At 46.9% G+C, this 72,089-nt stretch overlaps 1 protein-coding gene across 1 annotated transcript; it reads left to right on the top strand.

Annotated features, from left to right (window-relative positions):
* The first annotated feature begins 20,261 nt into the window (after positions 1 to 20,261).
* On the top strand, positions 20,262 to 71,261 carry LOC138666442 (oocyte zinc finger protein XlCOF22-like). The gene is made up of 8 exons (XM_069754664.1): positions 20,262 to 20,302; positions 21,452 to 21,503; positions 59,575 to 59,724; positions 59,854 to 60,033; positions 60,114 to 60,237; positions 60,321 to 60,418; positions 60,617 to 60,707; positions 69,957 to 71,261. Exons 1-8 carry the CDS (start codon positions 20,262 to 20,264, stop codon positions 71,141 to 71,143), a joined length of 1,923 nt encoding a protein of 640 aa, XP_069610765.1. The 3' UTR covers positions 71,144 to 71,261.
* Positions 71,262 to 72,089: the final 828 nt, after the last annotated feature.

Below are 72,089 nucleotides of genomic sequence, written 5' to 3'. Positions count from 1 at the left end.
GGCGCAGGGAAGTCGGAACTCTGGACATGCGCACACCACTACGCCACCAACGGAAAGCTGGGGAAGAAAAGAGCGCTGTGAACACGCCCACCTGACCAGACCAGCCTGATTGACAGGCGAAAACGGCGACTTTGGTAATGTATTTCTCAGCATACATGGGGAATCGGGGTACACTACATACACTATAGTAACGCACAGCGCAGGCCCTATTTAACAGTATTTATAGCTCAATCTCAAAAAACGGGGTGACAGGTTCCCTTTAATAAGGGTCTTAATTTTTTTCCTGACATTAAATTTGGTTTATTTACAAGTATCAAAGATCTGCAGCTTTTTGCACGACCTCTGACCTTTAAAAAACATTTCCATGACCAATCCTTACATAAATTGTTTCCAACAGAATCAGAACAGGAAGCTCTAAAAATCTTGGAAGAATTAGCTCATGATCATTAAACAGAGGAAGGAGATAAGATTCCATCTAGCATTGCCCCAAGATCAAAAAACGTCCACCTCCATCTATCTGTCCTAGTGTGGATGTTTTGCTCCCGCCGGCCTCGCCGCATGTGTCTCATACTTACCTCGCTGCGGCGTCCCGGCGCATCCCTGCTCGCTTCCGGTCTTCTGTTCTTCCTGCGTGCTCAGCTCCTGCTCCTCGGGTGCGCGCACGCTCTGGTTTCTACGGCGCACGCGCACACATCTCTCATTGATCCTGGCCGTGCCTTCTGCGTCGCTCTGTGGACTCTGACCCAGAAGGTATGCTTTCGCTCTCCTTATCAGGCCACCTCTTCCTCTCGGCGGTGCCTGATGGTCATTTATGACCAGGATCATGGCCTTTTTAAAAGCCATGGAATCCCGCTGATCGGCGTTACATCCCTCTGATCCTGGGAACACGTCCCAGATGGCAAGTCTCCAGCAAGAGCTCGCCCAGCAACGTGACACCCAGGGACACATTCTTAATTATATTGCTTCGGTGGATAATCGTCTGCTTGCTATGCAGTCGGCCACTTCAGCTCCCGTTCCCGTCCCCGCTCCGCATCCACCACCTCACCTGGCCAAACCTTCACGATATAGTGGAGATCCTAAGTTATGTCGAGGTTTTTTAAATCAGTGCCAACTACACTTTGAGCTATTGCCGCAGCAATACCCCACTGATCGGCCCAAGGTGGCTTTTGTTGTGTCTCACCTGGAAGGGGAGGCTTTGGCCTGGGTGAATCCACTTTGGGAGCGGGACGATCCTCTAGTTTCCCAACTCACCAATTTTTTGGAAACTTTCCGTAAGGTGTTCGATGAACCCGGATGCTTGGCCTCTACTACTACTTTCTGTCGGCTTAACATTGCTTAACAGTGCAGATCCATTCAGTCCCACCATCCAACACAAGAGACGCTCTCACAAATCACTTAACCATCTGCTCACTCTTTCTATCCTCCTCCTAGTCGCAGGTGACATCTCTCCTAACCCTGGCCCACCATGTTATAGCAAGTCAAAAGTCCCAACTGCTACACGCAGAAACCCCTCTAACCATATTAATATTCCCTGCATCTTTCATGGATCAGTAGGATAAATGTAATTAAATTATATATATTACCAAAGTTTTCTATTCGCCACCACAGCACCCACTAGAGAGAGGGGATCCGCCCCTAGGAACAGGAAACCTACAGAGAGATAAAAGGGGCGGCCCCCCCCTCGCTCCTCAGTTGGTTTCCTGTTCCTAGATGGGAACCCACAGAGAAGACTCTATGGAACTAAGAAGAGGAAGGCCTGCCTGGACTGCTGCCTGTACCGACTCTGCTGAGCGACAGGGGCCCCAGAGCGGGTAGACAGGGTTGGGGGAATGATCCTGCGGGCTCCCCCCTCATCTGGTGCGGCTGACATATAGCCTGAAGGTTTCCAATGGTCTCCCTGCTGGGACACCGTTGTGTGAGCGCTGACAGTGCGGCAAGTACCTTATCCGGCCGGACCTGTGGTGCCCTCCTGAATGGAGCTGAGCGGCGACTCCCCGGTCTGGTTTTCCCTCCTGTCCCTCCAAGGTAAGAGGCGACATGGTGGTGGGTGCAGCAGAGATGCGGGTGCATGCGCAGTAGCGTCGGCGTCCCGGAAAGGGCTTGAACTTCTGGGTCGCGGGGGTTGGAGTACCATTTCCGGGGGAACCGCCATATTGGATTCCTATATGCGGTCCCATTACCCTGACGCCGGACTTGTGAGTTAAAAAAAAAAAAAGGGGGGATGTGTACAGGGAGTTGCTAACTAGGACTGGAGGCACTATAAAGTGAAGTTAGTAGTGCAGTCAGTGTGCCATTATGTCGTCCCAAGAGGAGGTCTGTGTGCACCCTATGGAAGAGCCACTAGTACCTAGTGGTGAAGCCAGAAAAAGAAGTAGTGGACACTCTAAAATAAGTGACTCCACTGACAAATCAGGAAGGAAGTCGTCCCGTTCTACATCCCAAGCTAAGGCAACCCCGCAGCCGGTATAAAATAATACGCTGGGTGAGTGTATATATAGCTTCACTGAAGCTTATATTGATTCCTTTGCTTATATTGTTTCTAGGCAAAGAGGACGGGGAAGAGCAAGCACAAACAATGTGCTATATGTACCGAACCCCTGCCTGACTCCTATCTTAAAAGTCTGTGTCAGGCGTGTATAGATAACACCTTACGGCAGGAGGAATCGGTTAAAATGAATGAGATACGGCTTATAATTCGGGAAGAACTTCAGTCGTTAGGAGGTGGTTCTTCAGTAAATATTGAAAAAAGAAAAAGAAGAGTATCCTCACCTAAAGCTGACACGTCAGCATAGAGTGGGGAGGTCGACTCGGATGTCTCTCAGCTGTCCAATTCTTCAGAGGAAGAAGACTTTGTCTGTTTTCCAACTGAGGGCATAAACAACTTAGTCAAGTCAGTGAGAAACACGATGGAGGTATCTGAGTCAAAAGAACCCCAAACACCTCAGGAAGTCATGTTCGCTGGTCTTTCTCAGCGGAAAGGCCACGTATTCCCGGTAAACCAGGCCATAAAAGACCTCGTTAAGAAAGAATGGAGTAGAGGTCAAAAGGGGTTGGTGCCAATATCCTGTAAGAGGCGCTACCCCTTCGATGACGAAGATTTGAATACCTGGGCAAAAATTCCAAAAGTTGATGCGGCAGTTGCGTCTACATCTCGCCGTTTCTCCTTACCCGTGGAGGATGCGGGTTCCTTATCAGATCCCATGGACCGAAAATCAGACGCACTCCTTAAGAAATCGTGGGAAGCCTGTGTCACGGCATTCAAGCCGGCAATTTCAGCCACGTGTACTAGCAGATCAATGCTAGTCTGGCTGGAACAGCTGGATCAAAATATTAAAAGTGACGTATCCAGAGAGAAATTACGAGCATCTATCCCTTTGATTAAGGGGGCGGCTGCTTTTATATCAGATGCCTCAATTGATTCCCTCCGCCTTGCGGCCAGAACAGCTAATCTCTCCAATACGGCTCGGCGTGCTTTATGGCTAAAAACTGGAAGGGGGATGCCCAGTCTAGATCCAAATTATGTGCCATACCCTGTCAGGGTGAGTACCTTTTTGGAACAGTCCTTGATGATATACTCACTAAGGCGGGCGAAAGGAAGAAAGGATTTCCTAATCCCTTTATTCCGTCTTACAGAAGGGTGTTCAGGAAGCCACCATTCGGAAGGAGGGGAGGCTTCAGAGACAGATGGAATAATAAAGATTTTAAACAGAAAGGAAATTTGTTTAACAAACGCCCCTTCAAGCCAGCAGATAAATTCCATTATTTATATTTCTCCGGTGGGTGGAAGACTAAAACAATTTAGTCAACAATGGAAAGAAATAACAATTAATCCATTGGCTATTGAATTAATATCTTCAGGCCTCACATTAGACTTTATTAGAAATCCTCCGGATTCTTTCCTTCTTACCACCTTAAGATCCAGGCCTCAGCAAGTGGCACTTGAAACCGAGGTTAAATCCTTCCTACGCAAACAAGTCCTAGTGGAGGTTCCATCTTCCCAGATAGGGAGAGGATTTTACTCTCCCTTGTTTCTGATTAGTAAGCCGGATGGCTCTTTCAGAACTATAATTAATTTAAGAAAGCTAAATTCCTTTATAAGAACTAAAACATTCAAAATGGAATCCATTCGTTCAGCTATAAAAAATCTATTTCCAAACTGTTACATGGTAGTATTGGATCTTAAAGATGCTTACTACCATATTCCTATACATCATTCACACCAGCAGTTTCTTCGGGTAGCAGTTTGTATAGAGGGGCAAATTCGTCATCTACAATACAGGGCAATGCCCTTCGGGTTATCTATGGCCCCAAGAATTTTTACTAAATTACTATTGGAAGTGATGTCTTTTTTACGGGTAAAGGATACTTTGGTCATTCCATATCTAGATGACCTATTGATTGTAGGTAAAAAAACCCTACAGTGTGAGCAGAGGTTACGGGAAGTAGTGTTATCCTTACAATCCCTGGGTTGGCTGGTTAATTGGGAAAATCTAGACTTCAGCCTGTAACGTGTCAGAAATTCCTTGGGCTCCTTCTGGATTCGGTTGACCAGATTTGTAAACTGCCTGAGGATAAGAAAATTTCCATAGTTGATAAGGTGTCCTTAGCAATAAAAAAACGTAGTATGTCACCAAGACAGGTCATGTCGTTACTAGGTTCTCTAACATCATGCATTCCTGCGGTCCAGTGGGCACAGTTCCATACTAGGCAGCTACAAAAATTTGTATTGGAGGAGGACATTAAGAATAGAGGATGTCTGGATAAAACAGTTTTCCTAAAATCGGAAGTATTACACTCCCTTAAGTGGTGGTTGGATCAGAAAAATCTTTCAAAGGGGGTTCTATGGGTAATCACCCCTTCTAGTATAGTGACCACAGATGCTAGTCCTGAAGGCTGGGGGGCACATTTTCAGGATCAGTGGGTTCGGGATCTTTGGTCCAGCTCAGATCTTAATAATTCCTCGAATGTCAAAGAGTTGAGGGCTATATATTATTCCCTACTTCACTTTCTTCCTCAGCTCAGCGGCTCTCATACAAGAGTATTCTCCGACAACACCACTGCGGTGGCTTATCTGAACCATCAAGGAGGTACGCGGTCGGACAAACTCAGGGAGGTGGCATCAGACATCATGGAGTTAGCCGAAGCTCATCTGCTATCACTATCAGCAGTACACATCAGAGGCACAGACAACTTTCGTGCCGATTTCCTGAGCCGTCACACTCTTCATCAGGGGGAATGGATGCTAAACAGAAAAATTTTCAAATTGATAACAGCTCGATGGGGTGTTGCTCAAATAGACTTGTTTGCCACAAGAGCCAACCGGCAGGTCAAGGTGTTTGCCTCTCTAAACAGGGAGGACAAGCCGGACATACTCGATGCCCTCCAGGTGCCATGGACATTCGACCTGGCCTATGCTTTCCCTCTATGGAATCTATTGCCTATAGTAATAAGAAAAATAAGGGAGGAAGGCGCAAGAGTGCTGTTAATAGCCCCATTCTGGCCCAAAAGGCCATGGTTCTCATGGCTGAGGGCGATGTCAATGTCAGATCCATGGATTCTGCCTCAGTCCAAGGACTTGCTCTCTCAGGGTCCATTCCTCCATCCTCAGGCAAAGGGCATGAACTTAACTGCATGGAGTTTGAGAGGCGGTTACTACAGTCATGGCCAAAATTTTTGAGAATGACACCAAAATTATATTTTCTCATGATCTGCTGCCCTCTGGTTTTTATTAGTGTTTGTCTGATGTTTATATCACATACAGAAATATAATTGCAATCATATTATGAGTACCAATAGGTTATATTGACAGAATGAGTTAATGCAGCAAGTCAATATTTGCAGTGTTGACCCTTCTTCTTCAAGACCTCTGCAATTCTCCCTGGCATGCTCTCAATCAACTTCTGGACCAAATCCTGACTGATAGCAGTCCATTCTTGCATAATCAATGCTTGCATTTTGCCAGAATTTGTTGGTTTTTGTTTGCCCACCCGTTTCTTGATGATTGACAACTAGTTCTCAATGGGATTAAGATCTGGGGAGTTTCCAGGCCATGGACCCAAAATCTCTATGTTTTGTTCCATGAGCCATTTAGTTATCACCTTTGCTTTATGGCAAGGTGCTCCATCATGCTGGAAAAGGCATTGTTGGGCGCCAAACTGCTCTTGGACGGTTGGGAGAAGTTGCTCTTGGAGGACATTCTGGTACCATTCTTTATTCATGGCTGTGTTTTTAGGCAAGACTGTGAGTGAGCCGATTTCCTTGGATGAGAAGCAACCCCACACATGAATGGTTTCAGGATGCTTTACAGTTGGCATGAGACAAGACTGGTGGTAGCGCTCACCTCTTCTTCTCCGAATAAGCTGTTTTCCAGATGTCCTAAACAATCGAAAAGGGGATTCATCAGAGAAAATGACTTTGCCCCAGTCCTCAGCAGTCCACTCCCTGTACCTTTTGCAGAATATCAGTCGGTCCCTGATGTTTTTTCTGGAGAGAAGTGGCTTCTTTGCTGCCCTCCTTGAAACCAGGCCTTGCTCAAAGAGTCTCCACCTCACAGTGCGTGCAGAAGCACTCACACCAGCCTGCTGCCATTCCTGAGCAAGCTCGGCACTGCTGGTAGTCCGATCCCGCAGCTGAAACAGTTTGAAGATATGGTCCTGGCGCTTGCTGGTCTTTCTTGGGCGTCCTGGAGCCATTTTGACAACAATGGAAGCTCTCTCCTTGAAGTTCTTGATGATGCGATAGATTTTTGACTGAGGTGCAATCTTTGTAGCTGCGATACTCTTCCCTGTTAGGCCATTTTTGTGCCGTGTAATGATGGCTGCATGTGTTTCTTTAGAGATAACCATGGTTAACTGAAGAGAAACAATGATACCAAGCACCAGCCTCCTTTTAAAGTGTCCAGTGATGTCATTCTTACTTAATCATGAGTGATTGATCGCCAGCCCTGTCCTCATCAACACCCACACCTGTGTTAATGGATCAATCACTAAAACGATGTTAGCTGCTCCTTTTAAGGCAGGACTGCAATGATGTTGAAATGTGTTTTGGGGGTTAAAGTTCATTTTCTGGGCAAATATTGACTTTGCAAGTACAGTAATTGCTGTTAAGCTGATCACTCTGACATTCAGGAGTATATGGAAATTGCCATTAGAAAAAATGAAGCAGTAGACTTTTGAAAAATTAATATTTGTCTCATTCTCAAAATTTTTGTCCATGACTGTAAATCTCAGGGGGTTTTCTAATGGGTTAATTGATACTCTTATGAAAAGCAGAAAACCTTCAACTACCAGGATTTACGTTAGAATTTGGAAGAAATTTCTTCAGTTCCATACTACACAAATTTCCTCTGAAATTCCTATATTTCCAATGTTGGAATTTCTACAAAAAGGGCTGGAATTAGGACTCTCCGTAAGCACTCTGAAGGTTCAGGTGTCAGCTTTAGGAGCCCTTTTTAATTATGACGTTGCGGGTAATAAATGGATATCCCGGTTTATATCTGCTTGTGAGAGATCGAGACCAATTAGTATACCACAGGTTCCTCAGTGGGATCTATCTATAGTCCTAAATGCATTGACACAACCACCTTTTGAGCCTCTCCATGCAGCCTCAATAAAAAATATTTCTTTGAAAACTGTATTATTAGTGGCGTTAGTTTCTGCTAGAAGAGTAAAGGCCCCTTCACATTAAGCGACGCTGCAGCGATACCGACAACGATCCGGATCGCTGCAGCGTCGCTGTTTGGTCGCTGGAGAGCTGTCACACAGACCGCTCTCCAGCGACCAACGATGCCGGTAACCAGGGTAAACATCGGGTAACTAAGCGCAGGGCCGCGCTTAGTAACCCGATGTTTACCCTGGTTACCATGCTAAAAGTAAAAAAAAACAAACACTACATACTTACCTACAGCCGTCTGTCCGTCTACAGCGCGGCCCTGCGCTTAGTTACCCGATGTTTACCCTGGTTACCAGTGAAGACATCGCTGGATTGGTGTCACACACGCCGATCCAGCGATGTCTCCAGGGAGTCCAGCGACTAAATAAAGTTCTGGACTTTATTCAGCGACCAACGATCTCCCAGCAGGGGCCTGATCGTTGGTCGCTGTCACACATAACGATTTCATTAACGATATCGTTGCTACGTCACAAATAGCAACGATATCGTTAACGATATCGTTATGTGTGAAGGTACCTTTAGTGATCTTCATGCGTTATCTATAGATCCTCCCTTTTTATCTGTGACATCAGATAGGATACTTTTAAAAACAGATCCTTGTTATCTCCCTAAGGTGGCCACTACTTTTCATAGATCCCAGGAGATCTTGTTACCCACCTTTTATGAGAACCACTCAACTCCAGAAGAAGAAAGACTTCACACCCTAGATGTAAAAAGGACTGTCTTGGCCTATTTAGAGAGAACTAGGGACTGGAGGAAGAGTAGGGCTCTCTTTGTGTCTTTCCAGGGTAAAACCAAGGGTGTCAGAGTCACAAAGAACACATTATCTCGCTGGATCAGAGAGGCCATAATCTTGGCGTATAAAGCTGGAGGAAGAGATCCTCCAATGCATATAGGAGCACACTCTACAAGAGCCTTGTCGACTTCCAGGGCAGAAAGGGCGAATGTGCCAATAGACCTTATATGTAAGGCTGCAACTTGGTCTTCACCTAATACCTTCTATAAGCATTATAGATTAGATCTATCCTCTGCTTCTGATCTAACCTTTGGTGTATCGGTCCTTGACTCAGTAAACCCACCCAGTCTATAGTCTCTGTAATTCTCTCTAGTGGGTGCTGTCGTGGCGAATAGAAAATACCAGATTACTTACCGGTAATGCTCTTTTATAGAGCCCACGACAGCACCCGTTCACATCCCTCCCTTTTCTGTATATAGTTGCACATGGTGCTTTTTTGGTGAGGTGTAAATATTAGAAAGATGTAGCATGAGGTTGTAAATATGTATATATATGTATATACCTGAACCTGTTAACTAAAACCTGGCGGCGGTTCCTCCTATTCTCTGTAAAACAACTGAGGAGCGAGGGGGGGCCGCCCCTTTTATCTCTCTGTAGGTTTCCTGTTCCTAGGGGCGGATCCCCTCTCTCTAGTGGGTGCTGTCGTGGGCTCTATAAAAGAGCATTACCGGTAAGTAATCCGGTATTTTTCTACCATATGTCCATGATACCCATTCCCCTCCCCAAGTCCTTTTTCGTAACGGCCAATAGATTATTCAATGGTTTTGTGTGGTGGGGCAGGAGAGCCAGACTTCCCTTTAAAATCCTTTCCCTCCCAAAAAAGAAAGGTGGTCTTGGACTCCCTAACCTCAAGACTTATTACCAAGCAATCTACTTAGCTCGGTGGATAAATCTCACTAAACCTAGAACTGACAAAGAATTTCCTAATCTTGAGCTTATGCTACTAGGGAAAGAGGAGGAGATATATCTCTGGACCTCTGCTGCCCCCTCACCAGGCAAACTGGAGATAATAACCAACAACACCCTGGCTATTAGGAGAATGCTTATCCCAAATAAATGGCCGCATTGTCTCTTCTTGGACAACATTCCTCTGAAGATTATTCCCTGGCTCATGGAACCAAAATACATAGACGCATTTGACCTATGGAACTCTTTGCCGGTCCTCCCAATTTCGCATTTACTTTCCAACCAGATCAAGTGCATAGATAACTGGCCTCAAGAGGCCAAAAAGCGACCCAGAGACTTCATTGCAAAGTCACCATGTACATCATATAATCTCGAAACTTCAATTGGACATTCGATATAACACAGATTGGCTATGGCTGGAATTTCTTGTTAGACTCAATCCCACACCTTCTAAATTAGTATCCAAATTATACTCCAATCTAATTTCCCCTAAACCACAATTCAAACCCTTGTACTTATCCTCCTGGGAGGCCGAACTAAATATATCTCTTTCAGATAAAGAGACAGAACAGATTTTGAGGCACTCACACGGCTTCTCAAGATGTGTCCTATTACAAGAAAACGCTTTTAAAATACTCTCTAGATGGTATAGAACCCCCGAGTCACTTTATCATTTAGGCTTATCTGACACTCCACTATGTTGGAGGTGCTTGAAATCCAAAGGATCTTTAGCGCATATTTTTTGGTTCTGCCCAATTATCTCTAAATTCTGGAAGGATATCTTTGATTACCTCCGTAGGATAGGATTACTAAGCCGGAGTCTAACCCCCCAAGAGGTTCTGCTGTCACTCCCCACGAAGTCGTATAATCCTAAGAAACACGACTTACTTCCCCTCTTGATAGCTACAGCTAAACATCTGATTTCCTTACACTGGCGACAAACGTCCCCTCCTCACATTAGCGAATGGGTTAAAAAAGTTCAGGACATTTACAGGATGGAGGAATTATGTAGCTGGGATGCACGGACACACGATAAATTCTTTCGCACATGGCTACCATGGCAACTCGCTTCGCCTAACACTCCATAGTTCCTTATCAATTATCTTTTCTTCCCCTCTCTAGCCACATGAGATACTGACCTTTTATATTGTTCTGACTGCACTGTGATGGACCCGAGCTATACTAAATTAATCTATATAAGATTATCTTTATCATCCTTGTCTTTATGCTTCCCTGACTACAAAACATTTTTAAGGTCTTCCATTACGTCATTTGTGCTATTTCCAGTCCTGGAGTCTGGGGTTACCCCTACCCCCCCCCCCCCCCCTTTTTTTCTTTTTCCTCTGTTTGTTTATTGTTGTTTCAGATATCTGTTGTCCTCTGCCTTGTTGGTTTTTCCTTAGGACACGTAAACTGAAACCTGATATCTTCAACTTATCGAAATACTCTATTGGATACTCGCTTAGGATTTTGACCCTTTCGGTACCGGAACTGAACATTGGTCATACCTAGCTTATTGCTACATATAATGTGTCATAATGTGAATTATGTTTTCATGTGTTCCTTGCTTTGTTTATGTACTTTTAAAAACTTAAAATAAACAATTAAAAAAAAAAATATTCCCTGCATGCCTTCTGTCTCTTTCATTTGTGCCCTTTGGAATTCTCGCTCAGTGTGTAATAAACTCGCCTTCATCCATGACTTCTTCCTTTCTAATTCTCTTAACCTCCTGGCTCTTACTGAAATCTGGATCCAGCAGTCAGACACCACCGCTGCTGCTGATCTCTCATATGGTAGAGTACACTTTCCTCATACCCCAAGATCGGACAACAGAGCAGGTGGAGGTGTTGGTCTGCTCCTTTTACCCAAATGTACTTTTCAGGTTATCCTCCAAGCACCCTCATTTGTCTTCCCTTCTTTTGAGGTCCATGCGGTCAGACTCTACATCCCCTTCTCCATGTGAGTGGCGGTGGTATATCGTTCTCCAGGCCCCTCCCATCAGTTCCTGGATCACTTTGCCACCTGGCTTCCACACTTTCTCTCCTGTGATGTCCCCACCCTCATCATGGGTGATTTCAACACCCCCATTCACCTCTTGGGTCTCCCTTTTTCGGCATAGTTTGTAAGCATGCGAGCAGGGCCCTCATTCCCTCATTCCACTTGGTGCCTGTTTTGATCTGTGATTATTGTTATGCTGTAATGTCTATTGTCTGTACAAGTCTCCCCTATAATGTAAAGCGCTGCGGAATATGTTGGCGATATATAAATAAACCTATTATTATTAGGGGGAAGAGCTCTGGTGGATGAAAGGGATCTAGATTGCAAACCTTGTTGAAAGCTTCTCTCATACAATGACAATTGTAACCTCTTTCTGTCAAACGTTCAGTGACAACATGACTTTCCTGTAAAAAATATCATGATTAGAACATAAACGTTTGATTCTGTTAAACTCAACATAACGGATTGCCTTAATAGTATGTTTCGAATGAGAGGAGGAAGAGAGAAGTAGAGAGTTTCCTGAATTACCTTTTCTGTATGCTGAAGTAGGAATCTTATGTAAAATGGAACCACCTGTTAACAATACATCCAAAAAAGGAATTTTTGTGCCTACACCACTGATGGTAAAAGATAAATTTAAATAATTGGTATTAAGATACATATGACATTTTTCCAGATCTGCTGTAGAACAATGCCATATAAAGATCATATTGTCCACATATCTGCCAAACCAATATATATCATCAGAAAAAGGATCAGAATCATTGAAAAGAAAATGTTCTTCCAACCAAGCCATGTACAAAATTGCAAGTGAAGGAGAAAATTTTGAGCCAAGGAGCACCAAGAATTTGTAAAAAAAAATTATTTTTAAAAATTAATAAAATACCGTATTTTCCAGCGTATAAGACGACTGGGCGTATAAGACGACCCCCAACTTTTCCAGTTAAAATATAAAATCTTGTCAAAAGTCGGGGGTTGTCTTATATGCCAGGTGTCATCTTATAGGGTGGGTGCGGAGCAATCTGCGGTCGAAGAATATAGTGGGGGGGAGTGGTCCCGATGATGAGGTAAGGGAGCGAGCGCCTCACCAGGAAGGTGTAAGTGAAGCAAACTGTCAGCAGCTGGGATGCCAGGGTTATGCAAATAAGAGAGAGAGCGGTGCTGTGCCTAGAAAAACACTCCTCTTTCACTAATCTAGCTCACCCTTGTATCCTATTATCTCCTTCTCTGCCTCTGCTTCACTTACACCTTCCCGGTGAGGTGCCCCCTCACCTTGTCATTGGGATCGCTCCCCCCACAATATGCGGCGACCGCAGATTACTCCGCCCCTGCCCTATAAGACGACACCTGGCGTATAAGACGATACCCGACTTGTGAGAAGATTTTCAAGGGTTAAAAAGTAGTCTTATACGCCAGAAAATACAGTATGTTTGAGCAGATATGTGGGCGATCTGATAATGAAGTGCTTCAACTCTGCAGAATAGTCGCTGTAACGATCCAAAAGATAACTGACAGCCTGAACAGCCAAAGAATGAGGGACAGATAAAGATTCACTACATCACATGTGAAAAAGTAATAATTATCTTCCCAATACAGATAATTAAATGCTGTCAAAATAGAGGGCATGTCCTGAAGGTACCCTGGAATTCTGACAATCAATGCATACAAATGACTATCGACCCATGAACCCAGAGTTTCATTTAAAGATCCGATGCTAGATGTAAAAGGATGGAGAGGAGGGGGGAAAACATTTTTGTGGGTTTTGGGAAGGCCATGAAAATAGACACAATAGGGTGATCAGGTTTTAGCCATTTACGAATTTTAGAATTGAAAACACCAGTCCGAACACCACCCTGCCCCAAACACAGAAGTTCGGATCTGTATGGTGTGGTTGGATCAGAGGACAGTGGTAGATGGGTGAATGAATCATTGAGTATGCTGTGTACCCGACTGATATACAAACCAATATCTAATACCACTGTACACCCCCCTTATCCGATTGTCTGATTAGAAGGTTGGAATTATTTTGCAATTCCTTAATGGCCAGAGATTCATTTGCAGACAAATTATTAAAATAGTCACACTTGTTAGTTTGCTCATCCAAAATTTTGAGATCTTTTTCTACCAATGACTGAAATAAATCCCTTGTATTGCAAGGGATAATATTAGGAATTTTGAGGAACATCAATTTCACGTATGGCATCCGGATTACATCTAGGATCCTGCAGGCACGATGAGGAATTTTGAGGAACATCAATGTCACATATGGCATCCGGATTTCATCTAGGATCCTGCAGGCACGATAAAGTTGTGATAGTTTTTTATTTCTGAAAGGAAGAAGCAGCAGAATAGCAACAAATCACGGTCCAGCTTCTGGCGGCAAAGGATGGTCACCAGTTTTGGCAAACAGTATGGGAGGACCAACTTCCTCATAATGGGAACATTGATTTCAGGAGGCCCTCATGTATGTCTCTTCAAAGAGGTATTGGAGTGCGTCCAAATTTTGGGCAGCCCAGCCACTCACTGCATACACAATAACAGTATAAGGGACCCACTGTTTAATAATGGGAACAACAAAGCATAGCCGGCTGATGGCTCTCTAAGAATAGTGAGGGCTGACTGCTGGCCCTTTAAGAATAGTAAAGGCTGGCCCTATAAAAATAGGTTTTGTGACTTTCAGAGTCCCTCCTTCATAACTAAAACAGGATGTGTCTAATGATGTGTCACACACCACATGGCCACATAAGGTTGTAAAATGTTAAAATGACATGACATTGCTATTGGTCGATACCCAGAAGGAATTATCCCCTTCTTTTACCTAAACATCCCACACATTTGACGCCGAATGACCCACTCCAAATAACGACAGACTCTGAACTTGGATAATAATTGGCCACAGTGGCCTTTATTATAAACATATAATAACAGTAAAATAACATAAATGGCTGCCCACTCTCCCCAGTCCCACAAGCTCGCTGCCTCAGGGTAATCCTTGACGCTGATCTCTCCTTCAAACCACATATCCAAGCCCTTTCCACTTCCTGCCGACTTCAACTCAAAAATATTTCACGAATCCGTTCATTCCTCAACCATGAATCTGCAAAAACCCTAGTCCATGCCCTCATCATCTCTTGCCTTGACTACTGCAACCTCCTGCTCTGTGGCCTCCCCTCTAACACTCTCGCACCCCTCCAATCTATTCTAAACGCTGCTGCCCGACTAATCCACCTGTCCCCCCGCTATTCCCCGACCTCTCCCCTCTGTCAATCCCTTCACTGGCTCCCCATTGCCCAGAGACTCCACTACAAAACCCTAACCATGACGTACAAAGCCATCCACAACCTGTCTCCTCCATACATCTGTGACCTCGTCTCCCGGTACTTACCTACACGCAACCTCCGATCCTCACAAGATCTCCTACTCTACTCCCCTCTTATCTCCTCTTCCCACAATCGTATACAAGATTTCGCTCGCGTATCGCCCCTACTCTGGAACCCTCTACCACAACACATCAGACTCTCGCCTACCATCGAAACCTTCAAAAAGAACCTGAAGACCCACCTCTTCCGACAAGCCTACAACCTGCAGTAACCACCGATCGACCAAACCGCTGCATGACCAGCTCTATCCTCGCCTACTGTATCCTCACCCATCCCTTGTAGATTGTGAGCCTTCGCGGGCAGGGTCCTCACTCCTCCTGTACCAGTTATGACTTGTATTGTTGAAGATCATTGTACTTGTTTTTATTATGTATACCCCTCCTCACATGTAAAGCGCCATGGAATAAATGGCGCTATAACAATAAATAATAATAATAATAATAATAGGGAGGAGTCCTTGAAGCTCCAAACTGGTGGTCAGCCATAACAGAGAGTGGACAAAAACATACCATAAATTTACTCCCAGCCGTTACCACCCAGGCTCGGGAGCACAAAAATACCCAGAAGGGTTAACCATGTCCACTTAAACCTGGGAATCCAGCCCACCGTTGCCAAGATAATCCCCCCCCCCGGACCACCAGACCCGAAACCAAAGTTTACACCAACTGATGAATCCGTACCCCGACGGATCCCCCAGGCCAATTTTGCACCAACTCCAAGGACCCATCCCACCACCACAACGAGGGTATTTGCACATCTCAAATACCCGAGACCCCCCCACACTTGACCGCTATGGCCCTTTTGATACCGTTCTGCAAAACCAGGGCCCACAAACCGATGCCCACCACATTGAGGTGAACACCATCACCAAGGAGAAAATCATCCCCGCCCTTTTCCAGTTCAAAGTGACGGACAAACAAACCTCCGTTCCTGACCACAAACTTAGAAACCACCCGATTAACCTTAATTCTGGCCTTATTGACCTTATCCACGGATCTGGCATGCCACCAACATCTCCTCGGGACGATATCCGACCACACCACAAGTAAATCCCGAAAGGACACCCATAATCTGAGAAGGTCGTGTTTAATATCCTGGATCAGCTCCCGACAGGGGCGGATCCCCAAATCATTTCCTCCAACGTGCAACACCAAAATGTCAGGAGGCCTGTCCAGACGAGTGCCATTATGCACTTCCTGCAAAACCCCGTTCCTTGGAAAAACCGAGTTGGCGTCCGTCCCGCCGAACGTCCACACGTCTCGCGCCCCAATACATGTATGAATGGCCGACGATCCAAACCAACAGGGGATGGGGACCTGGAAAACACAAACAACTTAGATTCCACCAAATTTTACCACAAATACAAAAAACAACTTGGACCCCCCCAACTTTTAGGGTCTAACATAGCTCCTGTAACGCCCAGACTCCCATCTCCCGATCCTCTGTACAACCTCGGGTGCCAAACCTCCCAGAGCCGCCTCTGTTGCGGCCCCAATATGGAAAGAGTGAGCCGCAAAACGGGAAGCATCCAGCTCCATCCCCAAGAATGCCCGCCTAAGAACCGGCACAAACTGAAATTTTGACAAAAAGGACCCATTCTCATGACACAACAAAGGCCCAGCCCTCGAAGGCTGAAAACTATTAAAACTTGCCAACAACTGACGGGACACATGAGCGAACCCACAACAGCACCCAAAATTACCTGTTTATCTCTACCATCCTGGTCTGTTTTTGACCTACGCAACCAAAATTGTAAACTGCATTCGGTAAGCACCACGTCCCTCGCCAAAAGCCCCCCTTGCTTGTACGTGTTAGGAGACACGATCTCCCCAACTCGCAAAGCACCAAAAAATGCCAGGGAAAACGCTAGACGGAAAAGAGCCACCTCAAACTTAGATGTACAAATCTCGTCCAGCTGTGCACCAACTCTTTCCAGCAGGCTAAAAGAAATCAGACGCCTCCGATCCCCCTGACCCGCATTCCTTCTATAACCTTTTACCGCCTGCCTTACCAGAAACAACTTTGTCAAATCACGTAAACCCCTAAGCTGGAAACCAAAAGCCAAAGCCGACCTAACTCTCTCCACCTCCAACGCCGACCACCCTTCATCGGAACCACGTCTCAACCACAACCACAAGGCCCCCACCTGATCGTCACCCGCGTTAGCTGCCCCGCAAGACACCAACCATGACTCCCATTCACCCCATACCGACCGGTACGCTGCCCATGTGCTGGGTGCCAAAGAGGCATGAATCAAAGGTCCTGCAGCCCGGATACCACGCTCCAGAGTTCCTGAGGGCATTCAAACCCCACCTCTTCCGCATTTGGGGCCAAAGCACGGAAACGTTCCCACTGGAATCGAGACAAAGAGTCAGCAATGGAGTTCTCAACCCTAGGCACATGAGATGCCGTAACATACGCATTGATCGACATGCAAAACAACACCAACTGATGCAAAATCCTAATGACTGGCGGAGAAGATGCCGTTAGGCTGTTGATAACGCAAACAACTGCCATGTTATCACAATTGAACCGAACCCTGCGATTGCGCAAATCCTCTTTCCACAAATAAACGGCAACCAAGATAGGAAAAATCTCCAACAAAGTCATGTTTTTTACCAACCCGGAACCGAACCAGTCATCTGGCCACCTGGAGGCACACCACCGACAACCAAAAAAGGCGCCAAAACCAACACCACCCGAGGCATCCGTGAACAGCTCCAAATCCGAGTTGGCCACCACTTCCTCTATCAGCAGCGATCGGCCATTGTACCTCGCCAAGAAACTGTCTCACACCTCCAGATCAGCTTTGTGCTCGCTAGACAAGCAGACAAAATGATGGGGGGCCTTAACCCCCGCCGTAGCACCCACCAGCCTGCGAGAAAAAACCCTCCCCATAGGGATGATTCTGCACGCAAAATTCAATTTGCAGAGAAGGGACTGAAACTCCCGCAAAGGCAACTTTTTTAAGCAACGCGCACGAGCCACCTCGCTTCTCAAACCAACCACTTTTTCTTCAGGTAACCGAAACTCCCATTCAATGGAAACAATGACAATGCCCAAAAAAGAAATACACGTACTGGGCCCCTCGGTTTTTCCAGGCGCCAAAGGAACACCGAACCGTTCTGCTACCCAAAACACTGTCTGCAATGCTACGTCACAACAACTGGACTGAGCAGGTCCGATGCACAAAAAGTCGTCCAAATAATGTATCACCGAGTCAAAACCCGACACATCCTGAACAACCCACTCGAGAAAGGAACTAAAAGCCTCAAAATATGCGCAGGACAACGAACAACCCATCGGCAAACATCTATCTACATAGAACCCCCGGTCCCAATAACAACCTAACAGTCTCACACTATCCGGATGAACGGGAAGTAACCAAAAAGCCGCCTCGATATCGGTTTTAGCCAACAATGCGCCCGTGCCGCAGCTACGCACCCAGCGTGTCGCCTCGTCAAAAGACGTATAAACCACGGAGCAAAGCTCCGGATCTATCCCGTCATTCTCAGACCGCCCCTTGGGGTAAGACAAATGCTGAATTAGCCTAAACTCGTTAGGCTCCTTCTTCGGGACCACACCCAATGGTGAAACAACCAAATCTTCGAGGGGAGTAAAGGGGAAAGGGCCGGACATCCTACCCAACGCTACTTCCTTGTTCAACTTTTCAGACACAACCGCCGCGTGCAAAACCGCAGATCTCAAATTCCTCAAAACTTGAGGAATACCAAAAGGAGGGGCGGGTATCCGAAAACCATCATGAAAACCTAAAAACAACAACTCCGCTTTCTGCCTATGCGGGAACCTATTTAGATAGGGGACCATAGCGTCCAGCCTCACCGGCGTCACCCCCTTTTGAATTACCATTGGGCTTTCCCTTTTTCTGGAAGCACTTAGCGGTGCCATGGGAGGATCCGCTGCAATGCGAGCACTCATGCTTAAACTTACAAGTGGCCCCGCCCTGAAAGGAATGACCAAATTTCGTCGGCGCCATTACCTGCAACCACAAACCAATGTCCTTTTGATCCCACCGGACGAACCGCCTTCCGCTGCCTAAACTGTTCATCGTACCGGAGCCAAGCCTGACCCCCGTACGCTCTGTGCACCTCGCCTATCGAATCCATGTAACAGAATAGTGCCGAACAATTCTCAGGTGCCTTTTCACCAACTACGCTCGCCAGAATCGCGAACGCTTTTAACCAGTTCACAAAAGTCTGCGGGATAAGACGCCACCTCCACTTTTCCTCATCCTTTCTTATTGTCCTCCTTTTTGCTCTTGTCCAAATTAAATTTTTCTAACGGAAGAAGCGAAAAAATTTCCACGTATTCGTCTTTCCAGATCTTCTCCCTCACTTCCTTTTTCAAATGAGCCCCAAGCGGCCCCTCAAAACAGACATAAACCTCACCCCACGCTTTATCATCCAAACGAATCCCGCCTTCCTTCTCCTTTTCGGTCTGCACCGACACCGACACGGGCTCAGATGAGCTACTGGGCGCCAATGCACACCCTCCCGACACCCCCAAACCCAAATCCGTAGGACCAACCCACGCGGCCAAAGGGGACGGCACCGACCTAACACCTCCCAATCGTGCGAGCAACTCGCGGACACTAGACAACAACTCGCCCACCCCTTCGTTCACTGAAGCCGACCGAATCACCCCATGCTCCCCCAAAACCGCCACCCCACTCGCCTGACTAACCCCAACCGCCGGGGAAAAAGATAGCGCCGGTAACAAAACAGACATAGACTCTTGCTCACCAGGCTGCAGGGGAGCCGGGGTCCCCCCAGCCGCAGATGTCCCGCTCGTCCAGCCATCATCTGCTCCTGATCCGCTCCGTGGAACCCCGCGAGGCTACGTCTCACCTCGTGATGAGGGACGTGAAGATCCGGCCCCGTCCAGGCCCACTGCTGATGATCCCGATGCGGCCCGGTGGGAAAGGACACCCGGCGCAGGCCCACCGTGGGATGCAGGCTCTTCGGACCCCCGACCACGGCTCCTTCCGGATCCGGCTGACAACCCTGGCGACGATCCCGGCGCTGCCGGCCGCTGCATTAGCGGCTCTCCCTCGCTGTCGCTGTGTTGTGGCAGGAGCAGGTCACCCAGCAGGAGCTGCACCGCGGCGACCTGCCGTGACGTCACTGGCAGAAGAAGCTCCGGCGCATGGAGGCCTCGCCCCCCGAAGTGCAGGAGAAGCAGGCCTCTCCACCACTGCAGGCCCCAGCGCGGCAGGTGCATTCCTCCCGGACCGGGCCCTGCTAGGACGCTTGCGGGCGGGCGCTCGGTCTGGAGGGTCCCTGGAGGGGCTCCTGCGCTGGGGTTGAAGGGAATCAGGGGACAGCCGCTCTGGAGGCCGTACGCGCCGGGAGCGCTGCTCACAGCTGGACGCCGCCTGCACATCTCCGCTGCCACTCCCCAGGATTCCAGCCACCTGTGCCTCTAGTCAGCCAGGAGGCTGATGCTCTGCTGCCACCCGCAGCTGCTGCAGCACGCCGTCAATGGCCGACATGGTGCTAATGTCTTCTTGCTGCTTCCAGAGTGGGAACTGGTAAGCACCACCCCCTACCCTATAAACCCCCATCTCATGCATATGACCCTCCTCCCATAATTAACCCCTACCTCTCCTGACCTTCTGCTCCCAAACCCCTGTCATGACGGCCTGCACGTATGCCGTCTGTGGGGGAGGGGACTGCTCGCTCCGGCCTGCTCTTTCCCCAGTGAATGTATTTGTCTTGGTTGAAAGCAATGCTAAAGTTCAGAAACGCATCAAAAACGCTGTGTGTGAACATAGCCCTAGGTGTGGAAGAACATTTTTGGTTTTGGTTATTTATTTTGCCTTATATATACAAGTCATTATTCTGGAAAGGACGTTCATTAACATATTTCCCAGGAAAATTCATTTTGTTTTTGTATGTTTTAGTGTGCGCCTGTAAAAGTGGCGTAAGACTCTGACAACATTGCATACAGCTGTGACCTGGAAGTCAGAAATGCTTCCAGGGGCGATCCCCATGATTATCTCATATCATTTGAGCACTGTTCCTGTTCCTGTTCGATTTCCCCGATTTCTAGCCCCTCTCAGACCGCCCGGGGACCGCCAGAAAAATGCTCGAGTTTCCCATAGACTTACATTGGGTTCGTTGCTCGGGTCGAGCACCCGAACATTCCAATATGCTCGACCCGAGCAACGAGCACCCCAGCAATTTAGTGCTCGCCCATCACTCCTGATGACCACAGATCGGCGTATTTGGCAATTATGGCTCAGATTCCAGGTGGGAATAGGAGACGGTTTTCCTTGATGCCCCTGGAGGTTCCGGTAAAACATTCTCATTAATTTGCTGCTCGGAGAAATTCCCCCAATCAATAACATTGCTCCGGCCGCTGCATCGTCTGGGGTTGTGGCCGCTCTCTTACGTGGAGGCGCACGGCTCAGTCAGCACTAGGATTACCCCTGAATCTAGCGCTCTTGGAATCTCCCGTCTGTAATATCACTAAGATCTAGGAAAGATCTGGGGGGATCCAATCACTTAATGGGGGGAATTATACTTTTTGAATGTGACTTCTGCCAAGTGCTACCTGTTCTTAAGGGGGAAATTCCAGCAGAGGAGCTGAATACTTGTCAGCACAGCAGAGTCCTGCATACTCTGAGGCCCCTGATCATGTGACCCCTGACCCCTCCCCTCCTGTGACCTCATCACAGGTCCTGTGCGCACAGAGCAGCCGTATACGTGGTGGCGGCTCTGCAGGTGACGGTAGGTGCTGGAGATCTGGGCCGGACTGGGACTAAAAAGCAGCCCTGCCACACAAACCCCACCAGCCCACAAACTACAACACTCCTCACCCCTATCAGTGACTTTGGCTTTTTCCTAAAAGTAGATATTACATGTGAATGGCGCCACAGTGCATTTACATGGTGCTCTACAGAGCTCCGATCTTCAGGATCATGGGGGTCCCAGCAGTCGGATCGCCAGCAATTGGAATGTTATCCCCTATCCAGAGGAGAGCGGTTTACTTGGGATAATCCAATTAAACAGCTTTTCCAATATTGTATTTTTATTTGGCCATAGTATTTTTGAAAATATTAAACCGATATTGACCCCTCCAAAGTCCAATGTTGCCTCTTCCACAACAGGACAGGAGAAGTGGTACTGTGCAGTGTATTCAGGGCCGGCGCCAGGTTTTTGTGGGTTCCGGGTGAAAGAGTCTCAGCGGGCCCCTTAAACACATACCACAAATCATAATGCACAGATAGAAATAAAGGTATAGTACAATGCCAAAGATTTCACTTCTTACATTACATGAGTGATATCTATTGTACATTCTACAATAGGTCAGAAACCGGACAGTATATTGCTCCATACAGAATAATGAGCCCCATATATTGCTCCATACAGAATAATGAGCCCCATATAATGCTCCATACAGAATAATGAGCCCCATATAATGCTCCATACAGAATAATGAGCCCCATATATTGCTCCATACAGAATAATGAGCCCCATATATTGCTCCATACAGAATAATGAGCCCCATATAATGCTCCATACAGAATAATGAGCCCCATATATTGCTCCATACAGAATAATGAGCCCCATATATTGCTCCATACAGAATAATGAGCCCCATATACTGCTCCATACAGAATAATGAGCCCCATATAATGCTCCATACAGAATAATGAGCCCCATATAATGCTCCATACAGAATAATGAGCCCCATATATTGCTCCATACAGAATAATGAGCCCCATATACTGCTCCATACAGAATAATGAGCCCCATATATTGCTCCATACAGAATAATGAGCCTCATATATTGCTCCATACAGAATAATGAGCCCCATATAATGCTCCATACAGAATAATGAGCCCCATATAATGCTCCATACAGAATAATGAGCCCCATATATTGCTCCATACAGAATAATGAGCCCCATATATTGCTCCATACAGAATAATGAGCCCCATATAATGCTCCATACAGAATAATGAGCCCCATATATTGCTCCATACAGAATAATGAGCCCCATATATTGCTCCATACAGAATAATGAGCCCCATATACTGCTCCATACAGAATAATGAGCCCCATATAATGCTCCATACAGAATAATGAGCCCCATATAATGCTCCATACAGAATAATGAGCCCCATATATTGCTCCATACAGAATAATGAGCCCCATATACTGCTCCATACAGAATAATGAGCCCCATATATTGCTCCATACAGAATAATGAGCCTCATATATTGCTCCATACAGAATAATGAGCCCCATATATTGCTCCATACAGAATAATGAGCCCCATATAATGCTCCATACAGAATAATGAGCCCCATATATTGCTCCATACAGAATAATGAGCCCCATATACTGCTCCATACAGAATAATGAGCCCCATATATTGCTCCATACAGAATAATGAGCCCCATATAATGCTCCATACAGAATAATGAGCCCCATATATTGCTCCATACAGAATAATGAGCCTCATATATTGCTCCATACAGAATAATGAGCCTCATATATTGCTCCATACAAAATAATGAGCCCCATATATTGCTCCATACAGAATAATGAGCCCCGTATATTGCTCCATACAGAATAAGGAGCCCCATATATTGCCCCATACAGTATAATGAGCACCATATATTGCTCCATACAGAATAATGAGCCCCATATATTGCTCCATACAGAATAATGAGCCTCATATATTGCTCCATACAGAATAATGAGCCCCATATATTGCTCCATACAGTATAATGAGCCCCATATATTGCTCCATACAGAATAATGAGCCCCATATATTGCTCCATACAGAATAATGAGCCCCATATAATGCTCCATACAGAATAATGAGCCCCATATAATGCTCCATACAGAATAATGAGCCTCATATATTGCTCCATACAGAATAATGAGCCCCATATATTGCTCCATACAGAATAATGAGCCCCATATAATGCTCCATACAGAATAATGAGCCCCATATAATGCTCCATACAGAATAATGAGCCTCATATATTGCTCCATACAGAATAATGAGCCCCATATATTGCTCCATACAGAATAATGAGCCCCATATAATGCTCCATACAGAATAATGAGCCCCATATAATGCTCCATACAGAATAATGAGCCTCATATATTGCTCCATACAGAATAATGAGCCCCATATATTGCTCCATACAGAATAATGAGCCCCGTATATTGCTCCATACAGAATAATGAGCCCCATATAATGCTCCATACAGAATAATGAGCCCCATATAATGCTCCATACAGAATAATGAGCCCCATATATTGCTCCATACAGAATAATGAGCCCCATATATTGCTCCATACAGAATCATGAGCCTCATATATTGCTCTATACAGAATAATGAGCCCCATATATTGCTCCATACAGAATAATGAGCCCCATATATTGCTCCATACAGAATAATGAGCTCCATATATTGCTCCATACAGAATAATGAGCCTCATATATTGCTCCATACAGAATAATGAGCTCCATATATTGCTCCATACAGAATAATGAGCTCCATATAATGCTCCATACAGAATAATGAGCCTCATATATTTCTCCATACAGAATAATGAGCTCCATATAATGCTCCATACAGAATAATGAGCCCCATATATTGCTCCATACAGGATAATGAGCCCCATATATTGCTCCGTACAGAATAATGAGCCCCATATATTGCTCCATACAGAATAATGAGCCCCATATATTGCTCCATAACAACAACACTGATCCCATAAATATCATCATAAGACTAAGAAGAGATCCCACGAAATTCATACACAATAAATATTTTAATAACATTAAATAGATAAAAAGCAGTTGATATATTCCAAGATAACCGTAATAAGGGACGCCATAAATCATATGGAAACAAGTACTGCGCATAAATATAAAGCAACCACCTATAGTTAACAAATAGTGATGGATGACAAAGATCCTATACCAGTGGTGCTAAGATATACCAGCTAGAGTAGTCTATCCTATGAAATGATAGATGGAGTTCTGCCACATGTATATGTACCCGGGACCCTATGGGAATGTGGATCCCAATACCAATATCAAGGTTTCAAAATGTCCCAGGCCATAATAAGCCGGGAGCATAATATAACAAGACCAAAATCAATATAAAAAAACCCTGAGCAGCAATATCAATTCCAAACAACCCTCACCCATAAAAGGATGCCCCTTTTAAGAAAAACAGAGAAACTCATGTCCTCATTGAGAACATTTGGACTAAGTGTCCCAAGACGATGGATCCAACGGCACTCTAATTGTGCCAAGGACCTGCCCAGGTCCCCACCTCTAATACCTAGATATAATACTGTGGTATGGAATATAGAGTGGAGCTGTGTATATAGTATAGAGATGTGCCAGTGTATGTAGTGTGGATTCCACGCTATATACTTTATACACAGCAACATACTATATAAACATCTGTACATTATATATTAAGACAGCATGATACTATATTATGTTGCTTACATCAAATCGGTGACTGCTGTATATGCATTATATAGGTGATACTGTGACTGGCGTGTATAGTCGCAGTATCACCTATGTAACATATATACAGCAGTATCACCCATATATTGTACTTATAAGTCACAGTATCCCTTATATAATGTATATAGACTGCCGTATATACATTATATAGGTGATATTGTGATTACACAGATTTAGCAGCTAGTATCACCTATATAATGTATATACAGCAGAGTCGCAGTATCACCTATATAATGTATATACAGCAGTCCGGATGGCATACACCCACGAGTACTAAGAGAACTAAGTAATGTAATAGATAAACCATTATTTCTTATTTTTAGGGACTCTATAGCGACGGGGTCTGTTCCGCAGGACTGGCGCATAGCAAATGTGGTGCCAATATTCAAAAAGGGCTCTAAAAGTGAACCTGGAAATTATAGGCCAGTAAGTCTAACCTCTATTGTTGGTAAAATATTTGAAGGGTTTCTGAAGGATGTTATTCTGGATTATCTCAATGAGAATAACTGTTTAACTCCATATCAGCATGGGTTTATGAGAAATCGCTCCTGTCAAACCAATCTAATCAGTTTTTATGAAGAAGTAAGCTATAGGCTGGACCATGGTGAGTCATTGGACGTGGTATATCTCGATTTTTCCAAAGCGTTTGATACCGTGCCGCACAAGAGGTTGGTACACAAAATGAGAATGCTTGGTCTGGGGGAAAATGTGTGTAAATGGGTTAGTAACTGGCTTAGTGATAGAAAGCAGAGGGTGGTTATAAATGGTATAGTCTCTAACTGGGTCGCTGTGACCAGTGGGGTACCGCAGGGGTCGGTATTGGGACCTGTTCTCTTCAACATATTCATTAATGATCTGGTAGAAGGTTTACACAGTAAAATATCGATATTTGCAGATGATACAAAACTATGTAAAGCAGTTAATACAAGAGAAGATAGTATTCTGCTACAGATGGATCTGGATAAGTTGGAAACTTGGGCTGAAAGGTGGCAGATGAGGTTTAACAATGATAAATGTAAGGTTATACACATGGGAAGAAGGAATCAATATCACCATTACACACTGAACGGGAAACCACTGGGTAAATCTGACAGGGAGAAGGACTTGGGGATCCTAGTTAATGATAAACTTACCTGGAGCAGCCAGTGCCAGGCAGCAGCTGCCAAGGCAAACAGGATCATGGGGTGCATTAAGAGAGGTCTGGATACACATGATGAGAGCATTATACTGCCTCTGTACAAATCCCTAGTTAGACCGCACATGGAGTACTGTGTCCAGTTTTGGGCACCGGTGCTCAGGAAGGATATAATGGAACTAGAGAGAGTACAAAGGAGGGCAACAAAATTAATAAAGGGGATGGGAGAACTACAATACCCAGATAGATTAGCGAAATTAGGATTATTTAGTCTAGAAAAAAGACGACTGAGGGGCGATCTAATAACCATGTATAAGTATATAAGGGGACAATACAAATATCTCACTGAGAATCTGTTTATACCAAGGAAGGTGACGGGCACAAGAGGGCATTCTTTGCGTCTGGAGGAGAGAAGGTTTTTCCACCAACATAGAAGAGGATTCTTTACTGTTAGGGCGGTGAGAATCTGGAATTGCTTGCCTGAGGAGGTGGTGATGGTGAACTCAGTCGAGGGGTTCAAGAGAGGCCTGGATGTCTTCCTGGAGCAGAACAATATTGTATCATACAATTATTAGGTTCTGTAGAAGGACGTAGATCTGGGGATTTATTATGATGGAATATAGGCTGAACTGGATGGACAAATGTCTTTTTTCGGCCTTACTAACTATGTTACTATGTTATATTATATAAGCGATACTGTGACTGCCATAAATACAATATATGGGTGATACTGCTGTATATATGTTGGTGATAGTGCAGCTATACACACCAGTCACGGTATCACTTATATAATGTATATACAGCAGAGTCACAGTATCACCCATATAATGTATATAGACTGCTGTACAGACATTATATAGGTGATACTGTGATTATACACAGATTTAGCAGCCAGTATCACCTATATAATGTATACACAGCAGTCTATATACAGCAGTGTTCCCCAACTCCGGTCCTCAAGACCCCACAACAGGTCATATTTTCAGGATTTCCTTAGTATTGCACAGGTGATGGAATTATTGCCTGTGTAATACTAAGGAAATCCTGAAAACATGACCTGTTGGTGGCTCTTGAGGACCGGAGTTGGGGAACACTGATATACAGTATACAAGTGCTGTACATACATAAAACAAAGTTTCCATATTGGGACTCGCCCAGGTCGCTGAGATGGGGAGGATGAACAGCTGATGTGCGTCCATCATCGGGAGTGCACAGGAGCGAGTCCCTGGCTCGGACGGTGAATAGAGCAGGAAACAAAAAAAGGGGGATATACAGCACTGGTGGGACATGCATCACCAGGGAGGCAAATAGATCACCGGGGGAACACAGAGATCACCGGGGAATGGCACAAAGATCACAGTGGGTGGGGCACAGAGATCACAGGGGGAGCACAAAGATCACAGTGGGCACAGAAATCAAAGGAGGGCACATAGCTGGAGGGCACAGAGATCACAGAGGGGCACATAGCTGGAGGGGACACATAACAGGGGGCACAGAGATCACATGGGGCACAAATACTACGGGGAGGGACAGCAGGGGGCAGAAAGCTGGGAACCGCACAGATCTCAGGGGCCACATAGCTGGGTGCACAGAAATCACAGAGGGCACATAGCTAAGGAGCACAGGGATCACAGGGGGACATAGCTATGGGGCACAGAGATCACAGGTGGGCACAAAGCTTTGGCCACACAGATCACAGTGGGGGCACAGAGATCACATGGGGGCACATAGCTGGGTGGCACAGAGATCACAGGGAGGCATATAGTGGGGGGCACAGAGAATATATTGGGGCACATAGCTGGGAGGGCACATAGCTGAGGGGCACAGATCACCTGCAAACAGGCACTGAGCTGCCGGCAAATAAATTGCTCTGGACTCTCTGGCAGCAGCTCTTCTTCCGGCAAAGGAGAATGGGAGAGCATTGGGTGCTAACCCCGACCACCCTGGCGCTAACCCCACCCACCCCAGCATAAACCCCCCTGATGACGTCATCATTCATGTGCATGCAGCGTTCTGTAATGAACGCTGCGTGCACTTGGGGATTAAACGGCTGGCAGGATAATGGCTGCCACCAGAGCATTGCGGAGGTTCCCCACCCCTTATTTAATGGGCCAGCGACAGCCCACTTTGTATTACAGAGCCGCCAACCCACCAGGCATCTGCCCGGCTGGGCAGATTAGCAATCCGGGCCTACTGGAGATTCTCCATCACTGGGTGCGGGGGACATTAACCCCTTCAGCACTGAGACTCTTTTGGGGTCTCTGTGTGGTGTGAACAGTGACGTAATGCAGAGGCGCAGCTAGGATTTTGGGTCAGGGGGGCGAAACCTTTGAGTGGCTCCTAACCAGGTAACCTTGTTTACAACTTGGTGACGCTCCCTAATAGTGGAGAACCTCAGCAGATGACCGCACTGTTGCTGAAAATAATCTCTATCTAATGACCAATATTGATATTGCCGCCATACGGTCAGTGGTAAATACCAGTCCTGCAGAACATATAAGAGATCACAGCACAGTTTTAGGCTATGTGCACACACTGCATATTTTTTTGCAGCTCCACAGCATTTTTTCCGTGCGGAATTGAACGAAATCCACAATGTTAATCAATGGGAATCCAGAATTGGTGTGCACATGCTGGGGAAAATTCCACGTAGATTAGCAGCGTTTTATTTTCTGCAGTATGTCAATTGTTTTTGCGGATCTACAGTGTTTCTGCACCCATTGACTTCCATTGAGTCAGTCAAATCTGCAGCAAAACCACAAGTGTAAAAAGGTTTGCGGATTTGCTGCGGATTTGCGTGTGAGAAATGCTACAGAAAGGAAGAGTGTGTGGGTGGAGACTATGTGTGAGCAGAGAAGATGTGGGTGTCTGTCTGTGTCTGTCTCTGTGTGTGCTGGTTTATATGTGTGTGCGGGTCTGTCTGGTGTCTGTGTGTGTCTCTGTGTGTGCGGGTGTTTATGTGTGTCTCTATGTGTGTGTGGGTGTGTGCGGGTCTGTATGGGCGTCTGCGTGTATCTCTGTGTGTGCGCGAGGCTGCGTGCGGGTGTCTGCGGGTCTGTGTGTGTAGCCAGGCATCGTACTTATCCCAACCAGCTATGTCTGCTGTCACAACATAATAGTGACATCATGAGCCAATGATGGGGCAGTAGTCCCATCATCCGGTGACTGTGTTTATGTGTAAAAAAAACAAAAAAACACATTTATATAGTCACATACTGCTCTACACAGCCTCCAGCGATGAACTGACAGGAGGTAATCGCTCCTGCAGTGTATCACTGAGAGTTCACCGGAGTTTGTGCTCTCACTTACAGCACTACCGCTGTTTGAGAATTTTCTCACGCAGCAGTGCCGCAAGTGACAGCACAAAATCCGGTGACCTCTGACGGCGGCGCAGTGATACACTGTGGAAGGATTACCTGCTGTCAGTGTATCGTCGAAGGTCGGGTAGAGCAGTCACATCTCCTGATGTGACTGTTCTACATGTGAGATCGCCTTGGGAGACTCGTTATTAAATGGACTACAGCGGGAAGGTAAGTATATGTTGGTTTATTATTTTATTTTTATTGCAGGAGATTTAGGACGTTGGGGAATTAGGTGTTTGGTGAGTATTAATGTATATTTTTTTGTTTTACAGTCGCCAGATGATGGGACTAATACAACCCCTGGCAAAAATTATGGAATCACTGGCCTTGGAGGATGTTCATTCAGTTGTTCGGCACGCAAATCCGCAGACCTTTTTACACCTGCGGTTTAGCTGTGGATTTGACTTACTCAATGTAAGTCAATTTGTTCCGGAACACTGCAGATCCGCAAAAAGAATTGACATGCTGCGGGAAATAAAAAAAAATGTGAATCAGTGCTCCATTCTCCGTAGCATGTGCACAACAATTCTGGATTCCCATTGATTAACATTGCCTGAGCACTCTTTTGCGGATTTGGTGCAAATCCACGTGGAAAAAACGGTGCAGATCCGCTACAAAATCCGCAACGTGTGCACATAGCCTTACAGATAATGACTTACCGCTGATGTTCTTTCTGATGGAGTCGTTCACTTTTCACATCTTTTCCATCTGACCCAGACTGACATGACAACTTCTTCCACCCACAACTCGGCTGCAGACAGCAGAACAAAGACACATTTCACGTGTCACATTTTCAGGACTGTCCCCATCTATTCCCAACCTGCAGAAACTTCTCATCCTGCTGATACCCCAATACTGACCCGCTGCTGCTGTATGTGTCCCTATTACTGCACCTGCTGTGTGGTACTGTGTGCTCTCTAAATTCTAAAGCACCCCTCTAGAATATAGTAATGCCCGGTGCAAGTGCCCTACAAAAGAGTGCCCACATTTTGCCCCTAGAAAGTAATAATGCCCCCTGTGTACCCCTTTGACATTCACAGTGACCTGAGTTTCCCTATAACAATAACTGCCCACTTTACATTTTAGAATGTCCCGAGTCCCCCTGTACAGCTCCCCTGCACACAGTATGATTCTCTCTTATACACAGTATTATGCACCCTCACTGTATATATACTGACCCCTTAGTATCCCCCAAACTGTTTGATAGCTCTAACACTAATCTCCACACTGTATGATGGCTACCTAGATAGCCTCAATAAAGAAAAATGCACTAGACAATCCTCAATATAGTCCTCAATATAGTATAATGCACTCCCCATAGGCAGACTATATAGTATAATGCACTCCCCATAGGCAGACTCTATAGTATAATGCAGCCTCCATAGGCAGACTCTGTAGCATAATGCAGCCCCTAATATAATACACCCCCATAGGCAGACTCATTATTATTAGACAGCATTATAGAATGCTGTAGATGAGCCCTGAAAGGCAATGGCCTTATCTTATATCGACAAAAACTGTTGACAGATTCCCTTTAATACTAGAAATATATTGCACAGGGGATATCGCAGCCAAGAAGAAGAAGAATCCTGGAAACACAGAATTAGAAATTATTCTTTCACAGTTTCTGATTCCGGAGAGTAATAGAAATATGGCAGAAAACAGAGGAAGAAAGTTCAGAGAAGAAGCTTCATAGAAAGACATTGTAGTTACAGACGCTGTTTAACCATTTGTGAGAAAGTGATTCCAGCACTTTACTGAGTAAATCCCCCCATAACTGTAGAAGGTAAAGACCCCAATATCCACAGGTGTCCCTTCTAATTGGGGGGAAACTATCACCTCTAATAATCCTCGGAAAGTCTGTTTAGTCACTTTAGCTTCATATCCAATGGTGAGACAGCGATTTACCCTGAAGAGTCACAGATTGTGGGGTTGTTATAAAATGTTATATTTAGGGGGTTTTGTGTTGTCTCCTTATCAGAATCACAATAGTTTTGTTTCCTTTCTGCTGATAGATACAAATGACCCACCTGTGAAAGACGGGAACCAAGGAAACGTATTACTCTCATAGTACAGGGTCCCTTTTTTGGCCCCACACACCATATACAGTAATGTTATCACAGTACCTAAAAAATACTGTTTAGATTGACAGGATTAGTATAGACAAGGGCTCACTAGAAAACTAATACCATTAAAAATGTAAACTATATTAATGAATACAATCAAAAAACAAACAAAAAAAATATATAAAAATGGCGCCAGGCCACTCATATGTTGACCTACTTCTAACTAACCAGGCAGTGATTCTGGATAAGGTGTGGGTTTATCGACTTCACTTAGTCACCCCTGTTTGAACCCTACCTACCAGCGGAGGTTGGCACCCTCTTGGACGCAATTTGGTGCCCCTCTCCTCGGCGGCTCACCCTCATAGCACTAGAAGTCCTTTAACAGCTTATAGTGTTGAACCCAATCTCAAAACAAAAACATTACAATAGATCACGTAAGATCAGCTGGAATCTGTAAACCAGTCTAAGGAGCAGCCCAACAAATTAGGGACTATATATATGGGACAATTAACAAAAAAATCACCAGTATCAGCCCCAACAAAATTCACTGCCAAGTTCGAAGAAACACCAATATTGATAGTCTAACAATCTCACGGGGTTAATAGGGCAATCATATTGTGATAGCTATTGTATTGCTCACCCTCATAAATCCCTAGACAAGTCCCTTCCTTGCTGCGGAGGTTGGCACCCTATATATTATGCAAATGGTGTCCCCACTCAACGTGGACTTTCCCTCACTCGCTCTCCAGTCTTTCCGTCAAAGGAATACCAGACACGGCTCTACTAGTGAGAAGGAATAGGGGGCTAATATAATATTTATTATAGTGAAGGTTGTAATATTGGTCCAAGTTGTCCATATACTGGGTAAAAACCTTCTATTTGGTGCCTCAACACTTTACTATAATTATTTTTGGAATATTTTCACACCTGTTTTTTTGTGTTTTTCATGTAATGTATGGAAGCTTACATGGAGACAATGGCATCAAATAACTCCTGTCTTGATGTTCTTACAAAAAAGCTTTTATAAAAGCCTCAAACTTCTGTGTGTGAATCAGACATGAGATCTAACGTGATAGTAGTGCTTGAAGACGGGAAACATTCATATAGACGGTCGGTGGTGATGGAGTCCGTGACGGACTCTGGCCAAATATATTTCTAGAGCTGTAGTAGAAGATGAAGATGTCGTCCTCATCATGAAGTAGTTATTTCTCATGTCACGTGTAATTAATATCTCCTGCAGTATTGCTAATGTTGATTCCAGTGTCGGTAAATGAAATGAGAATTAGCATTATGGAAGACTAGATGGGGGCCCAATGCTATTGCATTGGGAGGGCAGTAATGTCACGTTGCGGGCAGGCTTTGCAGTGTTGAGAATCTCTCCCCCCATGTGCTCTCCCACCTATCCACTCAGTCTTTTCCCATGTGCTGACTTCTCCCGTCTGTGCTCTATTCTTTGACCTGTCAACCCCGTGTGCTCTCCCCCTTGTCTGCTGTCTCTCTCCTTCCTGTGCTGTGTTCTCCCCTCATGTGATGTCCAGTTTGAGCTGTCTCCCACCTGTGCTCTGTCTCTCTCACCCCTGTGCGCTTTCTCTCTCTCCCCATCTGCTTTCTTCTTGGAGCACCCCCAAGGGCTAGGGGGTACTCGGTACTGGGTCCTTCGGTTCTCAGAAGGGGGATCTCACGGTGGCTGACCCGGTCCGTGGCCCTAGGGACGTCTGTTGTAAAAGGAGAAAGGTCTTTAAAGGGATAATGTTCGTGACGCCACCTGTGGTAATCGGTCAGGGTGACCGACGCTGCTCAGGGGTCCGCTGGGGTGATGTTATGGCAGCTAGATGGTATACCTTCCCACAGGTGAAGTATGTCCCCAGGGCTTCCCTTTGTGTAGATGGTGGATAGTGTAAGGCGCAGTGAAGAACGAGGACACAAGGGTGCAGTCTCTTTACCTTTTTACTGAAGGTTTCAGCATCCACAGTCCAGAGCACCAGAACACAGGGCAGGCAGAGTCCAGCCGGTCTGAAGGCAAATCCAGAGTCCCCTTATCCAGGTGGAAATAGCCTTCCTCTAGCGCCTGAGTGTTGTAGTCCCTTCCTGCTGAGCTTCTCGGTAAGGTACTCACAACTGATGTTGGTGTTATGTTTCTCTCTCTGTCCCCCAGATGGATAGGAACAACCCGTATGACTGATGGCCTGAGGCTTTTTACAGGGACTCTAGCATGCCCCAGCTCCCACAAGTTGCCACCGTGCCTCCTGGGTAAAAGGTCGGGCAACTAATATGGAATTAGCTGTCCTGCCGGTCTCTGGAGCCAAGCGTGGAGACAATGACTCCCTCGGTGTTCCGGCTACCGGATTTCTGTGTCTCAGAAGGAGGCAGCCTGTTGAAGGGCAGAACTCCTTCTGGATTCCTCTCCTTGTGCTATGACTTCGTTTCTCACCCTCTACAATACAGTTCTCCTTCAATGTCTCTTTCTTAGGATGCTGCCGCACGTGGGGCAGGCGCAGCTCCGTGGCCTTCTGTCTAGGCCTCTGACAGGATCCCACCCCTGTCAGGGACCCACTACCTGAGAGGGGCTCAGATAGCTGCTCACTGGGTGAAGCCCAGCCAGCTTCCGCCAGGCTGGTGCTGCCTGGGTGAAACCCAGCTCGCTTCTGTCTAACTTCCTATCCAGACCACCAGTTTTACCTATTTGTGAAGAGTGCCCTAATAAATAGGAGCGTAGCTCCCCCTGGTGGACTGGAGTGTGAAGTGTGTTGAATGGTTTGTGATACCTGGTAAAGTGATCTCCTTTATTGCCTTCAGACGTAACATCACTCCCCCTGGTGGAAAAATGACATTACTGCAACGACCAGGATCCTGGTGCGCTGCACGCTCTCATGTCATCTCTTCTTTTACCTTTGTACCCCATGTGTACCCCATGTGTTCTCCCAGCGCTATTGTTGCCTAGTGGCGTCCTGTGATAATCTAATGACTTTTGCTTCAGGGAACTCATGTGCTTGACGCCTATGCTTTTATGCATTGTTTTTGTCCTAGGATGCTGTTGCTCTTCAAGAGTCTCATTTGCCCGTTGTTGTCTTCGACATTGTGCCTTTGCTGCTTTCCTTTCATTGTTATTGGCATACTTTTTAGGAGGAGCCATGTTGGCGTTGATATTTGCTTTTTAAAGGGGTTTTCCCACGAACGAAATAAGTTATAAATTGTCTGTGTCTGACAGTGTGCAGAACATACCACAGCTCCTGGGCAGGGGAGGAAGCAAACGACAATGCTGACATTACAACAGAAGATCGCAGAGGATACATTTTGTGAGGTAAAATATTTTTTAAAAATAGTAAGTGAAATATTTTACCTGACAAAAGAAATCCTCTGTGATCCCCTGCTGTAATGTCAGTTTGGTCTTTTGCTTCCTCCCCTGCCCAGGAGATGTGGTATGCGCCGTACACGGTCAGACACAGACAATTTTTTTAAATGAACGAAAGTGGGAAAACCCCTTTAATGTGACCAGCTTCCTCTGCCTTAGACACATCATGAATCTGCCGCCGGGATCAGTCGAATGATTCACTGCGCCTGCGCGGAATTCGTGCAGGCACAGTAAATCAAACCGCCGCCATTTTGTGCAGACAGCACAGGCCAAATTAAAACTGCGCATGCGCTCCTCCTGTACAAAGATAGTAGCAGTCAGTGAATCATTCGGCTGATCCCAGCGGTGGCGTTTTTCCCTTAGTGGTACCGCGCAAGAGGCTGCATACGGCGTATACAGTGTGTCTGTGTGTATGGTGCATATGGCATATACAGTGTGTGGTCCGACGGTGTTCCATTGGTGGTACCGTGCAAGAGGCTGGTACCACCAGAAGTTTCCATATTGAGACACGCATCACTTGAGTGTCCCAATATGGAGGTCGGTGAACTTCCGCCGCTTGGAATTCTGGAATCCGGACACATCTGGACAGAACAGGATGTGAAGACATTAAAGGTAAATATATATTAAGATGAGTTGATGAGTAATTTATTCAGCTGCCCACTCCGAGGAAGAAACTGCTTGTTGTCTGTGGCCTAAATATACAGGTTTTATTAGTAGATGTCAAGGAAAAAAAACATAATGTTGTAAACAGAGGTGTAGCTAGGGTTTTGATTCAGGGGGGGCGATGCTTCTGAGTGGGCCCCTAACCAGGTAACCTTGATTACAACTCGGTGACGCGCCCTAATAGTGGAGGAGAACCTCAGCAGATGACCGCGCTGTTACTGAAGATAATCTCTATTTAAAGACCACTATGGATATTACCGCCATATGGTCAGTGGTAGATACCACCCCTACAGAACATATAAGAGATCACTGCACAGTTACAGATAATGTCTTACGTCCTTTCTGATGGAATCGTTCATTTTTCCCGTCTTTTCCATCTGGCCCAGACCGACATGACAACTTCTTCCAGCCAGGACTTGGCTGCAGAGAATACAACAAAGACACATTTCACTTCTCATATTCCAGCCCCATCACCATCTATTCCCAACCTGCACAAACTTCTCATCCTGCTGATACTCCAATACTGAGCCGCTGCTGCCATATGTGTCCCTATTACTGCACCTGATACCTCAATACTGAGCCGCTGCTGCTGTATGTGTCCCTATTACTGCACCTGATACCCCAATACTGAGCCGCTGCTGCCATATGTGTCCCTATTACTGCACCTGATACCTCAATACTGAGCCGCTGCTGCTGTATGTGTCCCTATTACTAAACCTGATACCCCAATACTGAGCCGCTGCTGCCGTATGTGTTCCTATTACTGCCCCTGATACCCCAATACTGAGCCTCTGCTGCCATATGGGTCCCTATTACTGCACCTGATACCCCAATACTGAGCCGCTGCTGCCGTATGTGTCCCTATTACTACACCTGATACCCCAATACTTAGCCGCTGCTGCCATATGTGTCCCTATTACTGCACCTGATACCCCAATACTGAGCCACTGCTGCCGTATGTGTCCTTATTACTGCCCCTGATACCCCAATACTGAGCCGCTGCTGTCGTATGTGTCCCTATTACTGCCTCTGATACCCCAATACTGAGCCGTTGCTGCTGTATGTGTCCCTATTACTGCACCTGATACCCCAATATTGGGCCACTGCTGCCGTATGTGTCTCTATTACTGCCCCTGATTCCACAATACTGAGCCGCTGCTGCCATATGTGTCCCTATTACTGCACCTGGTACCCCAATACTGAGCCGCTGCTGGCGTATGTGTCCCTATTACTGCACCTGATACCCCAATACTGGGCCACTGCTGCTGTATGTGACCCTATTACTGCCCCTGATACCACAATACTGAGCCGCTGCTGCCGTATGGGTCCCTATTACTGCACCTGATACCCCAATACTGAGCTGCTGCTGCCGTATGTGACCCTATTACTGCCCTTGATACCCCAATACTGAGCCGCTGCCGTATGTGTCCCTATTACTGCCCCTGATACCCCAATACTGAGCCGCTGCTGCTGTATGTGTCCCTATTACTGCACCTGATACCCCAATACTGAGCCACTGCTGCCATATGTGTCCCTATTACTACACCTGATACCCCAATACTGAGCCGCTGCTGCTGTATGTGTCCCTATTACTGCACCTGATACCCCAATACTGAGCCGCTGCTGCCATATGTGTCCCTATTACTACACCTGATACCCCAATACTTAGCCGCTGCTGCCATTTGTGTCCCTATTACTGCACTTGATACCCCAATACTGAGCCACTGCTGCCGTATGTGTCCTTATTACTGCCCCTGATACCCCAATACTGAGCCGCTGCTGTCGTATGTGTCCCTATTATTGCCTCTGATACCCCAATACTGAGCCGCTGCTGCTGTATGTGTCCCTATTACTGCACCTGATACCCCAATATTGGGCCACTGCTGCCGTATGTGTCTCTATTACTGCCCCTGATACCACAATACTGAGCCGCTGCTGCCATATGTGTCCCTATTACTGCACCTGGTACCCCAATACTGAGCCGCTGCTGGCGTATGTGTCCCTATTACTGCACCTGATACCCCAATACTGGGCCACTGCTGCCGTATGTGACCCTATTACTGCCCCTGATACCACAATACTGAGCCGCTGCTGCCGTATGGGTCCCTATTACTGCACCTGATACCCCAATACTGAGCTGCTGCTGCCGTATGTGACCCTATTACTGCCCTTGATACCCCAATACTGAGCCGCTGCTGGCGTATGTGTCCCTATTACTGCACCTGATACCCCAATACTGGGCCTGCTGCCGTATGTGACCCTATTACTGCCCCTGATACCACAATACTGAGCCGCTGCTGCCGTATGTGTCCCTATTACTGCACCTGATACCCCAATACTGAGCTGCTGCTGCCGTATGTGACCCTATTACTGCCCTTGATACCCCAATACTGAGACGCTGCCGTATGTGTCCTTATTACTGCCCCTGATACCCCAATACTGAGCCGCTGCTGCTGTATGTGTCCCTATTACTGCACCTGATACCCCAACACTGAGCCACTGCTGCGGTATGTGTCCCTATTACTGCACCTGATACCCCAATACTGAGCCGCTGCTGCCGTATGTGTCCCTATTACTGCCCCTGATATCCCAATACTGAGCCGCTGCTGCCGTATGTGTCAGTATTACTGCACCTGATACCCCAATACTGAGCCGCTGCTGGAGTATGTGTCCTTATTATTGCACCTGATACCCCAATACTGAGCCACTGCTGCCGTATGTGACCCTATTACTGCCCCTGATACCCCAATACTGAGCCGCTGCCGTATGTGTCCCTATTACTGCCCCTGATACCCCAATACTGAGCCTCTGCTGTATGGGTCCCTATTACTGCCCCTGATACCCCAATACTGAGCCACTTCTGCCGTATGTGTCCCTATTACTGCCCCTGATACCCCAATACTGAGCCGCTGCTGCCGTATGTGTCCTTATTACTGCCCCTGATACCCCAATACTGAGCCGCTGCTGCCGTATGTGTCCCTATTACTGCCCCTGATACCCCAATACTGAGCCGCTGCTGCCGTATGTGTCCTTATTACTGCCCCTGATACCCCAATACTTAGCCGCTGCTGCCATATGTGTCCCTATTACTGCACCTGATACCCCAATACTGAGCCACTGCTGCCGTATGTGTCCTTATTACTGTCCCTGATACCCCAATACTGAGCCGCTGCTGTCGAATGTGTCCCTATTACTGCCTCTGATACCCCAATACTGAGCCGCTGCTGCTGTATGTATCCCTATTACTGCACCTGATACCCCAATATTGGGCCACTGCTGCCGTATGTGTCTCTAATACTGCCCCTGATTCCACAATACTGAGCCGCTGCTGCCATATGTGTCCCTATTACTGCACCTGGTACCCCAATACTGAGCCGCTGCTGGGGTATGTGTCCCTATTACTGCACCTGATACCCCAATACTGGGCCACTGCTGCCGTATGTGACCCTATTACTGCCCCTGATACCACAATACTGAGCCGCTGCTGCCGTATGGGTCCCTATTACTGCACCTGATACCCCAATACTGAGCTGCTGCTGCCGTATGTGACCCTATTACTGCCCTTGATACCCCAATACTGAGCCGCTGCCGTATGTGTCCCTATTACTGCCCCTGATACCCCAATACTGAGCCGCTGCTGCTGTATGTGTCCCTATTACTGCACCTGATACCCCAATACTGAGCCACTGCTGCCATATGTGTCCCTATTACTGCACCTGATACCCCAATACTGAGCCACTGCTGTGGTATGTGTCCCTATTACTGCACCTGATACCCCAATACTGAGCCGCTGCTGCCGTATGTGTCCCTATTACTGCCCCTGATATCCCAATACTGAGCCGCTGCTGCCGTATGTGTCAGTATTACTGCACCTGATACCCCAATACTGAGCCGCTGCTGGAGTATGTGTCCTTATTATTGCACCTGATACCCCAATACTGAGCCACTGCTGCCGTATGTGACCCTATTACTGCCCCTGATACCCCAATACTGAGCCGCTGCCGTTTGTGTCCCTATTACTGCCCCTGATACCCCAATACTGAGCCTCTGCTGTATGGGTCCCTATTACTGCCCCTGATACCCCAATACTGAGCCACTTCTGCCGTATGTGTCCCTATTACTGCCCCTGATACCTCAATACTGAGCCGCTGCTGCCGTATGTGTCCCTATTACTACACCTGATACCCCAATACTTAGCCGCTGCTGCCATATGTGTCCCTATTACTGCACCTGATACCCCAACACTGAGCCACTGCTGCCGTATGTGTCCTTATTACTGCCCCTGATAATCCAATACTGAGCCGCTGCTGTCGTATGTGTCCCTATTACTGCCTCTGATACCCCAATACTGAGCCGCTGCTGCTGTATCTGTCCCTATTACTGCACCTGATACCCCAATATTGGGCCACTGCTGCCGTATGTGTCTCTATTACTGCCCCTGATTCCACAATACTGAGCCGCTGCTGCCATATGTGTCCCTATTACTGCACCTGGTACCCCAATACTGAGCCGCTGCTGGCGTATGTGTCCCTATTACTGCACCTGATACCCCAATACTGGGCCACTGCTGCCGTATGTGACCCTATTACTGCCCCTGATACCACAATACTGAGCCGCTGCTGCCGTATGGGTCCCTATTACTGCACCTGATACCCCAATACTGAGCTGCTGCTGCCGTATGTGACCCTATTACTGCCCTTGATACCCCAATACTGAGCCGCTGCCGTATGTGTCCCTATTACTGCCCCTGATACCCCAATACTGAGCCGCTGCTGCTGTATGTGTCCCTATTACTGCACCTGATACCCCAATACTGAGCCACTGCTGCCATATGTGTCCCTATTACTACACCTGATACCCCAATACTGAGCCGCTGCTGCTGTATGTGTCCCTATTACTGCACCTGATACCCCAATACTGAGCCGCTGCTGCCATATGTGTCCCTATTACTACACCTGATACCCCAATACTTAGCCGCTGCTGCCATTTGTGTCCCTATTACTGCACTTGATACCCCAATACTGAGCCACTGCTGCCGTATGTGTCCTTATTACTGCCCCTGATACCCCAATACTGAGCCGCTGCTGTCGTATGTGTCCCTATTATTGCCTCTGATACCCCAATACTGAGCCGCTGCTGCTGTATGTGTCCCTATTACTGCACCTGATACCCCAATATTGGGCCACTGCTGCCATATGTGTCTCTATTACTGCCCCTGATACCACAATACTGAGCCGCTGCTGCCATATGTGTCCCTATTACTGCACCTGGTACCCCAATACTGAGCCGCTGCTGGCGTATGTGTCCCTATTACTGCACCTGATACCCCAATACTGGGCCACTGCTGCCGTATGTGACCCTATTACTGCCCCTGATACCACAATACTGAGCCGCTGCTGCCGTATGGGTCCCTATTACTGCACCTGATACCCCAATACTGAGCTGCTGCTGCCGTATGTGACCCTATTACTGCCCTTGATACCCCAATACTGAGCCGCTGCCGTATGTGTCCTTATTACTGCCCCTGATACCCCAATACTGAGCCGCTGCTGCTGTATGTGTCCCTATTACTGCACCTGATACCCCAATACTGAGCCACTGCTGCAGTATGTGTCCCTATTACTGCACCTGATACCCCAATACTGAGCCGCTGCTGCCGTATGTGTCCCTATTACTGCCCCTGATATCCCAATACTGAGCCGCTGCTGCCGTATGTGTCAGTATTACTGCACCTGATACCCCAATACTGAGCCGCTGCTGGAGTATGTGTCCTTATTATTGCACCTGATACCCCAATACTGAGCCGCTGCTGCTGTATCTGTCCCTATTACTGCACCTGATACCCCAATATTGGGCCACTGCTGCCGTATGTGTCTGTATTACTGCCCCTGATTCCACAATACTGAGCCGCTGCTGCCATATGTGTCCCTATTACTGCACCTGGTACCCCAATACTGAGCCGCTGCTGGCGTATGTGTCCCTATTACTGCACCTGATACCCCAATACTGAGCCACTGCTGCCGTATGTGACCCTATTACTGCCCCTGATACCCCAATACTGAGCCGCTGCCGTATGTGTCCCTATTACTGCCCCTGATACCCCAATACTGAGCCTCTGCTGTATGGGTCCCTATTACTGCCCCTGATACCCCAATACTGAGCCACTTCTGCCGTATGTGTCCCTATTACTGCCCCTGATACCCCAATACTGAGCCGCTGCTGCCGTATGTGTCCTTATTACTGCCCCTGACACCCCAATACTGAGCCGCTGCTGCCGTATGTGTCCCTATTACTGCCCCTGATACCCCAATACTGAGCCGCTGCTGCCGTATGTGTCCTTATTACTGCCCCTGATACCCCAATACTTAGCCGCTGCTGCCATATGTGTCCCTATTACTGCACCTGATACCCCAATACTGAGCCACTGCTGCCGTATGTGTCCTTATTACTGCCCCTGATACCCCAATACTGAGCCGCTGCTGTCGTATGTGTCCCTATTACTGCCTCTGATACCCCAATACTGAGCCGCTGCTGCTGTATGTATCCCTATTACTGCACCTGATACCCCAATATTGGGCCACTGCTGCCGTATGTCTCCCTATTACTGCCCCTGATTCCACAATACTGAGCCGCTGCTGCCATATGTGTCCCTATTACTGCACTTGGTACCCCAATACTGAGCCGCTGCTGGCGTATGTGTCCCTATTACTGCACCTGATACCCCAATACTGGGCCACTGCTGCCGTATGTGACCCTATTACTGCCCCTGATACCACAATACTGAGCCGCTGCTGCCGTATGGGTCCCTATTACTGCACCTGATACCCCAATACTGAGCTGCTGCTGCCGTATGTGACCCTATTACTTCCCTTGATACCCCAATACTGAGCCGCTGCCGTATGTGTCCCTATTACTGCCCCTGATACCCCAATACTGAGCCGCTGCTGCTGTATGTGTCCCTATTACTGCACCTGATACCCCAATACTGAGCCGCTGCTGCCATATGTGTCCCTATTACTACACCTGATACCCCAATACTTAGCCGCTGCTGCCATTTGTGTCCCTATTACTGCACTTGATACCCCAATACTGAGCCACTGCTGCCGTATGTGTCCTTATTACTGCCCCTGATACCCCAATACTGAGCCGCTGCTGCCATATGTGTCCCTATTACTGCACCTGGTACCCCAATACTGAGCTGCTGCTGCCGTATGTGTCCCTATTACTGCCCCTGATACCCCAATACTGAGCCGCTGCTGCTGTATGTGTCCCTATTACTGCACCTGATACCCCAATACTGAGCCACTGCTGCCATATGTGTCCCTATTACTACACCTGATACCCCAATACTGAGCCGCTGCTGCTGTATGTGTCCCTATTACTGAACCTGATACCCCAATACTGAGCCGCTGCTGCCATATGTGTCCCTATTACTACACCTGATACCCCAATACTTAGCCGCTGCTGCCATTTGTGTCCCTATTACTGCACTTGATACCCCAATACTGAGCCACTGCTGCCGTATGTGTCCTTATTACTGCCCCTGATACCCCAATACTGAGCCGCTGCTGCCATATGTGTCCCTATTACTGCACCTGATTCCCCAATACTGAGCCGCTGCTGCCGTATGTGTCCCTATTATTGCCTCTGATACCCCAATACTGAGCCGCTGCTGCCGTATGTGTCCCTATTACTGCCCCTGATATCCCAATACTGAGCCGCTGCTGCCGTATGTGTCAGTATTACTGCACCTGATACCCCAATACTGAGCCGCTGCTGGAGTATGTGTCCTTATTATTGCACCTGATACCCCAATACTGAGCCACTGCTGCCGTATGTGACCCTATTACTGCCCCTGATACCCCAATACTGAGCCGCTGCCGTATGTGTCCCTATTACTGCCCCTGATACCCCAATACTGAGCCTCTGCTGTATGGGTCCCTATTACTGCCCCTGATACCCCAATACTGAGCCACTTCTGCCGTATGTGTCCCTATTACTGCCCCTGATACCCCAATACTGAGCCGCTGCTGCCGTATGTGTCCTTATTACTGCCCCTGACACCCCAATACTGAGCCGCTGCTGCCGTATGTGTCCCTATTACTGCCCCTGATACCCCAATACTGAGCCGCTGCTGCCGTATGTGTCCTTATTACTGCCCCTGATACCCCAATACTTAGCCGCTGCTGCCATATGTGTCCCTATTACTGCACCTGATACCCCAATACTGAGCCACTGCTGCCGTATGTGTCCTTATTACTGCCCCTGATACCCCAATACTGAGCCGCTGCTGTCGTATGTGTTCCTATTACTGCCTCTGATACCCCAATACTGAGCCGCTGCTGCTGTATGTGTCCCTATTACTGCCCCTGATTCCACAATACTGAGCCGCTGCTGCCATATGTGTCCCTATTACTGCACCTGATACCCCAATATTGGGCCACTGCTGCCGTATGTGTCCCTATTACTGCCCCTGATTCCACAATACTGAGCCGCTGCTGCCATATGTGTCCCTATTATTGCACTTGGTACCCCAATACTGAGCCGCTGCTGGCGTATGTGTCCCTATTACTGCACCTGATACCCCAATACTGGGCCACTGCTGCCGTATGTGACCCTATTACTGCCCCTGATACCACAATACTGAGCCGCTGCTGCCGTATGGGTCCCTATTACTGCACCTGATACCCCAATACTGAGCTGCTGCTGCCGTATGTGACCCTATTACTGCCCTTGATACCCCAATACTGAGCCGCTGCCGTATGTGTCCCTATTACTGCCCCTGATACCCCAATACTGAGCCGCTGCTGCTGTATGTGTCCCTATTACTGCACCTGATACCCCAATACTGAGCCACTGCTGCCATATGTGTCCCTATTACTACACCTGATACCCCAATACTGAGCCGCTGCTGCTGTATGTGTCCCTATTACTGCACCTGATACCCCAATACTGAGCCGCTGCTGCCATATGTGTCCCTATTACTACACCTGATACCCCAATACTTAGCCGCTGCTGCCATTTGTGTCCCTATTACTGCACTTGATACCCCAATACTGAGCCACTGCTGCCGTATGTGTCCTTATTACTGCCCCTGATACCCCAATACTGAGCCGCTGCTGCCATATGTGTCCCTATTACTGCACCTGGTACCCCAATACTGAGCTGCTGCTGCCGTATGTGTCCCTATTACTGCCCCTGATACCCCAATACTGAGCCGCTGCTGCTGTATGTGTCCCTATTACTGCACCTGATACCCCAATACTGAGCCACTGCTGCCATATGTGTCCCTATTACTACACCTGATACCCCAATACTGAGCCGCTGCTGCTGTATGTGTCCCTATTACTGCACCTGATACCCCAATACTGAGCCGCTGCTGCCGTATGTGTCCCTATTACTACACCTGATACCCCAATACTTAGCCGCTGCTGCCATTTGTGTCCCTATTACTGCACTTGATACCCCAATACTGAGCCACTGCTGCCGTATGTGTCCTTATTACTGCCCCTGATACCCCAATACTGAGCCGCTGCTGCCATATGTGTCCCTATTACTGCACCTGATTCCCCAATACTGAGCCGCTGCTGTCGTATGTGTCCCTATTATTGCCTCTGATACCCCAATACTGAGCCGCTGCTGCTGTATGTGTCCCTATTACTGCACCTGATACCCCAATATTGGGCCACTGCTGCCGTATGTGTCTCTATTACTGCCCCTGATACCACAATACTGAGCCGCTGCTGCCATATGTGTCCCTATTACTGCACCTGGTACCCCAATACTGAGCCGCTGCTGGCGTATGTGTCCCTATTACTGCACCTGATACCCCAATACTGGGCCACTGCTGCCGTATGTGACCCTATTACTGCCCCTGATACCCCAATACTGAGCCGCTGCTGCCGTATGGTTCCCTATTACTGCACCTGATACCCCAATACTGAGCTGCTGCTGCCGTATGTGACCCTATTACTGCCCTTGATACCCCAATACTGAGCCGCTGCCGTATGTGTCCTTATTACTGCCCCTGATACCCCAATACTGAGCCGCTGCTGCTGTATGTGTCCCTATTACTGCACCTGATACCCCAATACTGAGCCACTGCTGCGGTATGTGTCCCTATTACTGCACCTGATACCCCAATACTGAGCCTCTGCAGTATGTGTCCCTATTACTGCCCCTGATATCCCAATACTGAGCCGCTGCTGCCGTATGTGTCAGTATTACTGCACCTGATACCCCAATACTGAGCCGCTGCTGGCGTATGTGTCCTTATTATTGCACCTGATACCCCAATACTGAGCCACTGCTGCCGTATGTGACCCTATTACTGCCCCTGATACCCCAATACTGAGCCGCTGCCGTATGTGTCCCTATTACTGCCCCTGATACCCCAATACTGAGCCTCTGCTGTATGGGTTCCTATTACTGCCCCTGATACCCCAATACTGAGCCACTTCTGCCGTATGTGTCCCTATTACTGCCCCTGATACCCCAATACTGAGCCGCTGCTGCCGTATGTGTCCTTATTACTGCCCCTGATACCCCAATACTGACCCACTGCTGCCGTATGTGACCCTATTACTGCACCTGATACCCCAATACTGAGCCTCTGCTGTATGGGTTCCTATTACTGCCCCTGATACCCCAATACTGAGCCACTTCTGCCGTATGTGTCCCTATTACTGCCCCTGATACCCCAATACTGAGCCGCTGCTGCCGTATGGGTCCCTATTACTGCACCTGATACCCCAATACTGAGCTGCTGCTGCCGTATGTGACCCTATTACTGCCCTTGATACCCCAATACTGAGCCGCTGCCGTATGTGTCCCTATTACTGCCCCTGATACCCCAATACTGAGCCGCTGCTGCTGTATGTGTCCCTATTACTGCACCTGATACCCCAATACTGAGCCACTGCTGCCATATGTGTCCCTATTACTACACCTGATACCCCAATACTGAGCCGCTGCTGCTGTATGTGTCCCTATTACTGCACCTGATACCCCAATACTAAGCCGCTGCTGCCATATGTGTCCCTATTACTACACCTGATACCCCAATACTTAGCCGCTGCTGCCATATGTGTCCCTATTACTGCACCTGATACCCCAATACTGAGCCACTGCTGCCGTATGTGTCCTTATTACTGCCCCTGATACCCCAATACTGAGCCGCTGCTGTCGTATGTGTCCCTATTACTGCCTCTGATACCCCAATACTGAGACGCTGCTGCTGTATGTGTCCCTATTACTGCACCTGATACCCCAATATTGGGCCACTGCTGCCGTATGTGTCTCTATTACTGCCCCTGATACCACAATACTGAGCCGCTGCTGCCATATGTGTCCCTATTACTGCACCTGGTACCCCAATACTGAGCCGCTGCTGCCGTATGTGTCCCTATTACTGCACCTGATATCCCAATACTGAGCCGCTGCTGGCGTATGTGTCCCTATTACTGCACCTGATATCCCAATACTGAGCCACTGCTGCCGTATGTGTCCCTATTACTGCACCTGATACCCCAATACTGGGCCACTGCTGCCGTATGTGACCCTATTACTGCCCCTGATACCACAATACTGAGCCGCTGCTGCCGTATGGGTCCCTATTACTGCACCTGATGCCCCAATACTGAGCTGCTGCTGCCGTATGTGACCCTATTACTGTCCTTGATACCCCAATACTGAGCCGCTGCCGTATGTGTCCCTATTACTGCCCCTGATACCCCAATACTTAGCCGCTGCTGCTGTATGTGTCCCTATTACTGCACCTGATACCCCAATACTGAGCCACTGCTGCGGTATGTGTCCCTATTACTGCACCTGATACCCCAATACTGAGCCGCTGCTGCCGTATGTGTCCCTATTACTGCCCCTGATATCCCAATACTGAGCCGCTGCTGCCGTATGTGTTAGTATTACTGCACCTGATACCCCAATACTGAGCCGCTGCTGGCGTATGTGTCCTTATTATTGCACCTGATACCCCAATACTGAGCCACTGCTGCCGTATGTGACCCTATTACTGCCCCTGATACCCCAATACTGAGCCGCTGCCGTATGTGTCCCTATTACTGCCCCTGATACCCCAATACTGAGCCACTGCTGCCATATGTGACCCTATTACTGCACCTGATACCCCAATACTGAGCCGCTGCCGTATGGGTCCCTATTACTGCCCCTGATACCCCAATACTGAGCCACTGCTGCCGTATGTGTCCCTATTACTGCCCCTGATACCCCAATACTGAGCCGCTGCTGCTGTATGTGTCCTTATTACTGCACCTGATACCCCAATATTGAGCCGCTGCTGCCGTATGTGTCCTTATTACTGCCCCTGATACCCCAATACTGAGCCGCTGCTGCCGTATGTGTCCCTATTACTGCACCTGATACTCCAATACTGAGCCGCTGCTGCCGTATGTGTCCCTATTACTGCACCTGATACCCCAATACTGAGCCGCTGCTGCAGTATGTGTCCCTATTACTACACCTAATACCCCAATACTGAGCCGCTGCTGCCGTATGTGTCCCTATTACTGCCCCTGATACCCCAATACTGAGCCGCTGCCGTATGTGTCCCTATTACAGCACCTGATACCCCAATACTGAGCCGCTGCCGTATGTGTCCCTATTACTGCACCTGATACCCCAATACTGAGCCGCTGCCGTATGTGTCCCTATTATTGCACCTGATACCCCAATACTGAGCTGCTGCCGTATGTGTCCCTATTACTGCACCTGATACCCCAATACTGAGCCGCTGCCGTATGTGTCCTTATTACTGCCCCTGATACCCCAATACTGAGCCGCTGCTGCCGTATGTGTCCCTATTACTGCACCTGATACCCCAATACTGAGCCGCTGCTGCCGTATGTGTTCCTATTACTGCACCTAATACCCCAATACTGAGCCTCTGCTGCCGTATGTGTCCCTATTACTGCACCTGATACCCCAATACTGAGCCGCTGCTGCCGTATGTGTCTTTATTACTGCACCTGATACCCCGATACTGAGACGCTGCTGCCGTATGTGTCCTTATTACTCCACCTGATACCCCAATACTGAGCCGCTGCTGCCGTATGTGTCCCTATTACTGCACCTGATTCCCCAATATTGAGCCGCTGCTGCCGTATGTGTCCCTATTACTGCACCTGATACCCCAATACTGAGCCGCTGCCGTATGTGTCCTTATTACTGCCCCTGATACCCCAATACTGAGCCGCTGCTGCTGTATGTGTCCCTATTACTGCACCTGATACCCCAATACTGAGCCACTGCTGCAGTATGTGTCCCTATTACTGCACCTGATACCCCAATACTGAGCCGCTGCTGCCGTATGTGTCCCTATTACTGCCCCTGATATCCCAATACTGAGCCGCTGCTGCCGTATGTGTCAGTATTACTGCACCTGATACCCCAATACTGAGCCGCTGCTGGAGTATGTGTCCTTATTATTGCACCTGATACCCCAATACTGAGCCGCTGCTGCTGTATCTGTCCCTATTACTGCACCTGATACCCCAATATTGGGCCACTGCTGCCGTATGTGTCTGTATTACTGCCCCTGATTCCACAATACTGAGCCGCTGCTGCCATATGTGTCCCTATTACTGCACCTGGTACCCCAATACTGAGCCGCTGCTGGCGTATGTGTCCCTATTACTGCACCTGATACCCCAATACTGAGCCACTGCTGCCGTATGTGACCCTATTACTGCCCCTGATACCCCAATACTGAGCCGCTGCCGTATGTGTCCCTATTACTGCCCCTGATACCCCAATACTGAGCCTCTGCTGTATGGGTCCCTATTACTGCCCCTGATACCCCAATACTGAGCCACTTCTGCCGTATGTGTCCCTATTACTGCCCCTGATACCCCAATACTGAGCCGCTGCTGCCGTATGTGTCCTTATTACTGCCCCTGACACCCCAATACTGAGCCGCTGCTGCCGTATGTGTCCCTATTACTGCCCCTGATACCCCAATACTGAGCCGCTGCTGCCGTATGTGTCCTTATTACTGCCCCTGATACCCCAATACTTAGCCGCTGCTGCCATATGTGTCCCTATTACTGCACCTGATACCCCAATACTGAGCCACTGCTGCCGTATGTGTCCTTATTACTGCCCCTGATACCCCAATACTGAGCCGCTGCTGTCGTATGTGTCCCTATTACTGCCTCTGATACCCCAATACTGAGCCGCTGCTGCTGTATGTATCCCTATTACTGCACCTGATACCCCAATATTGGGCCACTGCTGCCGTATGTCTCCCTATTACTGCCCCTGATTCCACAATACTGAGCCGCTGCTGCCATATGTGTCCCTATTACTGCACTTGGTACCCCAATACTGAGCCGCTGCTGGCGTATGTGTCCCTATTACTGCACCTGATACCCCAATACTGGGCCACTGCTGCCGTATGTGACCCTATTACTGCCCCTGATACCACAATACTGAGCCGCTGCTGCCGTATGGGTCCCTATTACTGCACCTGATACCCCAATACTGAGCTGCTGCTGCCGTATGTGACCCTATTACTTCCCTTGATACCCCAATACTGAGCCGCTGCCGTATGTGTCCCTATTACTGCCCCTGATACCCCAATACTGAGCCGCTGCTGCTGTATGTGTCCCTATTACTGCACCTGATACCCCAATACTGAGCCGCTGCTGCCATATGTGTCCCTATTACTACACCTGATACCCCAATACTTAGCCGCTGCTGCCATTTGTGTCCCTATTACTGCACTTGATACCCCAATACTGAGCCACTGCTGCCGTATGTGTCCTTATTACTGCCCCTGATACCCCAATACTGAGCCGCTGCTGCCATATGTGTCCCTATTACTGCACCTGGTACCCCAATACTGAGCTGCTGCTGCCGTATGTGTCCCTATTACTGCCCCTGATACCCCAATACTGAGCCGCTGCTGCTGTATGTGTCCCTATTACTGCACCTGATACCCCAATACTGAGCCACTGCTGCCATATGTGTCCCTATTACTACACCTGATACCCCAATACTGAGCCGCTGCTGCTGTATGTGTCCCTATTACTGAACCTGATACCCCAATACTGAGCCGCTGCTGCCATATGTGTCCCTATTACTACACCTGATACCCCAATACTTAGCCGCTGCTGCCATTTGTGTCCCTATTACTGCACTTGATACCCCAATACTGAGCCACTGCTGCCGTATGTGTCCTTATTACTGCCCCTGATACCCCAATACTGAGCCGCTGCTGCCATATGTGTCCCTATTACTGCACCTGATTCCCCAATACTGAGCCGCTGCTGCCGTATGTGTCCCTATTATTGCCTCTGATACCCCAATACTGAGCCGCTGCTGCCGTATGTGTCCCTATTACTGCCCCTGATATCCCAATACTGAGCCGCTGCTGCCGTATGTGTCAGTATTACTGCACCTGATACCCCAATACTGAGCCGCTGCTGGAGTATGTGTCCTTATTATTGCACCTGATACCCCAATACTGAGCCACTGCTGCCGTATGTGACCCTATTACTGCCCCTGATACCCCAATACTGAGCCGCTGCCGTATGTGTCCCTATTACTGCCCCTGATACCCCAATACTGAGCCTCTGCTGTATGGGTCCCTATTACTGCCCCTGATACCCCAATACTGAGCCACTTCTGCCGTATGTGTCCCTATTACTGCCCCTGATACCCCAATACTGAGCCGCTGCTGCCGTATGTGTCCTTATTACTGCCCCTGACACCCCAATACTGAGCCGCTGCTGCCGTATGTGTCCCTATTACTGCCCCTGATACCCCAATACTGAGCCGCTGCTGCCGTATGTGTCCTTATTACTGCCCCTGATACCCCAATACTTAGCCGCTGCTGCCATATGTGTCCCTATTACTGCACCTGATACCCCAATACTGAGCCACTGCTGCCGTATGTGTCCTTATTACTGCCCCTGATACCCCAATACTGAGCCGCTGCTGTCGTATGTGTTCCTATTACTGCCTCTGATACCCCAATACTGAGCCGCTGCTGCTGTATGTGTCCCTATTACTGCCCCTGATTCCACAATACTGAGCCGCTGCTGCCATATGTGTCCCTATTACTGCACCTGATACCCCAATATTGGGCCACTGCTGCCGTATGTGTCCCTATTACTGCCCCTGATTCCACAATACTGAGCCGCTGCTGCCATATGTGTCCCTATTATTGCACTTGGTACCCCAATACTGAGCCGCTGCTGGCGTATGTGTCCCTATTACTGCACCTGATACCCCAATACTGGGCCACTGCTGCCGTATGTGACCCTATTACTGCCCCTGATACCACAATACTGAGCCGCTGCTGCCGTATGGGTCCCTATTACTGCACCTGATACCCCAATACTGAGCTGCTGCTGCCGTATGTGACCCTATTACTGCCCTTGATACCCCAATACTGAGCCGCTGCCGTATGTGTCCCTATTACTGCCCCTGATACCCCAATACTGAGCCGCTGCTGCTGTATGTGTCCCTATTACTGCACCTGATACCCCAATACTGAGCCACTGCTGCCATATGTGTCCCTATTACTACACCTGATACCCCAATACTGAGCCGCTGCTGCTGTATGTGTCCCTATTACTGCACCTGATACCCCAATACTGAGCCGCTGCTGCCATATGTGTCCCTATTACTACACCTGATACCCCAATACTTAGCCGCTGCTGCCATTTGTGTCCCTATTACTGCACTTGATACCCCAATACTGAGCCACTGCTGCCGTATGTGTCCTTATTACTGCCCCTGATACCCCAATACTGAGCCGCTGCTGCCATATGTGTCCCTATTACTGCACCTGGTACCCCAATACTGAGCTGCTGCTGCCGTATGTGTCCCTATTACTGCCCCTGATACCCCAATACTGAGCCGCTGCTGCTGTATGTGTCCCTATTACTGCACCTGATACCCCAATACTGAGCCACTGCTGCCATATGTGTCCCTATTACTACACCTGATACCCCAATACTGAGCCGCTGCTGCTGTATGTGTCCCTATTACTGCACCTGATACCCCAATACTGAGCCGCTGCTGCCGTATGTGTCCCTATTACTACACCTGATACCCCAATACTTAGCCGCTGCTGCCATTTGTGTCCCTATTACTGCACTTGATACCCCAATACTGAGCCACTGCTGCCGTATGTGTCCTTATTACTGCCCCTGATACCCCAATACTGAGCCGCTGCTGCCATATGTGTCCCTATTACTGCACCTGATTCCCCAATACTGAGCCGCTGCTGTCGTATGTGTCCCTATTATTGCCTCTGATACCCCAATACTGAGCCGCTGCTGCTGTATGTGTCCCTATTACTGCACCTGATACCCCAATATTGGGCCACTGCTGCCGTATGTGTCTCTATTACTGCCCCTGATACCACAATACTGAGCCGCTGCTGCCATATGTGTCCCTATTACTGCACCTGGTACCCCAATACTGAGCCGCTGCTGGCGTATGTGTCCCTATTACTGCACCTGATACCCCAATACTGGGCCACTGCTGCCGTATGTGACCCTATTACTGCCCCTGATACCCCAATACTGAGCCGCTGCTGCCGTATGGTTCCCTATTACTGCACCTGATACCCCAATACTGAGCTGCTGCTGCCGTATGTGACCCTATTACTGCCCTTGATACCCCAATACTGAGCCGCTGCCGTATGTGTCCTTATTACTGCCCCTGATACCCCAATACTGAGCCGCTGCTGCTGTATGTGTCCCTATTACTGCACCTGATACCCCAATACTGAGCCACTGCTGCGGTATGTGTCCCTATTACTGCACCTGATACCCCAATACTGAGCCTCTGCAGTATGTGTCCCTATTACTGCCCCTGATATCCCAATACTGAGCCGCTGCTGCCGTATGTGTCAGTATTACTGCACCTGATACCCCAATACTGAGCCGCTGCTGGCGTATGTGTCCTTATTATTGCACCTGATACCCCAATACTGAGCCACTGCTGCCGTATGTGACCCTATTACTGCCCCTGATACCCCAATACTGAGCCGCTGCCGTATGTGTCCCTATTACTGCCCCTGATACCCCAATACTGAGCCTCTGCTGTATGGGTTCCTATTACTGCCCCTGATACCCCAATACTGAGCCACTTCTGCCGTATGTGTCCCTATTACTGCCCCTGATACCCCAATACTGAGCCGCTGCTGCCGTATGTGTCCTTATTACTGCCCCTGATACCCCAATACTGACCCACTGCTGCCGTATGTGACCCTATTACTGCACCTGATACCCCAATACTGAGCCTCTGCTGTATGGGTTCCTATTACTGCCCCTGATACCCCAATACTGAGCCACTTCTGCCGTATGTGTCCCTATTACTGCCCCTGATACCCCAATACTGAGCCGCTGCTGCCGTATGGGTCCCTATTACTGCACCTGATACCCCAATACTGAGCTGCTGCTGCCGTATGTGACCCTATTACTGCCCTTGATACCCCAATACTGAGCCGCTGCCGTATGTGTCCCTATTACTGCCCCTGATACCCCAATACTGAGCCGCTGCTGCTGTATGTGTCCCTATTACTGCACCTGATACCCCAATACTGAGCCACTGCTGCCATATGTGTCCCTATTACTACACCTGATACCCCAATACTGAGCCGCTGCTGCTGTATGTGTCCCTATTACTGCACCTGATACCCCAATACTAAGCCGCTGCTGCCATATGTGTCCCTATTACTACACCTGATACCCCAATACTTAGCCGCTGCTGCCATATGTGTCCCTATTACTGCACCTGATACCCCAATACTGAGCCACTGCTGCCGTATGTGTCCTTATTACTGCCCCTGATACCCCAATACTGAGCCGCTGCTGTCGTATGTGTCCCTATTACTGCCTCTGATACCCCAATACTGAGACGCTGCTGCTGTATGTGTCCCTATTACTGCACCTGATACCCCAATATTGGGCCACTGCTGCCGTATGTGTCTCTATTACTGCCCCTGATACCACAATACTGAGCCGCTGCTGCCATATGTGTCCCTATTACTGCACCTGGTACCCCAATACTGAGCCGCTGCTGCCGTATGTGTCCCTATTACTGCACCTGATATCCCAATACTGAGCCGCTGCTGGCGTATGTGTCCCTATTACTGCACCTGATATCCCAATACTGAGCCACTGCTGCCGTATGTGTCCCTATTACTGCACCTGATACCCCAATACTGGGCCACTGCTGCCGTATGTGACCCTATTACTGCCCCTGATACCACAATACTGAGCCGCTGCTGCCGTATGGGTCCCTATTACTGCACCTGATGCCCCAATACTGAGCTGCTGCTGCCGTATGTGACCCTATTACTGTCCTTGATACCCCAATACTGAGCCGCTGCCGTATGTGTCCCTATTACTGCCCCTGATACCCCAATACTGAGCCGCTGCTGCTGTATGTGTCCCTATTACTGCACCTGATACCCCAATACTGAGCCACTGCTGCGGTATGTGTCCCTATTACTGCACCTGATACCCCAATACTGAGCCGCTGCTGCCGTATGTGTCCCTATTACTGCCCCTGATATCCCAATACTGAGCCGCTGCTGCCGTATGTGTCAGTATTACTGCACCTGATACCCCAATACTGAGCCGCTGCTGGCGTATGTGTCCTTATTATTGCACCTGATACCCCAATACTGAGCCACTGCTGCCGTATGTGACCCTATTACTGCCCCTGATACCCCAATACTGAGCCGCTGCCGTATGTGTCCCTATTACTGCCCCTGATACCCCAATACTGAGCCACTGCTGCCATATGTGACCCTATTACTGCACCTGATACCCCAATACTGAGCCGCTGCCGTATGGGTCCCTATTACTGCCCCTGATACCCCAATACTGAGCCACTGCTGCCGTATGTGTCCCTATTACTGCCCCTGATACCCCAATACTGAGCCGCTGCTGCTGTATGTGTCCTTATTACTGCACCTGATACCCCAATATTGAGCCGCTGCTGCCGTATGTGTCCTTATTACTGCCCCTGATACCCCAATACTGAGCCGCTGCTGCCGTATGTGTCCCTATTACTGCACCTGATACTCCAATACTGAGCCGCTGCTGCCGTATGTGTCCCTATTACTGCACCTGATACCCCAATACTGAGCCGCTGCTGCAGTATGTGTCCCTATTACTACACCTAATACCCCAATACTGAGCCGCTGCTGCCGTATGTGTCCCTATTACTGCCCCTGATACCCCAATACTGAGCCGCTGCCGTATGTGTCCCTATTACAGCACCTGATACCCCAATACTGAGCCGCTGCCGTATGTGTCCCTATTACTGCACCTGATACCCCAATACTGAGCCGCTGCCGTATGTGTCCCTATTATTGCACCTGATACCCCAATACTGAGCTGCTGCCGTATGTGTCCCTATTACTGCACCTGATACCCCAATACTGAGCCGCTGCCGTATGTGTCCTTATTACTGCCCCTGATACCCCAATACTGAGCCGCTGCTGCCGTATGTGTCCCTATTACTGCACCTGATACCCCAATACTGAGCCGCTGCTGCCGTATGTGTTCCTATTACTGCACCTAATACCCCAATACTGAGCCTCTGCTGCCGTATGTGTCCCTATTACTGCACCTGATACCCCAATACTGAGCCGCTGCTGCCGTATGTGTCTTTATTACTGCACCTGATACCCCGATACTGAGACGCTGCTGCCGTATGTGTCCTTATTACTCCACCTGATACCCCAATACTGAGCCGCTGCTGCCGTATGTGTCCCTATTACTGCACCTGATTCCCCAATATTGAGCCGCTGCTGCCGTATGTGTCCCTATTACTGCACCTGATACCCCAATACTGAGCCGCTGCTGCCATGTGTCCCTATTACTGCACCTGATACCCCAATACTGAGCCGCTACTGCCATATGTGTCCCTATTACTGCACCTGATATCCCAATACTGAGCCGCTGCTGCCGTATGTGTCCCTATTACTGCCCCTGATATCCCAATACTGAGCCGCTGCTGCCGTATGTGTCCTTATTGCTGCACCTGATACCCCAATAATGAGCCGCTGCTGCCATATGTGTCCCTATTACTGCACCTGATACCCCAATACTGAGCCGCTGCTGCCGTATGTGTCCCTATTACTGCCCCTGATATCCCAATACTGAGCCGCTGCTGCCGTATGTATCCCTATTACTGCACCTGATTCCCCAATATTGAGCCGCTGCTGCCGTATGTGTCCCTATTACTGCACCTGATACCCCAATACTGAGCCGCTGCTGCCATATGTGTCCCTATTACTGCACCTGATACCCCAATACTGAGCCTCTACTGCCGTATGTGTCCCTATTACTGCACCTGATACCCCGATACTGAGCCGCTGCTGCCGTATGTGTCCCTATTACTGCCCCTGATACCCCAATACTGAGCCACTGTTGCCATATGTGTCCCTATTACTGCACCTGATACCCCAATACTGAGCCGCTGCTGCCCTATGTGTCCCTGTTACTGCACCTGATACCCCAATACTGAGCTGCTGCTGCCATGTGTCACTATTACTGCTCCTGATACCCCAATACTGAGCCGCTGCTGCCGTATGTGTCCTTATTACTGCCCTTGATACCCAATACTGAGCCACTGCTGCCGTATGTGTCCCTGTTACTGCACCTGATACCCCAATACTGAGCCGCTGCTGCCGTATGTGTCCCTATTACTGCACCTGATACCCCAATACTGAGCCGCTGCTGCCGTATGTGTCCCTATTACTGCACCTGATACCCCAATACTGAGCCGCTGCCGTATGTGACCCTATTACTGCACCTGATACCCCAATTCTGAGCCGCTGCTGCCGTATGTGTCCCTATTACTGCCCCTGATACCCAATACTGAGCCGTTGCTGCCGTATGTGTCCCTATTACTGCACCTGATACCCCAATACTGAGCTGCTGCTGCCGTATGTGTCCCTATTACTGCCCCTGAAACCCAATAATGAGCTGCTGCTGCCATATGTGGCCCTATTACTGCACCTGTTATGTGGTCCTCTGTGCCCTCTAAATTCTAAAGCACCCCTCTATAATATAGTAATGCCGGGTACAAGTGCCCTAGAAAACAGTGCCCATATTTTGCTCCATAGAAAGTAATACTGTGCCCCTTTGATAGTCACAGTAACCCGAGTTCCCCCATAACAATAAGTGCCCACTTTACATTTAATAATGTCCCAAGTCTCCTCCTGTACAGCTCCCCTGTACACAGTATGATGCTCTCTTATACACAGTATAATGCCCCCTCACTGTATAGTACCACCCACACAGTATACAGACCCCTTTGTAGCCCTCAAACTGTTTGATGGCTCCAACACTGTATAATGGCCCCCACACTGTAATCTCCATATGATGGCCTCCTACATAGCCTCCACATACAGTAGCATAATTTACCAAATAGTCCACAATATAGTATAATGCACTCCCCATAGGCAGACTCTATAGCATAAAGCAGCACCTCATAGGCAGACCCTGTAATAAGGCAGCACCCCCATAGTCAGACCCTGTGATAAGGCAGCCCCCATAGTCAGACCCTGTAATAAGGCAGCACCCCTATAGGCAGACCCTGTAATAAGGCAGCCCCCATAGTCAGACCCTGTAATAAGGCAGCATCCCCATAGTCAGACCCTGTAATAAGGCAGCACCCCTATAGGCAGACCCTGTAATAAGGCAGCACCCCCATAGTCATACCCTGTAATGAGGCAGCACCCCTATAGGCAGACCCTGTAATGAGGAAGAACCCCATAGTCAGACCCTGTAATAAGGCAGCACCCCCATAGTCAGACCCTGTAATAAGGCGGCCCCCATAGTCAGACCCAGTAATAAGGCGGCCCCCATAGTCAGACCCTGTAATAAGGCGGCCCCCATAGTCAGACCCTGTAATAAGGCAGCTCCCATAAAAAAATAAATAAATAAATACTCACCTCTCTTCTTCCTGGTTCCTGCGCTGCTCCCGCTGATCTCCTGACAGCGGGCTCCGGGCAGTGATGTCATCGTGCCCGCTGTCAGTGTAGGCAACGTCAGATGCCGACACTGACATGGGGATGATAGGAGAAGGATCGCAGCGCTCCTTCTCCCATCAATGCGATCAGCTGTATCGGCTAAATGCCGGTACAGTTGATCTTCCGATGATGGCGGGGGGCCCACTGCTGGCACCGGGCTGCCTGCCTGCTCAGGGGCCCCATAGAGGCTGGGCAGCAGAGCAAAGAGATCGATTCTCCCTGCTCTGCCGCAGAAAGTAACTGTATCGGCGTGCTGCGCACGGCGATACAGTTACAGTATGTAGCTCCGGGTGAGCCCTCTCAGATCACCGGGCCCGGGGCGCCCGCACCCTCTGCCCCCCCGGTAGCTACACTACTGGTTGTATACGAATAAAAATACCATTGGTGCTTGGGTCCTCGCCAGTTTCTGTATTTTCTCGTCAGTCCTAACGAACTTGTAATTCCTACAGCCAATCAGCTGTTGAAGCAGTGAGTAACATAGCCAGTGATTGGGAGCATGGAGATGTCTTAGTCAGCAATTCAGTTGTGTTTCAGTCCATACAAGACTAGAGAATACAACACCTACACGTTCTATCTCCTGATATGTTTCCCTTATTATCTCCAGCAATTGTATTGTTACACAGGATTTTATGATATTACATCGGTTCATCTACTTCTCATTCAGGTCTCTACAACATTGGATCATCTTAGTGGAAATCTTCTATATAAGATAATTTTCCTGATTTACCAATCAAAGATGGATATGGACAGAGACAAGATGGTAGAGAGGATATTACACCTCACCCTAGAGATCCTCTTCCGGCTTACTGGAGAGGTGAGAGATTCTGATGACGTCACATTACATCATCCTTATCTATGGGAATAACAGATGGACAGAACTGGAGAGGTGAGGACTCTGGAAATGTCTGTAGTGAGATTTATTAATGTGTCTCTCCATAACCAGGATTACACAGTAGTGAAGAAGACCTCTAGTGATCGCTGTCAGGACCCTGTGTCTGAGGGATGGGGAAGACCCCTGAGTCCAATCACGGGGCCTCCACTTCACCCCCTGATACACGAGGCCATCAATGACCAGAAGATCCTAGAACTCACCTACAAGATGATTGAGCTGCTGACTGGAGAGGTGACCTCTGGGAATGCTGGGACATTATACAGTAACGCTATGAAGGGATTGGGGGATGACGGTATCATTGTATGTGTCAGGTTCCTATAAGGTGTCAGGATGTCGCCGTCTATTTCTCCATGGAGGAGTGGGAGTATTTAGAAGGACACAAAGATCTGTACAAGGACATCAAGATGGAGGTTCCCCAGCCCCTCACATCACCAGGTAATAGACAGGACTAAATACACATGGCCTATAATTATCTGTATATAAAGAATGAATTCAGTCCCTGTATGTGTTTCCTCCAGATCTATCCAGTAAGAGGACAACACCAGAGAGATGTCCCTGTCCTCTTCTTCCACAGGACTGTAAACAAGAAGATCCCATTGTTCCTCAGGATCATCAGGTAGATGGAGAGAAGGTGTCATGAGATCTCCCCTATGATGTGTAGACGGCTGTGAAGATCTTGTACTCAGACTTGTTTTATCCACCAGTATTCTATGTTTTATACTTGTATAATGAGGACGTTGGAGATGGCAGGATTAGAGCTGATCATAGATGTGACTTCTCCATCTGTCTGTTACTTTTACAACTTTTCTTTCAGAGTGAAGATCTGACCCATATTAATACTACAGAGACTTATGTGAGGGGTGATGAGCGGTGTAAAGAGGAGATTCCTACATATGACTACCTAGGTGAGTAGTAACCACTAAATATAGAGAAGTCAGAGATTCTTCTCAGTCACCGGCTGTGACTCCTTTATCGGTGGTGTTGTCCAGCCTTATCACAATCGTGTGATCATCATTTTACCTCTAGGCGACAACATTCTCATTCACCCAAAACTGCACAAATGACTTTGTGCATTGAAAGCCCTTTTCTATAGAGCTTACAACCTGAAGGATCCACCTACCCCATGGGATTAGGAGACGCTGTTACCTGTCCAGATCTGTAAACTACAAAGCCAAATGACTATGTACATAGAATGTGCTGACAAGTTACAAAATCACTTTATATTATGATAGGCCTGTAAGAGAAAGCGGAGGGTAATGATGCTGTTGGCTTCCTAGAACCCCGAGATCTTATTGGATGAATCTCCCTTCTCTCCCTTCTGTGCTGCTGAATGTGCTCATATGGTCCCTACAAGACCAGGTCCAGTCTTTCTGACAAACTTCACTTTTATGATCGACAACAATAAATGTGCAGTGAGGAACAAGTGTGAATTTCTGTACAATAACAGCAGAGTTTCTCTTTATCCTGACGTTTCATTTCCTTTTAACACTAACTTCAAACAGAATCACGATAAAATACATAAAAACCATTACTCCTTCCCCATGATATACCTTTAAGCTGCAATATACAGGTGCATCTAGCAAAATTAGAATATTATCAAAAAGTTAATTTATTTCAGTTCTTCAGTACAAAAAGTGAAATATATACAGAGATTACAGAGTGATCTATTTCAAGTGTTTATTTTTGTTAATGTTGATGATTATGGCTTACAGCCAATGAAAACCCCAAAATCATTATCTCAGTAAATTAGAATACTTTATAACACCAGCTTCAAAAGTGATTTTAAAATCCGAAATATTGGCCTACTGAAATGTATGTTCAGTAAATTCACTCAATACTTGGTCGGGGCGCCTTTTGTATCAGTTACTGCATCAATGCGGCGTGGCATGGAGGCGATCAGCCTGTGGCTCCCGAAACCATCATTAATTGTGGATACTTCACATAGACCTTGGAAATCAAGGTCCCAGAGTCTGGAGGAAGAGTGGAGAGGCCACAATCCAAGATGCTTGAGGTCTAGTGTGAAGTTTCCACAATCAGTCATGGTTTGCGGAGTCATGTCATCTGCGGGTGTAGGTCCACTGTGTTTTATCAAGACCAAAGTCAGCGCAGCCGTCTACCAGGAAATTTTAGAGCACTTTATGCTTCCCTCTGCTGACAAGCTTTTTGGAGTTGAAAATTTCATTCTCCAGCAGGACTTGGCACCTGTCCACACTGCCAAAAGTACCAATACCTGGTTTACAAACAACAGTGTCACTGTGCTTGATTGGCCAGCAAACTTGCCCTGACCTTAACCCTATAGAGGTTCTATGGGATATTGTCTAGAGGAAGATGAGAGACACCAGACCCAACAATGCAGATGAGCTGAAGGCTGCTATCAAAGCAATCTGGGCTTCCATAACATCTCAGCAGTGCCAGAGGCTGATTGCCTTCATGCCACGCAGCATGGATGCAGTAATTGATGCCAAAGGAGCTCTGACCAAGTACTGAGAGCATTTACTGAACATACATTTTAGTAGGCCAGCATATCAGATTTTAAAATCATTTTTTCAAGCTGGTGTTATAAAATATTCTAATTTACTGAGATAATGACTTTTGGGGTTTTATTGGCTGTAAGCCATAATCATCAACATTAACAGAAATAAACACTTGCTTGAAATAGATCACTCTTTGTGTAATGTCTCTATATAATATGAGTTTCACTTTTTGTATTGAAGAACTGAAATAAATTAACTTTTTGATGATATTCTAATTTTGTGAGATGCACATGTACATTGAATCACGCCTGCAGGAGATGTGCTGGCATGGCTTGAGCCCTGGTATCATGGATTCACTCCACGTCCTAAATTACATAATGTTTTCAATCCTAAGAAATTCAGATTACTGCACAATCTCTCCTGAAATGGGGGGTGGGATGTTAATACTTTCTTTTCTCTTCTGGTCAGGACTGACAATAGCTCCAATGTTCCACCATAAATGAGTGTTAGTTTAGTGCTGGAGCTCTCCCCCCAAACATATGTTGTTGTTAGGGTGGTTTCACACTTGCGTTTTTGTCTGCAGCGTTTTTTTTCAAAAAAACGCATGCGTTTTTTTTTCCTATCTTTAACATTGAAAACGCATGCGTTTTTTTGTGTACGCGTTTGGTCGCGTTTTTTGACGCATGCGTTTTTTTACTGCATGCGTTCATTTTCTGAAATGCTACTTGTAGTATTTTTAGAAGCGTTTTTTGGACCAAAAAAAAACGCATGCGTTTTCATGCGTTTTTTTTGGGTGAAAAAATACATTGGAGTCAATGGGGACGCATGCGTTTTTTGAAGCATGCGTTTTTTGCGGTAAAAAACGCATGCGTTTTTTTATTAAAAAACCAGAAAACACACTGATATGCCACCCCCCAACATAAAGGTGATAAAGGGAACCTAACCCTACCCCTAACCCTAACCCTAAGGGATCCTAACCCTAATCCCTTTATGGTTAGGGTTAGGGGTAGGGTTAAAGGTAGGGTTAGGGTTAGGATCCCTTAGGGTTAGGGGTAGGGGTAGAGTTAGGGGTAGGGTTAGGGTTAGGATCCCTTAGGGGTAGGGTTAGGGTTAAAGGTAGGGTTAGGGTTAGGATCCCTTAGGGGTAGGGTTAGGGGTAGGGTTAGGGTTAGGATCCCTTAGGGGTAGGGGTAGTTTTAGGGGTAGGATCCCTTTAGGGTTAGGGTTATGATCCCTTAGGGTTAGGGTTAGGGGTAGGGTTAGGGGTAGGGTTAGGGGTAGGGTTAGGGGTAGGGTTAGGGTTAGGGTTAGGATCCCTTAGGGTTAGGGGTAGGGTTAGGGTTAGGGGTAGGGTTAGGGTTAGGGTTAGGATCCCTTAGGGTTAGGGGTAGGGTTAGGGGTAGGATCCCTTTAGGGTTAGGGTTATGATCCCTACCCCTAACCCTAACTGTTTCTGTTTATAGTGGGTTTTTTACTTTATTTTGATGATTGGCAGCTGTCACACATTTCTCAGCATGCATTTAAAAAACGCAAACGCATGTAAAAACGCATGTAAACGCGTCAAAACGCCGCGTTTTTTTCACCACATGCAAAAACGCATGCGTCAAAAAAACGCAGTGTTTACACGCGTTTACATGCGTTTTTTCACCATGCGTTTTTTTGCGTTTTTTACCGCAAAAACGCACCCCAAAAAACGCCAATGTGAAACCAGCCTTAGAGATGCAACATAGAATAAAAAATGTATTTTTTTTACAGATTGATCTTTAATATGGTTTGATTGTGGTGGGATCGGCCTGCCTCACTTATGTGAGTCTACAACTCTTTAACCCCTTTACCCCCAAGTGTGGTTTGCACGTCAATGACCAGGCCAATTTTTACAATTCTGACCACTGTCCCTTTATGAGGTTATAACTCTGGAACGCTTCAACGGATCCTGGTGATTCTGCCTTTTTTTTTCTCGAGACATATTGTACTTCATGATAGTGGTAAAATTTCTTTGATAATACCTGCGTTTATTTGTGAAAAAAATGGAAATTTGGCGAAAATTTTGAAAATTTCGCAATTTTCCAACTTTGAATTTTTATGCAATTAAATCACAGAGATATGTCACACAAAATACTTAATAAGTAACATTTCCCACATGTCTACTTTACATCAGCAGAATTTTGGAACCAACATTTTTTTTTGTTAGGGAGTTATAAGGGTTAAAAGTTGACCAGCAATTTCTCATTTTTACAACACCATTTTTTTTTAGGGACCACATCTCATTTGAAGTCATTTTGAGGGGTCTATATGATAGAAAATAACCAAGTGTGACACCATTCTAAAAATTGCACCCCTCAAGGTGCTCAAAACCACAATCAAGAAGTTTATTAACCCTTCAGGTGTTTCACAGGAATTTTTGGAATGTTTAAATAAAAATAAACATTTAACTTTTTTTCACAAAAAATTTACTTCAGCTCCAATTTGTTTTATTTTACCAAGGGTAACAGGAGAAAATGGACCCCAAAAGTTGTTGTACAATTTGTCCTGAGTACGCCGATACCCCATATGTGGGGGTAAACCACTGTTTTGGCGCATGACAGAGCTCGGAAGCGAAGGAGGGCAATTTGACTTTTCAATGCAAAATTGACAGGAATTGAGATGGGACGCCATGTTGCGTTTGGAGAGCCACTGATGTGCCTAAATATTGAAACCCCCACAAGTGACACCATTTTGGAAAGTAGACCCCCTATGGAACTTATCTAGAGGTGTGGTGAGCACTTTGACCCACCAAGTGCTTCACAGAAGTTTATAATGCAGAACCGTAAAAATAAAAAATCATATTTTTTCACAAAAATTATCTTTCCGTCCCCAATTTTTTATTTTCCGAAGGGTAAAAGAAGAAATTGGACCCCAAAAGTTGTTGTACAATTTGTCCTGAGTACGCTGATACCCCATATGTGTCGGTAAACCACTGTTTGGGCGCATGGGAGAGCTTGGAAGGAAAGGAGCGCCGTTTGACTTATCAATGCAAAATTGACAGGAATTGAGATGGGATGCCACGTTGCGTTTGGAGAGCCACTAATGTGCCTAAACATTGAAACCCCCCACAAGTGACACCATTTTGGAAAGTAGACCCCCTAAGGAACTTATCTAGAGATGTGGTGAGCACTTTGACCCACCAAGTGCTTCACAGAAGTTTATAATGCAGAACCGTTAAAATAAAAAATCATATTTTTTCTAAAAAATTATATTTTTGCCCCCAATTTTTTATTTTCCCAAGGGTAAGAGAAGAAATTGGACCCCAAAAGTTCTTGTACAATTTGTCCTGAGTACGCTGATACCCCATATGTGGGGTAAACCACTGTTTGGGCACATGGTAGAGCTCGGAAGGGAAGGAGCGCCGTTTGACTTTTCAATGCAAAATTGACAGGAAATGAGATGGGACGCCATGTTGCATTTGGAGAGCCACTGATGTGCCTAAACATTGAAACCCCCCACAAGTGACACCATTTTGGAAAGTAGACTCCCGAAGGAACTTATTTGGATGTGTGGTAAGCGCTTTGACTCACCAGGGGCTTCACAGAAGTTTATAATGCAGAGCCATAAAAATAAAACAACATTTTTTTCCCACAAAAATTATTTTTTAGCCCCCAGTTTTGTATTTTCCCTAGGGTAACAGGAGAAATTGGACCCCAAAAGTTGTTGTCCAATTTGTCCTGAGTATGCTGATACCCCATATGTGGGGGGGGAACCGCCGTTTGGGCGCATGGGAGGGCTCGGAAGGGAAGGAGCGCCATTTGGAATGCAGACTTAGATGGAATGGTCTGCAGGCGTCACATTGCGTTTGCAGAGACCCTAATGTACCTAAACAGTAGAAACCCCCCACAAGTGACACCATTTTGGAAAGTAGACCCCCTAAGGAACTCATCTAGATGTGTTGTGAGAGCTTTGAACCCCCAAGTATTTTACTACAGTTTATAACGCAGAGCTGTGCAAATAAAAAATATTTTTTTTCCACAAAAATTATATTTTAGCCCCCAGTTTTGTATTTTTCCAAGGGTAACAGGAGAAATTGGACACTAAATGTTGTTGTCCAATTTGTCCTGAGTACGCTGATACCCGATATGTGGGGGGGAACCACCGTTTGGGCACATGGGAGGGCTCGGAAGGGAAGGAGCATCATTTGGAATGCAGACTTAGATGGATTGGTCTGCAGGCGTCACATTGCGTTTGCAGAGCCCCTAATGTACCTAAACAGTAGAAACCCCCCGCAAGTGACCCCATATTGGAAACTAGACCCCTCAAGGAACTTATCTAGATGTGTTGTGAGAACTTTAAACCCCCAAGTGTTTCACTACAATTTATAACGCAGAGCCGTGAAAATAAAAAATCCTTTTTTTCCCACAAAAATTATTTTTTAGCCCCCAGTTTTGTATTTTCCCAAGGGTAACAGGGGAAATTGGACCCCAAAATTTGTTGTCCAATTTGTCCTGAGTACGCTGATACCCGATATGTTGGGGTAAACCCCTGTTTGGGTACACGGGAGAGCTCGGAAGGGAAGGAGCACTGTTTTACTTTTTCAACGCAGAATTGGCTGGAATTGAGATCGGACGCCATGTCGCGTTTGGAGAGCCCCTGATGTGCCTAAACAGAGGAAACCCCCCAATTATAACTGAAACCCTAATGCAAACACACCCCTAACCCTAATCCCAACGGTAACCCTAACCACACCTCTAACCCAGACACACCCCTAACCCTAATCCCAACCCTATTCCCAACCGTAAATGTAATCCAAACCCTAACCCTAACTTTAGCCCCAACCCTAACTGTAGCCTTAACCCTAACCCTAGCCCTAACCCTAACCCTAGCCCTAGCCTTAAACCTAGCCCTAGCCTTAACCCTAGCCCTAACCCTAACCCTAGCCCTAACCCTAACCCTAACCCTAGCCCTAACCCTAGCCCTAACCCTAGCCCTAACCCTAGCCCTAATGGGAAAATGGAAATAAATACATTTTTTTAATTTTTCCCTAACTAAGGGGGTGATGAAGGGGGGTTTGATTTACTTTTATAGCGGGTTTTTTAGCTGATTTTTATGATTGGCAGCCGTCACACACTGAAAGACGCTTTTTATTGCAAAAAATATTTTTTGCGTTACCACATTTTGAGAGCTATAATTTTTCCATATTTGAGTCCACAGAGTCATGTGAGGTCTTGTTTTTTGCGGGACGAGTTGACATTTTTATTGGTAACATTTTCGGGCACGTGACATTTTTTGATCGCTTTTTATTCCGATTTTTGTGAGGCAGAATGACCGAAAACCAGCTATTCATGAATTTCTTTTGGGGGAGGCGTTTATACCGTTCCGCGTTTGGTAAAATGGATAAAGCAGTTTTATTCTTCGGGTCAGTACAATTACAGCGACACCTCATTTATATTTTTTTATGTTTTGGCGCTTTTATACGATAAAAACTATTTTATAGAAAAAAAAATTATTTTGGCATCACTTTATTCTGAGGACTATAACTTTTTTATTTTTTTTGGTGATCATGCTGTATGGCAGCTCGTTTTTTGCGGGACAAGATGACGTTTTCAGCGGTACCTTGGTTATTTATATCTGTCTTTTTGATCGCGTGTTATTCCACTTTTTGTTCAGCGGTATGATAATAAAGCGTTGTTTTTTGCCTCGTTTTTTTTTTTTTTTTTCTTACGGTGTTTACTGAAGGGGTTAACTAGTGGGCCAGTTTTATAGGTTGGGTCGTTACGGACGCGGCAATACTAAATATGTGTACTTTTATTGTTTTTTTTTTTTTATTTAGATAAAGAAATGTATTTATGGGAATAATATTTTTTTTTCCATTATTTATGAATTTTTTTTATTATTTTTTTTTACACATTTGGAATTTTTTTTTTTTTACTTTGTCCCAGGGGGGGACATCACAGATCGTTGATCTGACAGTTTGCACAGCACTCTGTCAGATCACCGATCTGACTTAGAGCAGTGCAGGCTTCACAGTGCCTGCTCTGAGCAGGCTCTGTGAAGCCACCTCCCTCCCTGCAGGACACGGATGCCGCGGCCATCTTTGATCTGGGGCCTGCAGCGAGGAAGGAGGTAGGAGACCCTCGCAGCAACGCGATCACATCGCGTTGCTGCGGGGGTCTCAGGGAAGCCCGCAGGGAGCCCCCTCCCTGCGCGACGCTTCCCTGCACCGCCGGCACATCGCGATCATGTTTGATCGCGGTGTGCCGGGAGTTAATGTGTCGGGGACGGTCCGTGACCGCTCCTGGCACATTGTGCCGGATGTCAGCTGCGATAGGCAGCCGATCGCTATGACGTACTATCCCATCGAGGGTCAGATAGGCCCAGGGCACATCGACGGGATAGTACGTCTAAGGTCAGAGAGGGGTTAAAAAAGGGTCTTCATTTCTTCTGCCAAATGCCCGAGATCTAAATTTAAGACACCTCAGCTCTGCACTATTATAAAAAGTTATCTTTGAATGTCCAATATTTCCTCTTGAAAATCCTCTGACAGAAAATATTGGCCATTGCAATAGTTTAGATTACCAAGAGCCACCGAGCCCCATACTCTAATTACCTCAGAGAGGTTTCACCACTAGTTACTTATTCTTTATTGAAGAAGACTGTTGAGTTTGATCATTTCAGTAGATGTGTTGTTGCAAATACTCAGATTTTAACTACAGAAGTGACTGTCCAAAATACTCTGAATTGACAACTTCCTGCAGCCAGTGTTGTGTTCCAAATCAGGGCCCATTTTTCATATCTGAGTTGTGTCACTTTATGTGGTGATAACTTTGGAATTCTTCACAAAGGATAATAGGAAACAATTGGACCATACAAATTATTTTCAAAATTCTCTTGAATCTTCTGGTTCCCATGTCTTCTCCACTACCAGCGCTGCCTGCAGAATGAATAAGGCAGCTCCTCGTGACAGAAGCAGACATTGCAGGAGCAGATACCAGAGGAGATGGGACACACTATGTGCAGAAGGCCTAATGTGACAAACTAGAGCAGTAGATATTCCCATAAAGTGACACCATTTGGGAAATTATAACCCCAAATAAATTAATCTTTAGAAGTAGGGAATATTTTGACTACACATCCACTTTCTGGGTATTAGCACGCAGTGGATGTTGGAGAGTGAAAATTGCACTTTTTTCATTTTATTACCCGACACATAGTACCCAGATTGTGCTCCAGGAGATGTGCACATTGTAAATTAAGTGGGTTCTTCTCACAATAGTAATGCCAAATACATGGATACTAAATGTGGTTTGGGCACACTGCAAGGCTCAGAAGCGAGGGGGAGATGGAAGCCATGTTGCTTTTCAAGAGCCTTTGAGCCGCTAATATTGTGGAAACCTCTGTTTTTCCATTGAAAGATGATGGACCTGAGTGGTGATTTATTTTTTGTGAGATGAATAGAAGTTTTTATTGGTATTATTTTCGCCTACATAACATTGTTTGGTGGCTTTTTATTCCATATTTGGGAGGCAGAATGAACAAACAGATCATCCTATGAGGCTTTCTATTAGACTGAGAACTGTCATTGTATTGGCGAATAATTCAATATTTTTACATAACTTGATATTTTTACTGACAGTTTAAGTAGAAATGTTCAAAAATATAAAATTAAAGGATAATTTATTCAAAAATAATAATTGGTTTTATTCTTAGCAGATGACTGTACCAGGAGATCAGAGGGACAGCTGAAATCTTCAATTTTTAAATCAGATGATCTTGAGATCACACAGGATTATATTGAAGTGACTACCATTACTCCAGATATACCATCATCCCTTCACAGCAAAGATCTGTCATCTGATCCTTTGAAACAGGTCTTGTCTTCTGATTTATTACCGACTAGTAAGGAAAATCAAAGTCACAAAATAAGCATACAAAAACAAACTGCTCCTAAAGAGAAGTCATTTTCAGTTTCAGAATGTGGAAATAGTTTTCCTCTTGAAAATTCTTTTCATAAGCATCAAAAAATTCATACAGCGAAGAATAGCTTTTCTTGTTCCAAGTGTGGGAAATGTTTTAGCCAGAAAGCACCTCTTGAAAGCCACCAGAGAACCCACACAAAGGAGAAGTATTTTTCATGTTCAGAATGTGGGAAATGTTTTAACAGGAAAGCACATCTTGATAACCACCAGAGAACCCACACAGGGGAGAAGCCTTTTTCATGTTCAGAATGTGGGAAATGTTTTAGCCGGAAATGGCTTCTTGATAACCACCAGAGAACTCACACAGTAGAGAAGCCTTTTTTATGTTCAGAATGTGGGAAATGTTTTAAATGGAAATCAGATGTTGTTACACACCAGAGAACCCACACAGGGGAGAAGCCTTTTTGCTGCTCAGAGTGTGGGAAATGTTTTAACCAGAAATCAGATGTTGTTATACACCAAAGAACACACACAGGGGAGAAGCCATTTTCATGTTCAGAATGTGGGAAAGGCTTTAGCCGGAAATGGCTTCTTGATAACCATCAGAGAACTCACACAGTGGAGAAGCCTTTTTTATGTTCAGAATGTGGGAAATGTTTTAAACGGAAATCAGATGTTGTTATACACCAGAGAACCCATACAGGGGAGAAGCCTTTTTGTTGCTCAGAATGTGGGAAATGCTTTGTTGAGAAAACAAATCTTAGAAAACACCAGAGAACCCACACAGGAGAGAAGCCTTTTTGCTGCTCAGAATGTGGGAAATGTTTTGTTGAGAAAACAAATCTTAAAAAACATCAGAGAACTCACACAGGCGAGAAGCCTTTTTCATGTTCAGCATGTGAGAAATGTTTTGTTAATAAATCATCTCTTCTTAGTCACCAAAGAATTCACATAGGGGAGAAGCATTTCTCATGTTCATAATGTTGGAAATGTTTTAACTGAAAATTGTATTTTGTTAAAAGGGATTATCCACTACTAGGTTAACTCTTTGTCATTCCTCATGTTTGGCCTCATTAAAATAAAAACACTCATACTCAAACAGAGATTAGAGGATGATGTCATACAAGTTTTGGGCTAACATAATGCTTATAAGAAAACATTGGCTCTTCACAGCCAACAAATAAACAGCCTGTTTAACCCCTTAATGTCCAATGATGGGCAGAATCTGTCATTGGATGCCTCCCTCTGTTTGGTGCTGGCTCTGATGATGAACATGACACATGAGAGCTGATCTGATCAGCTAACATGCAGCCCTGCTCTATGTAGCACAAGCAATCAGCTTCTGGTCTCCCATGGGGACTATTGAAGCAGGTAAAAAGTTAAAAAAAATGTTGTTTTAAAAAAATATAAAAGTTCACATCACCCCTATTTCAAAATAAAAAAATCAAATATACACATATTTGGGATCTCCACGTTCAGAATCGCCCCATCTATCAATATATAAAAATAATTTATCCAATCCGTAAACGGCATAGCGAGGAAAAAAATCGAAATGCCAGAATTACGTTTTTTTTGTATTATGCAACATTGCAATACAATGCAATAACGGGCGATCAAAAAAATCGTATATACACCAAAATGATGTCAGTAAAAATGTCAGATCGGCACGCAAAAAATAAGCCCACAGCCAGCCCCAGATCCCAAAAAATGGATACGCTACGGGTCTCGGAAAATAGCAACATTTTTTTTTTTACAAACTTTTGAATATTTTCACTACTTAAAGAAAAAAGAGCATTGACATGTTTGATGTCTGTGAACTCATAATGATCTGGATAATCATACTGGCAGGTCAGTTTTAGCATTTAGTGAATGTTAAATATGAATTATTGGTTATTCATTTATTACACTCAATTCTATACTGAGCACA

Source organism: Ranitomeya imitator, chromosome 2 (assembly GCF_032444005.1).
Source record: "Ranitomeya imitator isolate aRanImi1 chromosome 2, aRanImi1.pri, whole genome shotgun sequence".
In the NCBI taxonomy this organism is placed as follows: Eukaryota; Metazoa; Chordata; class Amphibia; order Anura; family Dendrobatidae; genus Ranitomeya; species Ranitomeya imitator.
Note: the sequence above shows the minus strand (reverse complement) of the source record. Positions and strands in the feature narration are given on the sequence as shown.

Excerpts from the sequence above, each read along its gene's own strand:
- LOC138666442 (XM_069754664.1), top strand. The coding sequence starts at position 20,262 with ATGGTGCTAATGTCTTCTTGCTGCTTCCAGAGTGGGAACTG. Across the intron at positions 20,303-21,451 it reads TGCTTCCAGAGTGGGAACTG|GTCCTGTGCGCACAGAGCAG; the intron begins GTAAGCACCACC and ends ACCTCATCACAG. Across the intron at positions 21,504-59,574 it reads TGGCGGCTCTGCAGGTGACG|GTCTCTACAACATTGGATCA; the intron begins GTAGGTGCTGGA and ends CTTCTCATTCAG.